At 46.5% G+C, this 71,828-nt stretch overlaps 2 protein-coding genes across 7 annotated transcripts; one reads left to right on the top strand and one right to left on the bottom strand.

Annotated features, from left to right (window-relative positions):
- Window positions 1-1,496: 1,496 nt before the first annotated feature.
- Window positions 1,497-29,840, bottom strand: LOC147685092 (zinc finger BED domain-containing protein 6-like). 4 transcript variants are annotated; one of them, XM_086940970.1, is made up of 2 exons: window positions 29,748-29,840; window positions 1,497-12,313 (listed from the first exon to the last, which is right to left on the bottom strand). In XM_086940970.1, the coding sequence occupies exon 2, from the start codon at window positions 11,345-11,347 to the stop codon at window positions 7,913-7,915; it is 3,435 nt and encodes a 1,144-aa protein (XP_086797096.1). In that variant the 5' UTR covers window positions 11,348-12,313; window positions 29,748-29,840; the 3' UTR covers window positions 1,497-7,912. The 4 variants fall into 4 exon arrangements, 3 of the variants coding, with proteins under 3 accessions (XP_086797096.1, XP_086797097.1, XP_086797098.1); XM_086940971.1 differs by having other exon boundaries at window positions 29,744-29,833; XM_086940972.1 differs by lacking the exon at window positions 29,748-29,840 and adding an exon at window positions 12,565-12,586.
- A 41-nt stretch (window positions 29,841-29,881) lies between these two features.
- LOC147685093 (uncharacterized) lies at window positions 29,882-51,110 on the top strand. Of its 3 annotated transcripts, XM_086940974.1 has the most exons (5): window positions 29,885-30,011; window positions 35,047-35,252; window positions 35,733-36,854; window positions 47,526-49,251; window positions 50,997-51,110. In XM_086940974.1, the coding sequence occupies exons 2-3, from the start codon at window positions 35,183-35,185 to the stop codon at window positions 36,263-36,265; spliced, it is 603 nt and encodes a 200-aa protein (XP_086797100.1). In that variant the 5' UTR covers window positions 29,885-30,011; window positions 35,047-35,182; the 3' UTR covers window positions 36,266-36,854; window positions 47,526-49,251; window positions 50,997-51,110. The 3 variants fall into 3 exon arrangements, with proteins under 3 accessions (XP_086797101.1, XP_086797100.1, XP_086797099.1); XM_086940975.1 differs by having other exon boundaries at window positions 29,882-30,011; window positions 35,050-35,252; window positions 47,526-51,110; XM_086940973.1 differs by having other exon boundaries at window positions 47,526-51,110.
- Window positions 51,111-71,828: the final 20,718 nt, after the last annotated feature.

Here is a 71,828-nt window from a genome sequence, read left to right on the forward strand (position 1 = left end):
CTTCGTTTTTGTCTTCATGTTGGCTCACGGGTTTTCATTGGACGTTGTGCTGGCATGAAGTATTGGTTATCCAAAGGCTTTCAAGGGGAGAGGGCTTTGTATTGATTACTTGAGCTTGTTGTTTCAGTAACACACACACTCTTAAGATTTACTGCAGGCCCTGCTTGTCATTGCCTGGAGGTGCCATTTCAGTGACTCACACACACACTTTGAATTTCTTGGTTTCCAGATCGCATTCACCTGGGTGCTCTTTCAGTGACACGTACACTTTTCGGATTTCCGATTACGAGGTGGGAGCCAAACTTTTTAATATCACACCTTCTCTTCGAACAGCTCATAAAAATTATAGTAAAAAGGTCAAATAGCATCTCTTATAACATCTTCTTGGGTGATTTCGATATCTACGGCAGTAAAAAGTCTGATACAGTCTTACCACAACTATTGCTCTTTGTGCTCAACGACAACCATCCTGTTCTACACCCTCACATGAAAAGGGCCCTATTATTGACCTCCCACATGCAGGAAAAAACGAATTGATTCCTGTAGCCTGGTCTGACCACTTCCTTGTTCCTTTCTCCTTGCTGTGCACCAAATCGTCTACCTGCGGGCAACCAAAGAAACTTAGGGTCTGGATTAAGTGAAGTAGTGTGGCTCACTGGTTAGAGGCGGCAGACCCGAGAGCAGAGGACGGCTCGGGACCAGGGTTCGATTCCCGGCGCGGCAGGTTTCTGGACCAGGGTCAGCGGACTCGATAATTCTCTCGCCTCGGTGCCCACTCTGATCAGCGATCACACTCGGCAACTCTGGGCATTAGCTTGCCTCATCTTCACTAACGGCCCCACCAGATCGCCGGGGATGCCTGGTCTCACCCTGGAGTTACCCATTAAGGGACCATCTCTCAGGGAAGCCAGGAAGGGTTTCGCAGCGGTCGAAGCGCCTTGGGACCCTACGGGTATGTAGTGCGCTATATAAATGCCTATACATACATACATACATACATTAGGGATTTCAACAATGACAACAATACAACAATAGCAACAAATCTATTGAACTCAAAGGCTAGTTGGGCACTATTTGTTTAGTAGAGAACTACAACTCAATCTGGTCAGATGTAGCATATGAACTTGCTCCAATTTAACAACAACAACAAAAAACAATAAAATAATTTCACTGGTTCTTCAAAACAACTTTTAGAAGAACTGAAAACCCTTAATGCGATGGAATGTACATGACAGCATTACCCCACAAAGAAAATGTAAAAAGCTTTGACTCAAACAGAAAGAATACAAATACAATATTGTCTATACTAATGTGGCATTTTTCAAAAGAGAAATAAACATGTCTAAAAATAGACCCAAGAATCGTTTTGATCTGTTCAAAAAGTCCACACACAAGCTCTGACACCTTTCCAAATCTCCCAAACACCAAAGAAAGCAGTGACACTCTCTTCAACATTTTCACAGATAAAAGAAAAAAAGATTGCATGGGAATATTGGTAATGTATCGGATTATTTTATTAGAAAATAAAAACATGTTTAAAGAAAAACATTGAGCTATCTCTTCTGAGAGCTGAAACTATTCTCCCACAAGAGGCCTTAACCCCTGAATTTACAGTTGAGTGGACCTTATTTGATAGGTTAACTGAATACCCTGAGAAACTCTTTGTGCTGTCAGACCTTCCTCTAATTACACTGACCCCTTTACAGCCCTTCCGGTCAAGAACATATTGTCATCTCTTGTCCCTTCAGTCACGTAATAAACTTCGTCCTCTGCAAAGATGTAGTACCAGACTGCCTGAAATATAGCCTGTACTGGGGTGAATGTAGGACATTGTTCTGCATTCTGTCCGTCAGTTCTTTTTTCAAATATGGCCTGGTTACCCACTCCTCTTCTTGAAAAAATACTTAACCCACTGTCCACAACAACGTTTGCACCTTTACCAACCTTACTTCCCTAGCTACAGTATTGGAAAGTTGTGTTGCAATACAAATAAACCAGTACATAACAAAAATTAACATCCTTAATGACCACCAGTTGAGATTTAGATCCGACTGCAGCACGTAGACAGAAATACTAAAAAGTAGATAATGCTCGATGCATCATGAACAATGGAAACTCCTGTCTTCTCATACTACTGACAGTCATCTGTACTGAAAATTCTAGAAGAACCAATGGGCATCAAAGACAGTGTTGTGCTGGTTTGAGTCCCATCTAACAATTTGCTCCGGAGAAATAAAATGGTCTGTCTCACTCTCAAGCCTCACTCTTCTACAAAGGGTCAACCAATCTTCTCACTAAAACTATTCAGTTTATAAATAGCACTCCTCTGTCCCTGCCGGAAAGAATGCAACATCTATGTTCACCTTTATGCGGTTGCCACAAAGCAAAGGCCAACATTTAGAGGTCACAACTGCGACCCCTTGCTTCCTCCTTGAAACCTCTGAGGCGGCCTTTGCAATCCTTGGCCTCAGAGGTGGCAATATTAGAGCCAGGAACACAGGAGCAACGCGTCTTTATGCCATGGTTGGAGCTCCACTTTCCGTGTTTTCTGCAAGTATTTTATCACACTAATAGTGAATAATAAATATAATATTTTTTCACTATGTGTAATAAAAAAGTGAGTACATTTAGCTGGAATGTTACCAGCAGAGGTATGTAATAATTTTTTTAACCAAATGTGTGTGCGCTCGCTCGTGGGTAACAATGTGTTTATGGGGAGGAGGGGAGGAGAGAAGAGAGAAGAAGAAGAAGAGAGAAGGAGAAGAAGAAGAGAGAAGGAGAAGAAGAAGAGAGAAGGAGAAGAAGAAGAGAGAAAAGAGAAAAGAGAGGAGCGAGGAGAGAGGAGAGATGAGAGAGAAGAGAGAAGAGAAGAGAGAAGAGAAGAGAGAAGAGAGAGCGAGAATACTGACAAACTGGAGGAAATTCTTGGTTTACTGGGGAAATATTTGTACTGGCATTCTGGAGGTAAAAGGTATTAGATGTAGTCCTTGGCACACGGATAAAACATTGGTGCTGGCTGGCATTCAGGAGGTAATTCTAGGCATATAGGTTAACCGTGGAAAAATGCAAGGCATACTTGAGGAATTTCTTGCCATGCGGTACCCATGGCAAAATGCTAGCACAAGGAAATTGGCGGCAATTATTGTCATGGGGGGAAGATAACCGCTGCATATGAGAGGATAGTTGCCCATGACAAAATGCTGGCCCTGATTTAGTGAGGTCAGGTTGGACAAAGATCACGCATGGATTATGGATGGCATACATGATAAAATCCTATTTTATTTGTATAGTTTGTAATTTTTGGCCAAAAAGGCCACCCATGACAAAGCTCGTGCTCTGGCACAATGGAGGTCATTTTTGACATATGGGGTCAACTCCTGGGGAGCTTGTGGTATCATTGGCTTAACACACTCTGAAAGGACTTGACTATTTAAGGAGCGTCCCTTCAGAGCTGATGGCTTTCCAACAAATGTGAAAGTTGTGCTTTAAAATGGCGTATTTGATACCATTTTTCAAACTTTTCGCTGGTCAGGGTCCCTCCGAACACATTTAGAAGAGGTCTGGGTTGCTTGCTTCATTTCATAACTAGTAGTACATCCTAGACATCTCAAAGATCATTTCAGCACCTAAATATAGGCGTCATCTAAAATAACACGTGTATGTGTTGTGGCCTTATAATGATCATGCAGTTATTATGGAACTTCAGCAATGTCACTTGTTGGGATATCATCAGGGTTTCGGTCATGTGGCATGACCTCCAGAGGAATTTCAGAGTCAAAGGATATGTGATGTTACTACCTAATGTCATTTAGGTCAGAGGGCGTGTGATGTCACTTCTGATACCCCTCAATTTTGATTAATAGATAACCATGCACACAGTTGCACCTAAAGATCTCCTCACAAGAGGACGTAGCAAATCTGTCAAAGCCTTTCAGAGACCTCAAACCTGTTTGTTACTCCATTACCTCAGATTGATTCCATAAAAGAGAGTTTCTTCTACTCTATCCACCACATCAGAAAGAGTCCGGTGAGAGACTTCAATCCTGCTTGATTGCAATCCAGCCACTGTTGAGAACGTCAAATCTTAGGGCTTACTCTTGACTATAGCCTAAAGTTGAACATCCTCATCCACGTGGTAGCGAAAGATGCACAACATTGGCTCCTCATGGGCTCGAGCCTCCATTACTAGAGGACGTCTCCAAGACTGCAGTTCAATCCATTTTTCTCTCTATACTAGACTATGACAACTCACTACTTAAGGTAGTCCTGAACGCCACAGCTCTTCCAGTCACCAGAGCTAGAAGATCCAATTACATAACTCTTATCCAGGCCCTTCTTAACTGGTTACTATTGAGGTCAGGGGCATTTTTAAGCAAGCATGCATAAGTCACAAGGCAATGCAAGAAAGTTTTGCCTCATACTTGCCACACAAACTAATCCTCTCAGGAGGTGCTTGTGCCCTTCGAAATACAGACTACGTCTAACTGGAAACTCCTGCATTCAGCAAAAACAAAACTGTGAAACTAGCCTTCTCAGGAAATACTACCAACATACAGATTATCTTTTCATCTGCCATTAAGAGGAGTCCCTCTACTGACATTAAAAACCTAAAATTCTTTTAATTCAGCATCATATTCATATATCCCACCTAACCTGGATTGGCATATTTAAACTCTTGCCTGGAAACCAACATTTTCCTACCATTATTTCTCTTTGATTCTGTAGGAATGACATGTCTTCATGTTGACTAAACTGTTGTCTCTTTGCCTATGTAAGATGATCCAATAGTGTATTACCACCATACTTTTCATGTTGTCTTGGAATATCAATATAAGCATTCCGCTGCCCCATGGGGTCCGGGCATGCTACATAAAACTGCACAAACAATACATTAAGGTCAAACTGACTAGACAGTTGGTCCTGTGCACACTGCCTTAGGAATGGCTATAAATTCGTCTGTACAGCATATACAATGTTGTCCGTTGACTTGAGGATCTGTATACCTGTGAGGAGAAATGTGTGTCAGATGCAAAAATGTGGCCATCTCCCTTTATAGAGTAAGGACTATGCGCGAACCGGGTAAGAGATAGAAACTTTGCTGTTGGTGCAAAAGGAAACAGGAAGTGGGCTGCTCCGCAATATTGAGGGCCTTTTCTCGTTTAGTGAGAGACCAAGCTCAACATTCAGAATTATGCTGTGCAGAGACACCAAGTCTGCCTACAGCAGGAGCCTGAAACTGCTGCCCAGCCCAACCTTCATTCTCTCAGTGACCAGTCCCTGAAGCCAGCGTGTTTGCCATTATTTTTAGAATGTCCCTGTAGCTGATGATTCTGTGATGTTGCCTGGGCCCTGAATTTGCTGCACTTTGACTGTTCCTGATGATTGTGTGAACCTTGTGCCACGCAGTACATGCCCACCATTCTCCTGCTGTGTACCATCATTATGTAACCCAGTGCACTGTGCCCTGTATGGTTTCAGAATTGGTTGCTCCCAAGGAGGCCTATGTGCTGAACTCCACAGTGTTGCAATACTATTACTGCAACTGATCATTATCTACCCAATGCATTACTGCATTTAATCTCTGACTGTGGCCATTGTGAGTCGATGAGCTGCATATGCTGCTGAAGTTTCCCTTCCAGGCATAAACAGCCAGCTCCAATGGCTGGGCTCCTGCCCTTGCTCTGTTCTGGCCCGACTACTGCTTCATGTCCAACCCACAACTCAAGAACTTTTAGCCCACTACTGTACAGTGCTGTCCCCTATATACTGCCCCTGCAAAGATGCATGATGATGCATTAAGAGAAACTGAAACAGGTCTCGAACTGTGCACTAAAGAACCCTTTCAAGTGGAAGCAGTGCCTGGCTGTTAAGTGGGGATTAGCTCGTTCACAAATAGAAATGAGCTAACAACTAGTTCCCGAGGACCTGTAAATATATATTCAAAAGAGAAATGCGAATGTCTGTAAACTATTTAAGATACTTACCATGTACCTTAGTAGAAATGTAAAAAAAACATACATTATCGCAAAACAGTGCCATGGCCTGGACATTATATTTATTTTGGACAAAACATATGCTGCCTAAACGAAATAGTCTTACCCTACACTACCAAAGGTAATTCTTTACTACCCCCTGAAAGTCAAAGCCGGACGCAAAGTTACTTCGTGAATCAGCGAGTTTCCAGTAATGTCTGGTTCTTGTATTTCCATACACAGTCAATACAAGGATAGCCTAACTACCTTTGAGCCACAAAAGTCATCGACAACTCGGCCAACAATGACTGGAAAAGGAATGTGGTAAATCAAAGAGAACAGTATTGGGAGCAAGTCCTTCCAGGAAAGTATTTTCTCAGAGTATCTGCCCCCACGCGATCCTCAAACAGCAAAACCAAACTACTACAAGTAGCAAGAATATACTCATACGTTTGCTGCATCCTCACTTAATCTCTTTCACTCTCATGTTCCTATCCTCTTTGAAAACCCTTTTTATTACTACCAGGCGGGGAAATTTTAACATTCAGAGACGCATATTGTGTACAGAGGTTTTATTTCTCCCAGTACACAAATGTCTCTTCTTGCAAATGAGTGACCACTCAGAAGCACAGAATGTAGCATCAATGTACAGTGGTATACTTTTCTTAACACAGCTCCTGCTCCCAAGTCTCCGACTCTCCAAACCAGGAACTTCAGCTCCCTTAAAAGGGAGAACTAGTTTTAGATTCATTCCATTAGCTCTTCCATGCCACAGCGCAGAACATACCAAAACAATCAGCAAAATAAATAGCCCATAATCAAAACTACACAGGGCTATGCTAATTTGGGTGACTACATGAACACACAAAACCTGCACAATAACGTAGAAAAGAGAGGTCTTGCACCTGGAAACATATCCAGTATATATTGTGAATAAATACCCCAAAAAATACTGTCAATAGCACAGAGACGGAAAAACTAAATATTGATCAATGGTTGGGTAACTAGAAGCTTAAATATGTCTTTATGAATCGACTATATTTGGAAGCATCATATTTAACACATTGCTGGGTACAAAGACAAAGTGTGCGGGCTTCTAGGGGCAGTTTTAGCATATAAAGATATATATGAATATGCAGTTTCAAAATACTCCACACACCATAATAATTTGTAGAAATAACAAAATCCGTATGCACCTTAGACAGGAAACAGAAACTAGAGTATCAGCAATGTCTAAACCCACTGTTCAACTGAATTGAAAAAAAAACATTTGAAAGCATGCAAAAGGCCTTCAGAGGTCTCCAGGTAATATTTGAAGTGAAAGGCTTATTTTTGACAGATCATTGGTAAACTATTTTCGACCTCGGTTTGTCACTGGAACATTGCTTCGAGACAACTTGGCAATTTTAGATCAGGCACCTATTGGCATTCAATGTGAAATCAATACCCTTGCCAAGTAGTGTGTAAAGAGTAATAGAGGGAGAAAAGATAGATACAAATTAAAAAAACGTGGACACTTTTTTGGGCACAAACTGTAATTTAGATGGCTCATAACCATTTTCCGATATGCTGAAGCCGAAAGGCTTTTGCTCAGGCCTCTTTCAACCATATTAACTGTAGATCACACATTTTTATACAATGTTAAAAAGGGTAAGCCCATAAACACAGCGTAGCATACATTTCTTGGGTTTAAAAAATATATATAATGTAAACAATTAAAAAGCGGACCAGGCAGTTGTGCAGTTTAGTCACAGTCAAACTTCACACAGAAGAAGGACAGCACATCCACCACCCTGCTGTATGAGAAGATGCACATCTCTCTAGAGGGAAAAGAGTCAAATGCAACATCGAATTTGTTCTGGCAACACAGGAAAGTGACACATTAATAAACGAAAAAGCCGGATTAAGAGCAGTAAACAAAAAATCCAGTTTGTTAGTGGTTACTCCTCCTCACTACCATTCTGCTCCCATTCGTTTTCCGAACAGAAGATCAGGGGAGGTGGTGTGTAGTCCGGGAAGCTCACCAAATTTGCTTTGAGGAACAGGAGATGTTCCACTCCCTCCACCTCAAGGGTGGATTTCTGTTTGGTTACCAGCCCTTCCGCAGCACTGAAGACATTCTCTGAAAAAACACTGGATGGCGGGCAGCTCAAGTACTGAATGGCCAATTTGGTCAGTGCTGGCCACATACTACGTCTCTTTTCCCAGTAGGTCAGTGGATCTTCTTTTGCTCCAATTGTCTTGTTATCATGGAGATATTTCTCTACCATGATGCAAGCAGAGTGACTCTCTGTTGATAGGGAGGCTCCACTGCCCTTCGATGCCAAAAGACCAACACTCTCCAGATGTTCAATCAAAGTCTTCTCCTTCTGGATTAATGGTGGAACAACCCTGCCCTTTAGCCAACTTGATGCTGCATCCCCAAACCCCTTTTCGCCCTCACACATCATTTCAACACCTGGCTCTATTTCAGAGTCAGAAAATGATTCTTTCACAGTCTGGGCACCACTAGTAGACCTGTTTAACACAAAAGATGTGGATGGGAAAGATGGTGGTGGTGGGGGTGCACTGCTGGCTAACATGATTTCTTTAACTTTCTTTACAGTCACTTGCTTCCAGTGATCAATATCAGCACCAAGGGGGAGTATGGCCTCAATTTTTCCTTTAAAGCGTGGGTCAAGTAATGTAGCAAGCACATATTCTTCCCGATTAAACATTTCATTTATTCTGCAGTCCGAAGACAACTTGAGTGTTAAGTTGTCTACAAGAGCAACAGCACTTCCATCACCAAGGTTTCCAAAATGGCCCCGGATCTGTTTCAGGAAAATATAAAGGTATCGGACCTCTGGCAACACCTGACTCAAAGAGGCATTGTTTGCACTCACTTCACGTGTGGCCATCTCAAAAGGCTGCAGAAGGGCCACAACTGTAGAGATCAAATTCCAGTAGGTGGATGTCAGAACAACATCAGTTGTTCCAATCTGCTGCTTACCAATGTATTCATGGACAGCCTTCTGTTGCTCCAAGAGCCGCTCCAACATGTAATATGTTGAGTTCCAGTGGGGCACGGTCTCTTGCTTCAGCGGATGTCTTGGAAGGCTGTTCTGTTGCTGAAGCTCAGTCAGTGTTTGCCGTGCCTTTGCAGAGTGGAAAAAATGGCTGCAGATTTTACGGGCCACACCAAGCATATTTGCAATATGGTGATTGTCTTGTAAGAAGTCAGTGACCACTGTATTTAAGCAGTGTGCAAAGCATGGAATGTATGTGTAATCTTCTCCTTGACAGGCACATGAAACATTTAAATCACTCTGCGATAGGAGGAATCCATGGCTCAGAGAATTGGGGGTAAGCCAGATGCCAATCTGCTCTGTCAAAGCTTGTTGAATGGATTCTTGTGTCGGGTCTTTCTGAAATCCTTTAATACACAACACTGCATGTTTTCTTGTGTTGGGTAGCTCTGGGTCTGCTGTAAAAACAGCCCAGTGTGCAGTGATTGCCATGTAGTCCACCAAAGAATCATTGGTCCACATGTGAGCTGTGATATGCACACGGGGGCCTTCAGAACACTGCAGCTCATGGATGACACTTTCACACACAGCTTCGTACAGCTGCGGGACAGCCTTTTTTGAAAAGAAAGTTCTAGAAGGCATTCGGTACCTTGGGTCAGCCCTAGCCATGAACTTGTGGAAAGGCCTTGAGGAGATGAAGGAATAAGGTAGCGCCATGCCACACATAAGCTCTGCAATGCTCCTGTTCCAGGATTGAGCTCTAGGGTGATTTGGGGTATACTTGCCATTGACATCTGGCTTTTCTGGTACCATGGCCTTACTTTTTGTTGATAATGTTGTAGCACCAGAGTCATTGTGCTTCCTTTTACGCCGTAGAGACAGCTCACTTTCAACAAGATCATCGGCAGGAGGGGGCGGTGTACTTGGAGACATAGTGGAGGACTGTGACTGGGGATCATAACACAAAGGATCTAATGCAGTACATGTTATTGGTGATGCTGGAAACATTTCTTCCAATTGCTCATCTTCCTGTTCATCCTCTTCCTCAACTTCAGCCTCACTGGTGGTCTTAGATTTACCTAACCTTCCCTTTGCCCACTCATGTGGGTGTTTTCCTTCCAAATGGCGCATTAATGCTGAAGTACCAAAATGGCCACCCTGCTTTCCACGACTGACGCTAATCTCACAGAGAGTGCAAATAGCTCGACATATGTTAGTGCGATCTATGTAGAAGAACTGCCAGACGGCAGAGGTGGATTTTCTCCTCTTGGTCCCAGGTGGGACAAGTGGATGATTGGGAATATTAGAACTCCCTGTGTCTGGGCAGTCTACTTCTGACACGCTGAGGAAAGCTTTTCCCAAGTCCTTAGTTTTTCTGGTGCATTTGGCACTTCCTTTGGAACCTCTACCTCGACCATTAGCAGGCCTGCCAGCTCTTCTCTCACTGGCCTTTTCCAATTGTGATTCTGGGAGGACTTCTGTGCCAAGGGATTCGGTACTGTCTTTTTCTTCTTCCTCCTCAATCTCCTCACTGGATTCACTGCTATACTCATTGGTGGGAACAGCATTCTCATGAGTGGAAGCCAAGGAAGTTGAAGGAGTGTTAGGCATTTGATGTTGTCCTGCATAGGCTGGCAGAAACAACTCCTGTTCATGGTCATCTTCTTCCACTTCTTCCTCCTCATCCTCGCCACCTTCTACCATATCCTGATTCATTTCTTCCCTCTCTCCCCATTCCACTGGGTGCTTAGCTTCTAAATGGCGCTTTAAGGGAGCTGTGGCAAAGTAAGCTCCATGCTTCACACGGTGGATACTCAGTCCACAGAGGCTGCAAATGGCAATGCTTAAATCTGTTGTGTCAGGGTAAAAGAACAGCCACATATCTGAGATGGACTTTCTTCCTTTAGTACAAGCAGGCTTTCTTGGAGGACCTACATGGAAGTCAGCAGGATCTTTTAGTTCCCCAACTGATCCGTCCATTTCAGAAGTACTTTTGTCTATTTCAACATACAAGTTATCTCTCCACCTGCTACCCCGTTGAGAAACTGTGTTCACTTTAGATTTCTCTGTCTCTTCTTGCCCAAAAGCATGCAACACCTGTGGACCTTTGGACTCCCGTCTGCATTTTTCATCATCTTCGTCACTAGCCTCTAACTTGATTTCAATCTCTGGTACAGAATTGGTATGGCATGTGGCTACAGAGGTTGTTGGAAGGCGAGTCTCGATAGTCTCGATAGTGCTAGTTGGCTCTTCATGCTCAAAATCATTCACTTCTGAGGCTTCCTTTTGGGCAGGGGAACGCAGTACAGAGTTAGGATGACCTGAACTGGCTCCTCTCCGTTTCCTTCGACCTTTTGAGGCTTGCATAACGGTTGCAAAAGTGGTAGGGGACAGGCCAAGTGGTACGAAATTGTGTCACTTCTCAGTACTGCTGATGTTCCAGAAAGGGTAAAACATGTAATTACTTATTACAATAGTTCGGGTGAAACTAATCACACTATAGTTTGCAATAAAGTCATACTGCAACATGCTTTTAGCTTTGGCAGGCAGGTTCCAGTGCTCCCAGGAAATCTTTGGCTGCAAAATATACTTGTAAGTGCTTAGTAACTTGACTGCTGCAACAGCAAACTAAGATTTGTCTCATCCTCGGTCTGTTCCAGCTAATTAGAGCAAGACTGCAGACACTCACTCCTGCAGAAAGCAACGGTCACAACGTAACCCAGCATTTGAATGGAGAACAAGGAAGGTGCTGAGACAACTGTCTTGTTCACTTTGTCCAAAATCTGTGAAAGGAGTCAAGACAAATACTTATTGTAATGCAGTGTCTAAAGTAGGATGACCAGATCATCTTGTTGTACATCATAAATGTACAGTATCATTTTTAGTCTCTGGCAGGTGAGTATTTAGTTGGTAAGGAGGGTGGACTTTACTTTAAGTAAACCATTTGTTCAAATGTCCTACAGCTCCGTCTTAAAATACAGAGGTGGCTTCATTTTATGCTGAGCCACATGCATGAAATAAGTCTATTTCGGGTTTCAAGAAGGAGCAAATGAGTAGCTTTGTTCTATAGATCACAATCAATGGATATTCAGCCCTGTTTGTTGTTTGGCATCATTGGGTTTAATTTGCAGACTGTTTAAAATAATCCTTGATGCACTTTGAAGACTTATGAATTCTACTGCTTGGTTTGCTTGAAGCCTTCTTCACTCAGGCTTATGGATGGCAGTCTTTATTTTAACATGTTCTTCACTGGCAGGCAAGTTTCACACTTTTATGCAGCAATTAGCTTCTTACTTTGATCCTATGTAGAGGTGCATGACTGTATAAACTAACCTGTAAAGTAAAAAGAGAAGACAAGGTTAGACTAAGGACTCGGTGCGTTGAAAAAGATGTGACAAGGAAGAAATAGGCAAGCTGGGGCAAATAAAATGTCAGACTCATCTTCATTCATTCCAACATCTTTTCTGACTAAACCTAGTCTGTATCAACCTCACTAGAACAAGAGATTGCCTTTACTATAGACGAGTACAGAGGGTTAGTCTTTGAATGGATTACAAATAGTTCCAACTATGTGACTCACTTACATCTGTACGGTATACAGAGATTCTGGATTCGAGGAGATATGGTCTTTTTTTTTTTTTGTTGACATTTGTTTTATTGTTGCAATAAAGTATACAAGTACAGTGTAAATGATCTACTGACGTGGCCTCAACATTCAGCCACGAACAGCCAAGCGCGCAACGTTTTCTTGTTTTTATACAACTGGTGCAAAATTACAATTTCCATGGGTAATCAGTGTAGATCGTACAGACGTGGTTGCAGGTCGGGCAGCAGCAAGTCTGCCCTGCTAATGGGGCAGTGGGTAATTGCAGATATGTAGGGTCCCGCCACGAAAGCGTAGGATCAAGGTCTGTACTGTTCACACAGTGGAGGCACCTAAAAACAAGGGGGGACAAAACTGTGGGAGAGAAGCGTGTGGGCGCTAGCAGGGTCCAAGCAGGGGGTTGCCGGCGACGGGCGTCGGGGGGGGGGGGGGGGGGGATATTCACGGAGCCAGCCGGTCTACACTTCGGGGGAGGGGGAAGGAGTGGGGCCGGGGGGTGTACACCCCACGTATATGCGGGCATCGAGGTGGGTGACCTGTGATATGAGAATTTGATTAAGAAGTAGGAGGTACCGGGGGACGGTCCCAGGAGGGTAGATACCAGGTAGAGGCTACTGGTTCTCAGGGGTGGGGGGGGGGGGGAGGAGTAGGTGGTTCTTCTACATGTGTGGACTGCCGGAAGCTGTGGAGGAGCATGGCCCATTCCATGGATATGGGAATTTTACGCGCACCCCTGGCTTCTTCCTCTCTAAGGGCATCTTCCTCTGCCGCCGCCCATTTACCAACCGCGCCCTTCCATGCCGCTACAGAGGGACCCTCCGGGGAACGCCAGCGCATGGTTATACATCGGTTGGCCAACAGGAGTGCTAGGGACACGAAGCGCCTGTGTACCGGGACTCGCTTAGGACCACGAAAGATGCCTAGTGCGCTGGACTCCCAGGTGGCTAGGGTAGTGAGGCCCGTTAATCCAGTCAGAGTGTCGTGCACCGCCCGCCAAAAGGGGTGAAGGTGGGGGCAACTCCAGAACATGTGTCGGAAATCTGCCGCGGGGGAGCAGCATCTGGGGCAAAGAAACGGTGTGGAGGGATAGAACTTCTGCAATCGCGCTGGGGTGAGGTATGCCCTGTGTAGGATATAGTATTGGATGTTCTTGAAGCGGGCGTTTCTAGAGACGCGTTTTGGGGCTTCAAGCGCTTTCGTCCATTCAGAGTCGTGCAGTGCGCGGCCTATGTCCTCCTCCCAAGTAGCCCGTAGAGTCGTAAGAGGAGCGAGTGAGAGTTCCCGGATGGATTTATATAACCAAGTGATTAAGTGGCGTCCCACCCCCATGTGTAGGATTGTATGTATTACTGGATGCGTGTCTGGCTCGCCAATGCTGAGATTAAAGTGGGGCCGGTATCCATCGAGTAGCTGTCTATATCTGAGGAATTGGCCTGGGGAGAGTCCGTATTCAGCGGTCAGGCGGTCAAGCGATTTTAGCTGGCCTTCCTCGAAGAGCGATTCCAGGTCCGTGATGCCACAGAGGGACCACTCAGCGAACAGCGGAGCGGTGAAGTAGGAGTCCTGTCTAGGGCTGCCTATCAGTGGTAGTAGCGGGGAGTATGGAGGTCTACCGGGGGACAACCGGTGGATCCGCATCATGCACCGGCGCGCTATCGCCACTTGAAGGGGGTATGTGCGCCGTGGCTTTGTACCCGGGAGGAGAAGACGAGTGAGTTCTGGGGACGCGACTCTGCCGGTCGGAGTGACCGTCTCCTGAGGATAGCGGTCCGCCGTCCAGTAAGATAGCCATTGGAGCTGTGCCGCAAGGAAGTATGCCTCGAAGGATGGAGCTCCGAGCCCTCCCTGTGTTGTAGGAAGTTGGAGGGTTTTCAAGGCAACCCTGTGACGACCCTCGCCCCAGATAAGGGTCCCTAGGAGGGAGTCGATATCGCGGAAGAAGGACCTGGGTGGTATAACCGGCAAGTTTGTGAAATGGTAAAGGAGTCGGGGGAGCATCACCATTTTAGCCAGGGCTATCCGTCCTATCGGGGCCAGCGGGAGTTTATTCCAGAAGGCGACCGTAGGGCGCAGACTAGCAAGTACTACCCGGTGGTTGCCCTCAAACATGGCTGCTGGAGAATGGTACAAGCGGACTCCGAGGTACCGGGGAGCCTCCGCGGACCACGAAAGCGTGTGCGGACCGAGCTCGACCTCTCGGGGGGATAGGCTCGGGTGCAGAGGGTAGACTGTGGACTTGTCCCAGTTCACTCGGAGACCCGAGGCATCTGCAAAGTCCGCCAGCGTCGCCCCTATGGGGGCCAGGTCCATTTCGATGTCCCGGACATATATGAGGAGATCATCCGCGTACATGGACACGCAATGTGTGTCATCCGCGAGAGGAATACCCCATTCCGTACCCTCCAGGCGCAGCCGAACCGCCAGCGGTTCGACCGCCAGTGCGAATAAGAGGGGCGACAGGGGGCACCCCTGCCTTGTGCCCCGCCAGACTCCGAATGCCGGTGATATGCGTTTCCCGATACGAACCCGGGAGGTAAGATCGGTGTACAGGAGGCGCGTGTACGCCATGAGTGTCGGACCGATATTGAGTCGGCGCAGGACAGAAAAGAGATAGGGCCAGGTGAGGGTGTCGAACGCCTTCTCCAGGTCCATGATGAGACAGGCGGCGCGAGGAAATCGGTCACGCACCTGATCCTGCACATGGAAAACGCGGCGGAGGTTCTGGGAGGTGTTCCGTCCTGGCACAAAGCCGCATTGGTCGGGGTGGACCAAAGGGCGAATGATCTGCGCGTATCGATCCGCGAGGATTTTCCCCAGGAGTTTACAGTCGGCCGACAGGAGCGTGATGGGGCGATACGACCCCATGTGAAGTGGATCTCTGTGGGGCTTGGGAAAGGTGACGATCACGGATTCTCGCATTGACTGGGGTAGCCTTCCAAGATGAAGAGATGCCCCGAACACCCGCGAGAGGCGGGGGACCAACAGGGGGGAAAAGGACGAGTAGTATTCTAGCGGGAAGCCGTCCAATCCCGGCGCCTTATTGCGGGACATGGCCCGTATCGCCTGGGTGATGTCGGACGGGACAATCTTGGCGTCGAGGGAACGCTTGTCAATGTCCGATATTGTGGGTAAGGTCAGGGGGTCCAGAAAATCGTCCACGGAGGGCTGGGAGGGCTGGGTTGGGGCCTCGTACACCTGTGCATAATGACGTTGGAACGCCAGAAGGATCTCGGCCTGCGAGCGCACCAGCACACCGTCCGGGTCGATAATATCCGTGATGGGTTTGATTTCGGTGTCCTGTCTCGCCATCCAGGCTAGCAATGCCCCTGCTTTGTCCCTGTCCTTATGCACTCTGGAGGCGTAGGCCCTAAAATTGTACTTCCGGAGGTCAGCGCAGGCGGTTCGGTATTCCGTCTTAGCCTCGGCCGTGAGTACAGCGTGTTCCTCCGAGTCGTCAGGTCGCTTAGTGAGCGCAGCTAGAGCCTGCTCCGAGGTTAGGAGTGTCCGCTCCAAGGTGCGGCGTACCCCAACCACCTGCTTGATGCATTCTCCCCTGGCCACCACTTTAAACGCGTCCCACTCCACTAGCACCGACGACGCCGTGTTCGCATTATGTGTGAAGTAGTCCTGTACGCTGGTTTTGTGTGTGTCTCTGAAGACTGGGTCGGTTAGGCAATCCGTAGGGAGGCGCCAGGTGGGGACCGGTGGGTGGGGGGGGCGCCAGGTTAGGCGTATAATGTGGGCGTCATGGTCCGAGAGGATCCGGCCTAGGTATTCCGAAGAAGTGATCTTAGGGAGAATTGACGTAGAACAGAGGAAGCGGTCTAGGCGGACCCGAAGGTTGTGGGGGATCGAGTGGAAGGAGTATATGCGAGCCAGTGGGTGTAGGTGTCGCCATGCGTCAGTGAGCGCCCAGTGTGTAACCCATGTCCTAAAGAGTTCTGCCTGCCGGGGAGCCGGGGAATGTGCGGGAGGGGGATGGGAGCGGTCTAGGGTGGGGTCCAGCGTGCAGTTAAAGTCGCCTCCTAGTACCCATGGGACCGAAGTGAATTGGGCCAGGACGCCCGTGAGGTGGTCCCAGAATTTATCCTGGTCCACGTTAGGAGCGTAAATGCTGCCAAGGAGTATTCCCTGCCCGTCCAGAATTCCCTCTAGCAACGCATACCTGCCTTCTTTGTCCACCACCCGCCGAAGCACCCGGAAGGGAGTGCCCGGCCTAACCCAAATTAACGCGCCGCGTGCAAACGCCGAGTATTGTGTGGCACAGAAGGTCCCTCGCCATTTAGACTGTAGGCGAGTGAGTTCAGTAGCGTTTATGTGTGTCTCTTGTAGTAGTGCGATATTGGCTGACATGCGTCTAATGTAGGCATAAACGGAGTAACGTTTGCTGGGTGTGTGTAGGCCCCGCACGTTCAGTGTGAGGACGTTAATGTCTGAGCGTGGGACTGCCATTCGTAGGGTGTCGCGGTGAGGGTGGGGGCCCCCCTAGAGTACCCGAAAGTCGCCAGCATGTCTGTGTCATGTGTGTTCCTGCGCGCCAAGCTTCCACAATCGTAGGGGAGGGACTAAGGGGAAAAACAACAGATAAAACCTTGGGTGGGCAACAGTCCCAATACTGAGGATATAGCACCGGAGGTGGCATATCCAAACTAGTGTCCCACTAGGGGAGAAATACAACAAGTAAATGCGGGGGTGGCAGCATGTGTCGCTGCTGGACCTGTGCGCGGGCCGGGCTCCTGTAGGAGAAGAGACTATCGCTCGGTAGCACACACAGTAATTAGACAGAACAGTCTAGGCTCCTAGACGTCGCGCAAGACAGCGGGCAACCATTGGAAGGATACGGCAATCAATAGTTCAATGTTCAGGACGAGGTGTTAGATTGGCTGGCCAGGGTAGCGTCCAGTGCAGGTGCCGCCAGGAGGGGGGAAGAGATTGGGCCAAATCCTGACATCGTTCCATCGCTGTCTCGGTCTTTCTCCGGAGTGAACAGGTGTGGTTGACGTTCCAGGTCTGATGCTGGTGGTGACCTGTGTAGTTCGGTCACCGCTCGTAGGGCGTCTCGTCGTTCTTGCATGATTTGCGTGAGGTCGGGTGACCCCGTGGGGGAGGACCCCTGGCTTTTGGGGCGGCTAGATCGGGCACGGCTCACGCCCCGTCGTCTAGACCTCCTGAAGTCGTTGTTGCGGGTCTTCTGGGGGCCAGGCTTAGGGAGCAGTGGACAGTGGAGTTCAGTCCAGTCTTGTGCTTCCGCCGCCGTGGTGAAGAAAAGGGCTTTCCCGTTGTGGAGCACTTTAAGGCGGGCTGGGAACAGCAGGGAGTACTGTAGATCGTTGGCACGGAGGCGCCGTTTGATTTCCAGAAAGGTGGATCGCCGCTGCTGGACCTCCCGGGCGTAGTCAGGGAACACCATAACATGTTGATCCTCCACTTGCAGGGGGCCCGCTGTCCGGGCCGCACGGAGCACCGCATCTCGATCACGGAAGTGCAAGAATTTAGCCAGCATGGGTCGTGGGGGGAGGCCGGGTTTGGGTGCCCGGGCTGGGACTCTGTGGGCCCTTTCGATGGAGAAGTACGGTGAACGCTCGCTCTCCGGGGTGAACGATCTAGTCCAGGATTCCATATAGGTCAGAGGATCCGAATTTTCAATCCCTTCCGGCAGGCCCAGAACGCGGATATTACACCTTCTCGAGCGTCCTTCCAAGTCCACCGTGCGTTCTTCCAGGGCTTCCACTCGGCGTAGTATCTCTCTCATGTCTTCCTCCTGCATCTTCACCACGGGTTGCAACTCGGTCACAGCTCGCTCTCCTTCCTTCACCCTGTCCGCCAGCTTACGATGATCGTCGCGGATCAAGCCAATGTCCGTCGTCAGGGCGCCTAATCTTTCTTCCATGGAGAGACGAGACATTTCGATCGCTGCCAACACCTGGTCCAGTTTCGCCGTTAGCGTGGGGTCTGTTTGCGACGCATTGGCTTGCGTCCACGTCCTTGTGTGCGGCATCTTTTCGACGGCCGTTTCAGGGACAGCCGTCATCAGCGAGGCTTTTGTTTTCCCCATAGCTGTCGGTAAGCGGGCTACCGGGCCGCCGTGCACTCCGGGTACAGCAGGCCGACGCAGCTGGGCTACGGGCAAGGTCAATGGCAGCCGGTCACTCCAGTCTCCCCAGGCTCCGGGACGGCCCCTCCTCGTCTCAGGGAGCGTCTTCTGGTTCAGGGTGTCAGAGGCGGTCCGAGGTCATCGGGGCCGGTGGATCCGGTGTCAAAAAGGCCCCGTGGGCCCCTCCTGGTGTATGGCGCTGCGTCAGTGGTGGCCGGGAGGGTCAGAGGCCAGGTGGTGGGAGTTCAGTGTCAGCATTGGCTGGGGGGGCCAGAGGTCAGGTGGTGGGAATCAGGCCCCCAGTACGTTGTCAGGGTCAGCTCCCTCGGAGCCCCGGTGCAGCGGCCGCCACTTCGCGCACTCAGGCGCTGGAGCGAGAGAGGTCGTGGTGAGGGAAAGGGCGCGGGCCGGTGCGTACCTCTGAGGGCCGATCCCGCTGTTGGAGCTCCTCGTGGTCCCCGGTGCTCTCTCTAGCACGAACGTTATGCTGCTGCGTCAGACTTTCATGAGCGCCATTTTAGGGTCAGGCACCCGGGTTCAGCTGGCGGTATGTGGCGGTGGCCGCACTCTGGGTCCCCCAGGTAGGCAGCGGCGTATTCTATGGTCTCCTATGGGGTCCCGAGGGAGGAGGGGGCCCCCCCAGGGCGCCGGTATCGAGCTCTTTGGGAGAGGAGAGGAAAGATCCGCACTCACCGCCCTCGGCGTGGGTAGCGGGCTTCTGCAGTGTCCCGCTCGTGTGGGGGATCCGCTCGTCGGCCCCCCGCGATCCGCGGCGGCAGGCTGGTCAAGGCTGGTGATCGGTTAGGGTCCCGGCGGGGAGACAGCTCCGTGACACCGGAGCCCTTGTGTGGCGTCCGCCATCTTGGGTATCGGGGCGCTGAGCAGAGGACGGCGCCGTCCGGTGCGCCCCCCCGGTGGGTTGGTCTCCTCACCTCCGCAGGCTCCTCCGCAGCTGTCGTTCGATTGCGCTCGCCGGGGCCGCCTGTTAGGGAGCCTTCTCTCAGTGGCTCGCTCTCTCTCAAGCCAGAGCTGCGTCCGCCATTTTCAGGGGTTGGCGCCACTCGGCTCCGGCAGGTGGCAGTCCGGCTCGTGCCGTCCGTCCGCAGCAGTTCCGGGTCCGTCGATGGACGCCCCAGTGCTCAGGGGCATCACAGGCGCTTTCTTGGGCGAGTTGAGGCTCCCGGCGATCTCGGGAATTGGGCAAGATGCTAGCCCGATCGCGGAGCCTCAGCAGGACACAGCCGCCATCGTGGCTAGCTAAGCCACGCCCCCCGAGGAGATATGGTCTTGTTGCTAAATTTCAGTTGTGGAACATAATCTGAATTCTAGTACTGGCTTCCGACCTGAAAACAGAAGATAGTCACCCATTTTAGAAATAAAGCACTAAAGGAGATCCAGAAGTGTTATATCGAGACACCTGACTGAAGAAACAAGAGCCGCAGCAGGATGTGCGAACCTACTGCCGACCAATACACTGGTCATATATTAAACATACTCTGTTGTTGTTTTATTGTGAAGTTAGGATTTAATAAGCACTGGCAAAGTCAATATGACCGGTCTGTGACACTGTGCAGCAGAGCTATTTGTTTGCTGGTGCTTAGTTGGTTTGCCATTATTTATGGCAAATACCACTGAAAGATGGTCTTCTGCAAATATGCATGTATATATATGCAGGCATGGGGGCCACCTTCTAATATTTTTCGTTATACTTATAAACGAAAATCACTGCAAGAGGGCACAAACATCAGCTATGTTGGAGTATAACATGCTAACGTATGACAAGCATTTGACAGAATACGTTTTTAGCTATGAAGCACATTAGCCTGGGTATTTACTGACTTCTGTGTTTTCTATCAAAACAGTTAAACGGAGGCAGTTGCTAGAAAAAAATTAGCAGTCCCTAAGCAAAAGTAGAAGCAGAAGCAGACAAGTCCTAGGGTAATGCTCCAAAGCCCACACAAAGTACATACAACAGATCATCCAGACAGCACAAACGCAGTCTAGGCTAGACCCAAAAAAACACTGATAGAAAATCATCATGCATGCATCGAAGCATCTTTTTTGTTATACTTTATTATTAATTTACAGTTTGAAGATGGCCAACAGCCATTTTTGAATGATAAATCAAAGTATGCTTGGGAGTAAACGAATATAAATCTAATCAAGTCGTCAGGTAGAGCAGGCCCCAGTTCCTAGCTAAAACTTTTTTTTAAAGGCAAGAGCAGAGGGAGGTGTGTCAGTTCAATTTCGTTTATTGACAAACAGTATATGACAGTTCTGTATTTAATATATAAGCGGGCACAAGAACACCAGTAAAGAGGAAAGGGGGGGGGGGGGGTGAGGCAAGGGATATAATAGTCTTTCCTGCACTGGAATACAGGGACTCTATAAAGGGGGAGGGGAGTAGGATGCAGAAACAACTTATAGAATGGGGCAGGAGAAACAATCAAATGTGGGCTGATCTAAGATGTGAATGACGATGTATTAAGTTCAACTCAAAGTTTTTATTAGTACGCTTGGCCTGGCTGGATGATATTTAGTAAGGATTCGTCACTTATCTAAACATACATGTGGGTAAAATGGGGTGAGACTGTCAACAAGGGTCACTACAGAGCTATGAATGAAGGTCTGGCCTGCTCCGCACTCGCTCCTTCATAAGAAAGTTTATCCTCCGTAGACACATTGACGAGAGGGACACAGTGAATTGTCCAGGGCCTTTGAGGCCCACTCATCTGATAACCCCCTCCCTGCCATTGCTCTACCTGGCGAATGGTAGTAAGGAAGGGAAGCACTGAGAATGGTGGGCACAAAACAAGCGATGGGTCAAAACAGTTGCTGCAGGAGAGGGAGAGAGAATGAATGGAGAGCTAGCACCGCCCTAGTAGGTTGGGAAGGCAGCACAGGGGTAAAACTACTCAGACGTGTGTGAAGGTAGCACTGGCTGGCAGTGTGGAGAGGTGACAGTGACAAACAGTGTGAGGAGTTACCTCTGGCTGGCAGCGAAGGAGGAATTAAAGTTCACCAGTGTGAGAAGGCAGCACCATCTAGAAGTGTGAGAAGAACGAACTGGCAGTCACAACTAAGTAACAGGCACCAGTGGACCATGTGAAGAGACTGCATAGAAGGCAATACAATAGGCAGATAATTGTGATCCGTGTGACAAGGTAGCATGGATGGACAGTTAGAAAAGATGGTTTGATTGACCACACTAGGAGCAAGCACTTGTATGCTGTCTGAGAAGATCACATTAGCCAGCATCATAAGGAGCTCGACCTGCTATGGTTTGTGAAGAGCAATCGCTTGTGCACACCGTGAGGCGTACATATTGACAGGCCACGTAGGAGGTAGCCACTGATGCAGTGCAAGGAATCAAAGCTAGTGCACAGCAGTGGCACATGAAAGCCCCCACAGCACAGGTGGAGCAGAGCTACGTAGGCTCCCTCTATCACTGGGTGGCCCCTGGCCTCAGCGCTTCGGATTGAGTCCTGGGTGCCCCTGCGTGTACTTTGCTGGGGGCCCCTCAAATTGTGTTATGTCACTGGTGCATAGAATAGGAGCTAGCACTGTAGGGAGTGTTAGAAGCTAGATTTGGTGGACAGTATGAGAAGGAAATAGCACTTTGACATATCAGGAGTGCCCAGAAACACAAGTATAAAAAGGTCGTGTCTGCTCTGGAAGAAAAACAAAGCCAAAGCTCTGAAAGTCAACACCCGGTGCAAAACACAACACTGTACTGCTATTCAAAAAAAGCAAAATCCGCTGCTGTAAAACACATTAACAACAGTCAGCTACGGAAAGGGCATTCGGGAAAATAGTTAGGTAAATTAGACAAAGTGGCTGGAACCCGACTAGTTTATAAAGCATCTGTTGGTGACTAACCTCTGAAAAGTGTAAACAAAAATATTAATAATCGCGAGAAAACAGCTGTTGCGTCAAAACCAATCCCCTCCGACTCCAGATGAATAGCCAGAATTAAATGCTTCCATTTTAACAGTGTTGCGTGTGTGCTATACGAGATATGTTGATTACATTATGTTTGGATACAAAACAGAAGAAATGAAAAAGACGGTAACAAACATTCACCGAAGTAGGACAATATAAAAAGACAATAGATAGATCTGTTGTTGCAACTGTAGGTATTAAAAAAAACATAGCTAAATCAGACAATCGTAAGCAAACGTAATAAAACTGGACATGTACTTCATTTTGCGAATTACAATTATGGAAAGGACTTTTTTTGCCAGCTGAAAGCTTGCCAACTGTTACTTCACATTTGACCGCTGCTTGAATATTCCCCAGCCCTTTGAGCCCCCAACTAACTGCTAATAGTAGAAGAAATGCCTTCATGGTCCTATACATCAAACTTTAACTCTACGCCCTGACTTCTCTACTTGCTAATCCACCTTACCTCGCATAATCCCATCACCCCTATACTCTCCTTCCCCTCACCGCCAAGTTCCTCAATCAATCATACTTCGTTCAGCACCTCTGAGCCTACCTTCCTCAAGTTCTTTAAACCCTCATACTAACCAATTCGTATCTTTACTGTACCAAGTGTTCGATAATCTCTCAAATTATTCGGAGGCAATTTGGAGCCAGGATGTACCTATTAGTTCTTCTGATGAAACCTTGGCCTACCACCACTACAGACTGATTCCCATCTCTAATCTCTCTACACAACCATACCTATGCCACATTAAGTCAAGATAAATGAACAAAAAACAGCCCTCAAAATCCATAACATAACCAACACTGGCTTCTTCTTTAATACTCAACCTTGGCTAACGATGGATGCTGATCCTACTTCATATGAAGCCATGCCACCGGAGGAATGAATCTGCTTCATTGAGACACCGACAAAAGCAAGTGGAGGACTACCCACCGCCTTGGAGAACTCTCACAACCACAACAATCCACAAATTCATTACATCACAAAAATAGATTCCTTACTGCTACTATATGTTCTTACTGATCTAGGCCTCCTCCTTAGAATCCCAGCTTCGCTGATGACATCCTTGACTCCATCTCGGAGATCATTTTAAAACAGCCCAAGTTCTGAACACTGAGTGACCTCAACACCTGGGTTGAAACCGGAATGATCCCTACCATCACAAATGCCTCCTATTTAACTTTGAACCCCTTTCACACCACCAAATGTTATCTGGTCCAATTCATTCAGCTGGACACACACTAGATGCCAAACAGGTCCCCAAAGCATTATTAGCATAACTAGAAAATCTTCCTTTGCCTCAGCAATCACGCCTACTACTTCAACTTCAGCTTTGCCCATGCTGTACCAACTACTGTAACAAACTACAGAATTCCTAAGACAATACAGAAGAAACTTGATCTACAAACACAACTCCCTGCTTCTTTGCCTACTAACGCTACAGTAAATCTAGCAGTTTCAATTAGAACTGAAAACTATCATTGACAACATTATCCCTTACAAATATTTGCACAACTACTAAACAGAGCTGTAGTCAGTTGGTTGACGCCTAATTTAAGGGAACTATAAAAAACAAGCACTAATCCAGCTACAAATCTGGCTTTTTGTTAAAAAAATTAAAGCGGTCTTTCGTTGATCGGCAATTTTATATTTGTTTGTGAGAACTGGAGACGAGGTGAATGTGAGAATAAGTCAGTGCATGTATGAACTGATGGACGGCTGAACACAAAGAAGAATGGTGGGTGAGTAACTCAGTGTATGAACGCGAATGGGAATCAATATATGGACAAGTGAGTGCATGGTTAGATGAGGGACTTTCTAATGTTTTTAGACTTTTATTTTTCTTCCAGCCAGCAAAAAACCTCAGAAGCTGCTCTCCAAATGCAACTGTCAGTCTGTAACAAGCAGGTCACTTGCTTGCGTTCATCCCACATTGATAACGTATTTCATTCTGCCAATAAAATGAGATCACTGGGAGTGCACTTGGATTCTAATGGCACAACTAAGGGGCCCATTAGGATGTCGGGCGGATTGCCACCGCCATGCGGGTGGTGGCGATCCGCCCGACATCCTTGCCCGCCCGCCACCCATTTCCCCCCGCCATATTACTATGGCGGTGGGGGGACCGCGGCGGATGGAAACACTGTCCGTCGCATTTCTGCCCCGGTCGCCTTGCGGCAGGGGCGGGAAAGGGTTTATATGGTGGCGGTGTCCATCAGACGCCGCCAGCCATATTACGATGGGCTGTGGGAGATGCCGCCACGGAAAGGCAGGCAGTCTTTACTTTAGCGGCCCCTGCGGGCCCCCATGGTGAAGGCGAGGTGGGGGGTGCAAATGGGGGGTACCTGTGGTACCCCCCTGCATTTGCATACACAATGCGGCAGGCACCTCGCGGTGCCTGCCGCTTTGTGTATGCAAATGCATGCCATGCATTTTTAACATTGCGGCGGGCGGTGCTTTCAGCACCACCCGCCGCATTGTTAAAAATGCGGGATGCGCTCGCCACTGTGGCGGCGCATCCTAATTCCCCCCAAGGGACCCCCGCCCTTATGGCGGGCGGTCCCAATCCCCGGAAGGATGGTGGGCGGGCAAAGTCCGCCCGCCACCCTTATGACCCCCTAAGTTTTGAATCTGTAACTACTTGGCAGTAAGCACTAGTATTGTGAAGCACTGAATTATTATTATGCTTATTTACTGGAATATGTTTTAGTCCGGTACTCTTATAGCTGAAGTCGCCTAGATTCGCATATAGACAGTTTTTATGGAAACATTTGTCTTAATTCATATCCTGGCTGCTGCCTGCTGATGAATGCATATGACTACAGTCTACATTAAGTACCACCTTCATAAAGCCAGAACAAAATACATGTAATATCCCATTTAAAATGAAACATATGATGTTTTTTAAATAGATGGGTAAGCATTTACTACAGTTAAGCAACCGCAGGTTGCGATTCGCCTATAGCCGGAAGGCTCATCTTTGCTGCACTGATTTTCAAAGCATTCCCCCAACAGGTGAGACCACGAAGAAGTAAAATCTCAGTGTTGAACTTAGATGTCTGCAAAAAGGCCCTCCAAGTTGTGTTTTATTGAGTGTGCAATATAAGAGTAGGGTATTCATTTTTTTTTTTACTAAATACCCACTGCAGCACAACTTCGATGTGGACAAAACTACCTGTTGCATTAAAAGACCTTACCACTGTGAGATGGTGCAGTGTACATTTTTTGGTCATACCCGGTAACTGGTTGTCTGGTGTGAAGATCATGCATGCTTTACCACAGTTTTCAATAGTCGTTTGTGAGACACATTTAAAGTATAATGACAACTAGCGAGCCAATACTAGGGGTCAACATTCCCTCAATCACCCTAGCCCACAAAATGTATTCATTATGAAAAGTAACAAATGACATAAGGCCTCTTGGTAGCTAGGGCACTGTTGCCTCTCCTCAACTGCTTTTACTAACCAATTATTGGAAGTAATGAGCGGAGATGCAGGCCACCATGAAAGGAAAGAGCTGGCAGGCTGTGCATTTTTCCCCCATAAAAAATGGTTCCACACGTCGAATGATGTTGTTTCCTTATTGATGGCTTCAACTGGCACTGCCTTTTCTCCGCAGCACTTAGCTCATCTCCTGGTGGGCTCTGGATGGCACTGTTACTTTGCGAGCAGATTAAAGTTATGCATGCGTTTTTTTTTCAAAATGTATTTTGGCGAGCAGATTAAAGTTATGCATGCGTTTTTTTTTTCAAAATGTATTTTAGCAACAGAGCCTTAAAAACGAGAACCTGAAAGACACTATGAAACAACGAACATGAGATGTTTTAAAATCAACAACTCTCCAGGAAATATTAAGTCAGTATCAAAAAGGATCCATTTATGTGGTCTACAGCACCTGGAGCTGCACGGAAGCGCTTGGACTTTGCAAGTAAACTGATCCAAAAGAAATTCCTATGTCAGTAACTACATGCATTCAAGTAGCCTGGAAGGTGACAAGATCACCAAAACCTGTTTATTGTGGGTGTGGAAATAAGCTGTTCATCCACAAAACCCTCAACCCACCCATATTTTGCTTCCTTTAAATCTCATTCCTCAGTAGTCCAGTGGCTTCCATCAGAAGTGGACCTTTGGAAATCAGTGCAATTTTGCACCTTATACCAATTTATATCAGTGTTGTACTATACCATTTTTTAAGGATTTTAAGAGAGGGAATCTTTTTTAATGGTTGTTTTATAAAGCTTCTTTTAACCCGTTCAGCGCGGCGCAAATTCCTGCGCTGTGCTGAACGTTTCATTGGGGCTATGGAACCATGACGGAACGGTTCCGTCATGAGCACAGGCCAACCGACGCTCATGACGGAACCGTTCCGTCATGAGCATGGAAGGGGCCAAATTAAATAAAATAAATATTTGATTGATTGACTTGAGCTCCAAGGGGCAGTTTTACATGATGTACAGCACCCCAAGGACACCTGTAGGAAATGTCACATGGCACACCATCAGAGAAAACTCCAGATGAGAAGAAGTTCCAACAAGAAATAGCGATTTATTTACAACTGGGCATAGACAAGGCAAGTCCAGGAAACTTTGGCGGTCTAATGATCTATGTGCTTCAGAAGTACAGTCTCTGTACATGTACTGCTATTTTCACTATCTACTATATGTCATGAGAGTGAAAGGAAGATACAATGATGCAGAAAACTAGAGTTAGAAACAAAAAAAGTGAACCGAAGCCACTCCTGGGTCTTTGGTATCCCATCATTTCAAATATGTGTGCCCAGTGTCATCATCTGGGTATTACCAAACAACTACCTCTAGTTTTCCCTTGAACATTAGGAAAATACAGGAGGCATAGTTGTATCCTCTTGTGGATTCTCACAAGAAAAAGGTGCAAGCAAGGGAAATTCTACTTTCAAAATCGTTATGTGAGAAAAAGCAGTGCATAAAGAGAAAGCTGTGAGATAAAATAGGATAAACCCCCAAGATATACAATACAACCACTACTTTGATATATACTCAGCTAGGTTTTCCAATTAAAAACCAAAGTGCAGGTAAAAAGAAAGACAGTTAGAGATTAATCAATGTCTATATGGTCAACATGTTTCAGCCTTGGGGCTGATACTCCCTGGCTTTCGTCAGGTCCTCTAAAGATGTATTGTCACTGCAAAAGATAAATAAAGGATAAATACATACAGTGTATATCCTGTTTCAAATCCTTGAGACAAGCATTATGTTTGATTATATCACTACTTGTCCAGGTCTGGACCGCACCTCGCTCGGATCCAGCTTGAGAATCATAAAATGAGGCCCGCTCTCTCCATCGGTACCTCTAGGTTCTTCGCCTAGACAAGTAGTGATATCATCAAGCATCATCACAGCTTCCACGATACTACAAAGAACACGTATGTCTCTTGCCTAGCTCTGTATTCTACAATTGCTTACATTAACTATGCCTACGCAATCTTTCTCCTCCACCCTAATGATCAAAGCACCCACTGGCTCTTTGTGCAGTCTAAACATTCGGTAAGAACTATTTATCAAACACGATCCTATTAGATTATTATCTATACTTTTCACATAAAACGATTTCAATAAAAAGATTTTAAAAGTTCCATTGGAAAAGAAGCCAGAAAACATTAGGGTTATAAAGCATTGAGTAGGGCCAGTATTGGAGGAAGGATAAGGTAAAAATCAGGTTCAAGAATAGGATAGCTGTAAAAAAAAAAAAAAGTCAAATTACGGGAGTGGTTTTGAATAAGGTTACGGTTGGAGTAAGGGAATGTAGGGGATTCGGATTAGGGTGCCTGCCCCAACAACCTCTATATTGCATAGATTACGTCCCAGGTCAAACAGGATTACTTTAGAAGCCATCCCAGAGTCATTGGATGATCATCCAACTACCTTAGAAGTCATTTACACGTCATCAGACATTATCAAGCTCTTGAAGTCATCAGCAAGCTGCAGAAGCTCAGCCTGATGATTTGAGGAGGACTTGAAAATTTGTATCTGATGACTTTAGTAGGTGTCATTATTCGAGATGATTAAAGGATGACTTGAAAAGGAGTACCTCATGACTCTAGTAGGTGTAATTATTCGTGATGATCTAAGGAGGACTTGAAAATTAGTATCTGCTGACTTCAGAAGGTGTCATTATTCCTGATGATGTGAGGATGACTTGTAAATGACTCTCCGATAACTTTACAAGATGACATTGTTCCTGATGACTTTGGGGGTGATTTGAAAATAAGCATCTGAATACTTCAAAGGTACTATTGTGTTTTTAATAAGATGTTTTTGCGTCTGGTGATTTTAACAGGAATTGTTTGTCTATTTAAAGAGCACGTCCACCACTTTGGCTTCAGTTTTCCATAAAAATGCAAACTGTTAGATGATTGCACAATGAATTGCAGATAAACGTCTGACCTCCTGCAGCTCGGAGCCCCAAAACCCAAACACACCCTGAACCCCCAAATTAACCCTTGCACCCCAAAACCCAAACACACCCTGAACCCCCAAATTAACCCTTGCACCCCAAACACACCCTAAACCCTAAAATTAACCCTTGCACACCAAACCCAAACACACCTTAAACCCTAACACACCCTGAACCCCCAAATTAACGCTTGCACACCAAACACACCATAAACCCTAATATTAACCCTTGTACCCTAAAACCCAAACACACCCTAAACCCTAAAATTAACCCTCGCACCCCAAACCCAAATATGCTCTAAACCCTTAAATTACACCTGGCCCCCCAAAACACAAACCCACCCTCAACCCTAAAATGACCATGTACGCCCTAAAATCCGAAAGCCCTAGAAACCCCCAAACTTTTTATGAATGCGGAATGCCGGGAGGCGCTGTTGTCATATGATACTTTCTGTACCCCCGGGCTGCACTTCCTTCATAGAGTATTTCCATAAATACATAGTTTAGTGGAATCCGATTGTTAGACTCTTTAAACAACTGCGGACAGACCTGCTCATGGCCCGAGGAATAGGTCTTGCAAAGGAAAACAAGCTTTGTCGTCATGATGACTGCCGAATTCACTCCATCACAATACTAAAATACATTTTTAAAAAGCACAGCTGCCTCGAACACAATGCCAAAATCACCTACTGTAAACCATCAGTCTGCCGGCTTGCTGGGACTCGAACCGCAGATCCTCAACGGAGAGCAGCTCTCTCACCTTTTCATATACCGGAAGCCGGTAGCAAAAGCAAAAGCTACGCCCATCCGGGAGCGCCGGAAGTGACGTCATTGTTCTGCGGCAGGAACGAAGACTGCCGTGAGTGCAATGGCCATTAAAGGGACAGATGGATTGCCATCGGTCTCTTTATTTTTCCAACTCCACTTCCTTCATCGATTCCAGCGTATACTCAGGTAAGTGCTGCAGCTGTTAAAAAAGAGCAGCATCGATCCTCCGCTCTCGGTCCCAACTGCTCAATTTCCGTACCAGACCAACTTCCTCATTTTTCGGAAAGCACGAGTTTTCACTAAGGGGGCAAATTCAGACACAGCTCCCTGCATGTGTGTGCTTCATACGTGTTAAAATGAATGCCTGCGTTGCAATGTGTGTGTATTATGTGTGTTTCATGTTTGTCTGTACCAGCCTGCCTGCTTGTTTAATATGCACCTTTTGTGTTTGAGCATGTGTATTTTTGTGTATGTGTGACGTAGTGCGTGCCTGTGTAAATTGTGGAGAATTGCAAAAAGCCTAAAAAATTTGTTTTACAGCAAGTTCTTCCCCGTACGAAAATTAAATTACTGCCCGTATATTGAAGGTCCCATGTTGGTTCCAAGTGCACCTGCGTGTATTCAAGATTCTCGATCAAATGGAACAGTTTTCGATCTACTGAAAACTTGTCAATCAAAGAAGGCTAAACACATTTATTTAGGTGAATATTGTATATTGTTGAGCATTACTTGTGTCCTTGCAACTTGTCATTACTAAAACACTGGCAGTTTTCATGGATGCGTTTCAAAGCATAAGGATAAATGCTTCAAATAACTTAGCCGTTGTAATGCTGGTTCCTTATTTTGTTTGCTATTTGTGTAATTGAAAGGCCTGGTTGCCTGTGGCGATTGAGGTTTACGCCCTATTTAGGAAACGTAGTCCGACACGCATTCCAACATCTTGCAATATCTACTTTTGCAAAACAGGCTATCATTCTGGTTTCGTTCCATGTGCATGCAATGTTTTTAACTCGTTTGTATATATTATTGAGACGGGCCAATTACGTATTCCGTTTGCGCTAATTTACCTTGACCACTAAGATCTCTGTAAAAATGAAGCAGGTCTTGTTACATCTGCCACTATTGATCCCAGCCATATATTATCCAGTTACAACCTGACCTACTGCTAACGTTCTGAGGTAGAGGGATCGAGCCCTGAGATAAATCACATTATTTTTTTCTTTCTCTCTTTCTCTTTCTCTCTCTCTTTTGGGCATTACTTAATCGTTAGCAGTTTACCTTGGATCCCTGTGATATACCTAGGGTAGCCAAAAGACCCATCCCTGCGTTATTATACGCAGATGATGCGGGTTTGATGACTCGCACGCCAGTGGCCCTACAACGCCTTGTAATATCCTTTAACACATTTATGTCTAATTTAGACCTGCAAATCAACTGCTCTAAAACATTCACCATGAATTGTGGCCCTGGTTCTAATAGAAAAAGGAGGCCGATGTTTATTAATGCCAGTCCCCTACCTTTCCATATCTGGGCATTTTATTTCATGAATCAGGGTCTTGGGCAGATGCCATAAGAGTAAGGAAAGCCCGGTTTTGCAAATCCATCACAGCGCTTAGAAATTTCTCTAAAAAGATGGGGAGAAAACCTACTGTAGAACTGCTGCGAATTTTTAATGCCACTTGTGTTTCTATTGCTGTCTATGGTGCTGGGATTTGGGGCTATGACAACGTACAATCTATTCAGGTTGCAGAAAATAAATTCCTGAGATTCAACATAGCTGTACCTGAGAGTGTCTCAAGTTACATTTGTCATATGGAACTTGGCCAACCCCATATTGAAGATACAATCAGAGTCCAACCAGTACTGCAGTGGCATAGGGCTTGGACCAATGATGGGTGCGTACTGAATTGAGCTATCTTAAGGGATGGATTAAGTTTGGACAATGTGAGCAGGATAAGATGGTTCATTTAAATTAGGGACTTCCTTAGAGACATTGGCTGTATGAGTTATTATGACGATCCTTTGTCTATGTGTAACATTACGAGGAAGTCACTAAAAATAGAATGTATGAAACATCTGTAAGATATCAGAATGACTGCAGAAATTAAGAAAAAGTCTGTTGCAGCCCATCAACTCATATTACTGCAGGCCAAAATCCAACCTTATTTAACCCTCTCTATGACTGAACATTCGCAATTCATTTTGACCCGTTTTAGGTTAAGTATTCTTTTTAGGGTTTTAAGTTTCCCCGTAATGAACTGTTGGTCTCCCAACCTAATTAAATGCCCTTGTGATAACTCATCAGAGCAATACCAAAAGGGTACAAAGTTCCCCGGGAAGAGTGAAGAAGTGCATGTATTAGAAGGAGGGGGGAATCCCCTTGATGGAACTAAAACCCTCACACACCCAGCAAGCTAGGTGTCATGCTTCATCATATGGGTTCTGCTCCTCGTCAGACTGGCGCTGCAATGTCTGACGGGCTCCCGAAACCGGGGCTCTTTAGCGGAGATCTTTTGTTCCGGCCATATGGTGCATGCGTGTGAGAGGGCGGGGGTGTGGTCGTGACGTGGAAAAGGTGAAGTTAAAAAAAGGTAGGTCAGTCCACAATCCAATTTAATCGCGTGGTAGACTCCCTTGGTTAAAAGGTGGGAGGGGAGATACATGCCCTAAAACTATCTGAGCACATTAACTACTACCCTCTAATTAGGTCGACATGTTTCTTGCCGTGATGGCAATTCCTCAGGACCTCAGTAGATAGTACCACACAGTGAAGAGATTATTTAAACTTGTAATATGGTATACAACCTTATTTGGTCGGTAATACTGGGGCGCAGGCCGTTTGGTCCTGCTGAAGTATTGCGACCTGTAAGAATAAAGACAATTCACAGGACAGCAAAGTGAATGCAGTATTCCCAAGTGGAATGTTCGCACAAGTTCAATCAAAAATACACACACATTAAAAAGGTGCAGAGTTAAGAACAAGCAACCAGCATAGTGAGGCGATAATTGTCTCAAACAATCATCTCACTGAATCATGCAACAGTGAAGTTAGGAAGAGGCAAAAGTTACTGCAACAAAAGTGAAGATCGGGTTACATTGCTTACCCCAGGGAAATCCCTATGGTACCTCGCAGTCTGCTCCTGTGGGAAGACCCAACCGGGGAAACACTTGGAGGCAGGCAGTCAGCCTCTCACCCGGAGTGGCGGCTGTTTTGATAAGGTCAGTGTCCCATAACTAAGTAGCGGCCAGTAGCTGCAGTATACCCAAAGTGCACGCGAAGACCGGGCAACACGCGCCACTCATCAGAGCAGTCTGACATCCACATCCTTTTATTCTGTAAATACTACACTTTACCCCGGAAAAGACTGATCGTACCGATTTTAAAGGAAATGAATGTTAGACGATGTCGTGCCGCCTTTTTAGAACTCAAGAAATTAGACGTTATTTTTATTGTAGCTTCCATTTCGGAATATTTTAGTAATGTTTTTAGATTACGAAAATCAAATTGCACTTGAAGTCAATGTATGCTGCATTTAAATTTATTACATATTTGTACCTACATTTGTATTTCTAATAACCTAGTGGTTCTAAATGTTTCTTTTAATAACAATGATGATGTGGTAAAATTAATTGTTTTTTATGTACTTTTATGGTTACTAATTTTTAGCCGAATAAAGTCAAATTGAATTGAATACTGCCCGTATATTGAAGGTCCCATGTTGGTTCCAAGTGCACCTGCGTGTATTCAAGATTCTCGATCAAATGGAACAGTTTTCGATCTACTGAAAACTTGTCAATCAAAGAAGGCTAAACACATTTATTTATGTGAATATTGTATATTGTTGAACATTACTTGTGTCCTTGCAACGTGTCATTACTAAAACACTGGCAGTTTTCATGGATGCGTTTCAAAGCATAAGGATAAATGCTTCAAATAACTTAGCTGTTGTAATGCTGGTTCCTTATTTTGTTTGCTATTTGTGTAATTGAAAGGCCTGGTTGCCTGTGGCGATTGAGGTTTACGCCCTATTTAGGAAACATAGTCCGACACGCATTCCAACATCTTGCAATATCTACTTTCGCAAAACAGGCTATCATTCTGGTTTCGTTCCAGGTGCATGCACTGTTTTTAACTCGTTTGTATATATTATTGAGACAGGGCCAATTACGTATTCCCTGTTTGCGCTAATTTACCTTGACCGCTAAGATCTCGGTAAAAATGAAGCAGGTCTTGTTACATCTGCCACTATTGATCCCAGCCATATATTATCCAGTTACAACCTGACCTACTGCTAAAGTACTGAGGCAGAGGGATCGAGCCCTGAGATATATCACATTAATATTTCTCTCTCTCTTTCTCTCTCCTTGCGCGCTCTCTCCCCTCTCGCTTCTAGCATTCAACTGCCTCGGATCATGTGTTAAATATTTATACGGTGAAAGCACGCACAAGTTGCAGTAACGCGTGCCTTCCCCATTGATTGAGATCTTATAAGAGGTTTCCCCATGCCCTCTTCTCGTTTGAACTGCGGGTACTGCATGTGTCCGCGAGGTATGGGATCCCTTCATGTTAAATTGCATCTCTTACCAAACTTCCAAACACCTCTGGCAAAACACTTATAAGGTCCCAGAGGGGAGACCTATTGGCTATGCCAATGCTTTTGCTTTATGTATTTGCCATTTCAATGCCTTTTCATTTATAAAGCCATTACATATTGTACAATACTACTAGCAAAGCTAATATCTTTAGCTTAATAAAAGGTGAAACCTATTGCATTTTTAACACTTGTCCTTTCATGTTGGGGGTGCCAGTGGGCAGAGGGTAGCAGGCATCTGACTCTCTATGCATCTGTGGGGATAGGTAACTTGATTTCCCGTCACAAACCCCAGTGTGAAAGTTCACTTATTGATAGTTCTTCTATTTCTCTCATAATGCCTCTACTTTGCTATTACTATTTGTCCTGAGCAGCAAGACCTAAGCATACACTCTGGCTCTCCAAAAATAAAGTTGATTATTAGGTAATTTCCTCAATGGCCTTCAGTGCATGCCCAAACACTTCTTTGTAGTCCAAAATCTAGGCATATTAGATAGAAATTGCACCAGGCCAGTGTACTTTTTGGGGTGCTTTTCTCCAATTAAATCTGTTGATCAGTTTGATATGCTTTGTATTTTACCTCTGAAACTTAAACCACACACAAACTAATTCCTGATTTTTATATCTAGCAGGACATAATCATGGCTTCATTCAACGCCCTGTTTTTCACTTGCGATCATTCTGTGTGTGTTCGAAAAGATGGTGACTTCCTGCTTTTGGACAATCCCAGGGAAGTTCTTTGTAAATGGCTGGTCGAAAATGTAGATGAAGCTGGTCGGCCAGCCAATTACCGAAGAGAGAGATTTTAAAGCTATGATTCTGTTCCAATCATCTGGTAAGCACAATAAGTAAACCTTTATAATAAGTTTGCAACTGCAGGATAACGGTACAAATTACCAACCTGTTTCAGTAAAAACCTACATTTGTGATTAATTAATCCAATAATGGACAGTAAAAATGAACATGCATGTCCCCACATATGCCTTGGATTGCTCTCCAGAGACAAATGTAACACTTATGAAAAGTACTGAAACGTTTAGCTTGTGGCACTACTATAAGGCAGCCATTTTTGGATAAACTATTTTATTTAGGCAACTTTTTTTCAGGAGGTTCAAGCTTACAATGTGTACTGTCTATTAAGGAAAACTTACTTACTTGGTTATGGATAGATTGTACATTTGTCCTTTATTATCAATACCTCTTTATTTATATATTATGGCTAGAGCGTGAAGATATATTGCAAGTGGTCAATGTGTTCTTTTCTGTTTTGAAGTTTATATGTAAATATATTTTTTTCTCTCTTGCTTTTTTTTAGTGAAGAAACAGTGTCTAATGATTCAGGATATTTTGCAAGAGATAATTGCAAGCTATTCTGGCACAACAGAGGGTTTACAACAGGTGTTACTTCAAAGGGCACTGGAGAAAAAGCAGATGTTAATGGACTGTGGCAATCGGGGAATCGCTGGTAGACTTAAAAGGGTGTTACGCGAACTACAAGAGGAAGAAATTGCAGAGAAAAGATGCAAGGACAAAAAAGCCAAGCAGAGTGGACTGGATTATATAAGAGTTGGTAACAAAGCTCATGCTGAAAGCACAACTTCTCAGCCTGGTGATGCAAGTTCGCGGATGAATTTGCAGAAACTTGAAAACCTGGCCCTTTTAGCAGGGATGGCTAGTGTCCTTCATCAAAAATCCACAACTAAAAATGACGCATCAGACCGTGAAAATGAACTTGTCTTGGAGTCCCCGCTTAAATCCAAATATCAAGGACAAAAACATGCCTCCCTTTCACCACGTCGTCCTAGAGTAATCCACACTCATTCTGAAAATATAATGGGGCCAGTCTGATGTAATCAATAGCCATCCTGAAGCTGTCATAGGATCAACCAGGAATAATCCACACACATCCAGAAATTGTCATGGGATAATTCCAGAGTAATCCACTTCCATCCTGGAATAATTGACAGTCATCCTTAAATTAGCTAGAACCCATCCTGGAGTAATTCTCCCTCATCCTGAAGTTGTCAATTAGTATTCGTGGAGTTGTAAAATGTAATCACTCCCTGCGAGTAGAAGTCATCAGAACACCATCCTACTGTAGTTTTTGTGATGAGTCTAGGTTTGTCATCACATTTACATTTTTTGTCCTACGGGCATACTTCAGGATGGCTTGGGATGACTTCCCCAGATAATTGCAGGAATAGCCTGACTGTAATCATCAGATGAGTCCAGAATGACTCCAGGATGATCTTCCTTTTTGACATGGGGTGGCAACGTACACAGGAAACAACTTAACTTTACTGAGCAAACGGAAAAGTGAACACTCAGATGTTTAGTTCCAGCTGACGACACTAAACCAATTGAGGCTACAATTCCCAACATTGCTGATAATGGTTGAAAAATCACACCCGGTTGCAAAGAACCCTAGCGGCGTGGGGTCTGTAGGAGAGTAGGGTCTGCAATCCTATGATCACCCAGATTTTTTGCTTTTGTTTCACTGGTTTACGACTTTCTCTGGCTGTGGGCCTGCCAATCAGACCCACAGCCTGGCTGTTCTCTCTCTAAATTACAACATGTACCCTAGGTGCATTTACCAATTGGTACTGGGCCACCTTATCAGACCCTGTAACTCAGGGCATAGGTGTACCCAGGGCTGCCAGGGGCTGCAGCATGTATTATGCCACCCCTGGCTGGCCTCCTAAATTTGACACAACTGGCTGCATGACAGCTGGGGCAAAGTTGTGTAATCACCCTTTGCTGTAGGTGTAGTATACCTATACCTAACCCTAAAATGGACACACAGATTCCTATCAGTCACTCCTATGGCAGGCCTTGACAATCCTGAAGGCAGAGTGCTTGGAATCGGGTGAGATGGTGCTCTGGCATGAGCTGAGCCTGTCTGCAGCTTGCGGAACCAAGTCCTAATAGCTGTTCCATGATATCGCATACCATATACTCTTAAGTGCATTATAATCCTCGCGGTTAAATGCTAACTTTGGTATTGCTTTATCAAAACATGTCGAGTAAGGTGTCATACGAATTGGAATACTAACCCCTCGCCAATTCTGGCGACGGGGTTAGCATTCCACCCTTCTAGAGGGACACAACATGTATGCAACTGTGAACCCCGGTTAAAGTTAACTGAAGCCTCAGCTCCACAAAATGGATGCTGCCACCACAGACACGAGTCTGACCCCCTGCAGCTGGGAGTCCTTCCAGCGAGGGGAGCCTGGACAAAGGGTTTCCTGTCAGGGGCGGTGCTAGCACCGTCCCAGACATGGTTTTGTGTATCCTGGGTAGGCAGGGCTTTTCAGGAAGGTGACTGCTGAGTGGCACCCCGGTGCTCACTACGCATAGGCCGGTCAGAACCAGTTCCAGGGGCACACCAGCCCCTGGCCTGGGGAAAGTCCGGCATGGCAGAGGGGTGTAACCACCCCCCTCCTAGTCCCGCCCATAGGCAGGACCTAGTCACCGGGTCAGCCCCCTTTTTTAGTATAAAGATGGGAGCGGGCCCCCTGTTAAAATTAGATCATCTTTGGAATCAAGACACGACTTTCTTCGAAAGGACATCAAGATTTCTTCTTCAAGATTCTCCCTTGTGGCTAAGGAGTAGTCACCCTGCATCAAGCGGGCACCATCCTAAGAACACTGCGGTCTGCTGCAAGTCCTTCTTCACGAATCCGACGACCCAGCTCGACGAGACCCGGCTTCCCTGGCACCTCTGACCTCTACAGCAAAGCTGAGAACTGTGAGTGCGACGAGACCTCGAGGGACCGACTATCGCCAAGACTGCACGACTTCTTTGCAACAAGCCCACCGTGTGCTCCACTGGTGAGTGCTTTGGGGTCCGAGAAGCCCCAACCCTGAGCAGCTCCAGCACCGAAGATCAGCCCTCCAGCATCTCCACGATCTGCGTGGGGCCCTTCTGCTTTTGCGTGCTCACTGCGCTGTGTGGCTACTAGCCGGCTGGCTTGTGGCCTTCTACACGACCCCCGACGACATCACTGCTGCTGGTCTGGTTGCTCCAGACTGGCCCTTGCTTCCTTCTTCAAGAGAGGCACCCCGGACCCTCCTGGTCCACTCCAGACGCCATTTTGAGTTCACCGCGTGGGCTTGAATTTGCCAAGGCTTTGTTGCCCAATCCTGGGTTCAGCGACGCCGACAGCTTCAATCTTCGTGGGACAGCCCGCTCCTCCATCCTGGTCGCCGACAACGCCTCCTGGTCCGTGAGATCTACGAGCACAGCGTCACCCACTCACCTAGTCGAGGTGACTACCATCCGGTGCCCTCCTGGTGCCACCTGACTACTGGCAAGTTGTCACAAACTTGGTCCCCTCTGCTTTCAGGTGTCATCTTCCTTCGATCCAGGCTTGGATCCATCGAACTTTCTTCACTGGTCGCCTGCCAGCAACTTCTTTCTTCCAGGCTCCTAATCCGTCTACGAGGATTCCCGACGTCTTTTGAGACCTATGCAGCTGCAGCCCCTGGGCTAGGTAACTTCGGCATTTCGGTGCCCCAGCATAGCCTCACTATCCAAGGGTCAGAATCCACTTTCGTTTTCCTCCTACCAGGTCGTGTTCGCCCGAGAACACTAACTTTGTCTTTACTAGCTACCATAGACTTTGTCCCGCATCACGCGTGAGAGTGCACACTCTGCACCCGAGACCCCTGGGTCTCCTAGAAGTAATCTGAAGATTCTATAGTCAAGATCTAGCGATTCCAAAGCCTATTAGTACTGTACTTACCTGCTAGTAATTTCGCATTCCACTTTCAGAGTATATGGTTTTCCGTGCCCCTCGGGCATTTGTATATACTGTGCTAACTTAAGTATTTTCGTAAGAGTTTTGTTTTGTGCTTAGTACCCTGTCCTCATAAAGAGTACAGGGCTGTTGTGATTTATAATAAATATCTTGTTTATTTTCATAACACTTGTGTGGTGTCCTTTCACTGGGTATTCAAGGGGTATATGTGTGGTATAACAGCTGGCTTAACACGCCCTCTCAAGTCTTTAGCCTTAGACTGCTCGTATCCACGCTACTAGGATAGCTGGTCTATAAGGTTGACTTACAACCAATCATCAATAAGGGTTGCTGGACTGATACATAGTGTTCACTAGAATTGTGAGCACTGCATATCAGGCCACCTTCTCACATTGGTGAGCAGCGGTTGGGATTTGAGCTTGCTGTTGTTTTACCACACGTATCCTAAGAATATCTTGTTGAAAGATCACATAAGTACTTCAGGTACATATAACTAAGCTTAGAATACTCTGAGTTCTACTGAACCAGCTGTTGCAGCTCCTCAAGGCTTAGCACACCTTGGCTGCAACTCTTAGCAAGGGATCAGTAGGCAAACACATAGTGTAGGTAGGTGCATCACTTACACCACACTAGAAACAGTATGTCAGACAAAGGAGGAAACTCTGAGTCTCCCCTTGTGTCAGTGGACCCTCCACAGGTCCTCCCTTCCAGATATACTGTGCTTAGCTTCCATGAGTTACGACAAGTGTGTACCTCTAGGAAGATAAAGCAGGGGTCTAACCCCACAACTTCCTTTCTGATTGGTCTCTTAGAGACTTATGATGCCAGAAAAGCTGAGAAACTTCTTAGCTCTTCTAATCCAGATGGAGGTATGCCTCCCCTTGAGGGAACCAGAGGAGACCCTGACCTAATCCATCTCTCAGCTGAGACTGAAGAGGGGGAGGAGGATGAGGAACCCTCTGGGGATGAGGCAGACAAGGGACAGGTAGAAGTCAGCAGACTAACCAGGTCCAACTTAAGCAGACATGAGATGAGCACTGGGGGACCCCTGGGGCCACTCTCAGGTCAGCTTAACATTGGGAATGGACGAGCTAGGTCTCTATCCAGAGGCTCTGGCAGATCCCTTCAAACCAATGGCTCTCAACACTCCTCTCAGAAGGGGATGACATCCCCTCAGAGGAGAGTGTACGAAGCTAAAGAAAGGGCAGCCAATCTGAGGATTGAAAGGGAAGAACTTGCCCTGGCCAAAGAGAGGCTTGCCTTTGCTAGAGAGCAACAGTTAAGTGGGGTAGTCCCCACTGGTGGCAGCATTGTACCTAGCAATAGGGAAAAGAGTTTTGATACAAAACACCTGGGTAAGATAGTGCCCCCCTTTAAACAAGGGGATGACACCCACAAATGGATTACTGCTTTGGAGAGGGCCTGCACTGTGCAAGGTGTTCCCCAGAGTCAGTGGGCAGCTATCTTGTGGCTCTCCTTTGAAGGAAAAGGTAGAGACAAGCTCCTCACTACAAGAGTGGAGGATGCCAACAATTACCAAGTCTTGAAGAATACACTGGTTGATGGGTTTGGCCTAACCACTGAGCAGTACAGGGTGCTGTTCAGGGATACCCAGAAAACTCAGTCTCAAGATTGGTCTGACTTTGTAGATTGTGCCACTAAGGCTTTTGAGGGCTGGTTGCTGGGCAGTAAGGTTACTGATTATAAAGGATTGTACAATTTGATGATGAGAGAACAAATTTTAAACAATTGTCAGAACCAGTTGTTGCATCAGCATCTTGTTGACTCAGATCTGACCTCTCCCCAAGAATTGGGAAAGAAGGCAGACCGATGGGTTAGAACAAGAGTTAAACAGAACCAGGGCCAGAATCAAGGTGGTCAGAAGAAAGCAGACCAGAAGGGTAAAGATTCTAAGGGGAAACAAAATGACCGGAAGTCTTCGACAGGTCCCCAACAACCCAAAGAGGGTGGGGGTCAGGCTCCCCAAAAGAAGAAAGAAGGCCAATCTAAAAGGTGGTGCCAATACTGCAAAAGTAAAACTCACTGGTTTAGTGAGTGCACCAAGAAAGGAGGAGGGCAGACTCCTGCCACTGCAGCCCCTAAGGCACCTGTGCCCCCTAGTACAGTCAGCAGTGGTAGTGCACCTCCCAAGGGTTTAGTAGGGTTAACCCTGGGTTCTGAGGGGAGTGACAACTTAGTTGGCACACTCACTCAGGCTGTCCTTGTTTGTACAGGGGATGTGGATATGTCCCCTGATATAAGTCCCAATACTTTGGGCAAATACAGACAGACACCTTTCATTAATGGAAAAATGGCTCAGGCCTATAGGGACACTTGTGCCAGTGTCACCATGGTGACACCTAACTTTGTGGACCCTGGACAGATCATGCCAGGTACAGAATTCCTGGTGACCAATGCAAGCAATGTCACTACCAATCACAGTATGGCAATTGTAGCTTTCTCCTGGGGAGGGGTAACTGGCCAAAAGAAGGTTGTAGTTAGTTCAGACCTCCCAGTGGATTGTTTGTTGGGCAATGATTTGGAGTCCTCACAATGGTCAGAAGTGGAGCAGAGGACTCACATGGAAATGTTAGGCTTGCCAGCACATGTGTTTGCTGTGACCAGGTCACAGGTCAGGAAATGCCCCACTGAACAGGTGCTGGATCCTGGAACAATGGACCAGACACCTTCCAAGAAGAAGAGCAGTAGGGTTAAGGCTGTGCCTTCCCCCTTGCCCCAGGTTGTGGATCAAGTCTCAGAGGAGGCTGACCTACAGGAATTGAGGGAAACTGAGCCTAGAGAGTTTGAACTTGATCAAGTTGAATTCTTGGGTTCAGGGGGACCCTCAAGGGAAGACCTGGGGAAGGACCAGTTAGACTGCCCTTCTCTTGAACCCCTCAGACAGCAGGCTGCTGCTGAGGCTGCTGGGAACGCCACAGGTACCCACAAGGTATACTGGGAAGATGGACTCCTGTACACTGAGTCAAGAGACCCCAAGCCTGGCATGACCAGGAGGCTGGTTGTACCCTTGTCTCAGAGAGGTTTCCTACTTACCTTGGCCCATGAGATTCCCTTAGCAGGTCACTTAGGCCAGACAAAGACTTGGGACAGGCTTGTCTCACACTTTCACTGGCCTCACATGAATGAGGATACCAAGGAGTTTTGTCGCTCCTGTGTCACTTGCCAAGCCAGTGGTAAGTCAGGTGGGGGTGCCCTTTGAAAGAGTGGGGATTGACCTTGTTGGTCCAATGGAACCCCAGACAGCATCAGGGCACACGTTTATACTGGTGGTAGTGGATCATGCCACCAGGTATCCTGTAGCTATTCCACTTAGGACCACCACAGCACCTGTGGTGGCAAGGGCCCTAGTTGGAGTGTTCTCCAGAGTGGGCTTCCCTAAGGAGGTTGTCTCTGACAGAGGTGCAAACTTCATGTCAAGCTACTTAACTGCTATGTGGAAGGAATGTGGTGTCAATTACAAATTCACTACACCCTATCATCCACAATGCAATGGGCTTGTTGAAAGGTTCAACAGGACCCTAAAAGGGATGATTCAAGGACTACCTGAAAAGCTCAGGCGTAGATGGGATGTCCTGATTCCCTGCCTTCTGTTTGCTTACAGAGAGGTCCCACAAAAGGGGGTTGGCTACAGCCCTTTTGAACTTTTGTATGGGCATCCTGTGAGAGGCCCCCTGTGTTTGGTGAAGGAAGGATGGGAGAGACCTCTCAAAAAGCCTGCAACCAACATAGTGGACTATGTACTTGGTCTCCGCTCCAGGATGGCTGAGTATATGGAGAAGGCATCTGAAAACCTTAAGGCCAGTCAAGAACTTCAAAAAGCTTGGCATGACCAAAAGGCTGTCCTGACTGTTTACCAGCCTGGACAGAAGGTGTGGGTGTTGGAGCCAGTGGCCCCAGCAGCACTCAAAGACAAATGGTCTGGGCCCCACACAATTCTTGAGCAAAAGGTAGAGGTCACCTACCTGGTGGACCTTGGAACTCCCAGGAGCCCCCACAGGGTACTCCATGTCAACAGGCTCAAAGCATATGTCGACAGGAAGGACATGAGCTTGCTCATGGCCATAGATGAGGGACAGGAGGAAGAGAGTGACCCTCTCCCAGACCTGCTCACTCAGAATCCTGATGATGGGTCAGTAGATGGTGTTGTCTTTTGGGGCAGCCTCTCTGAACATCAACAGAAAGACTGTAAACAGGTTCTTCAGTCTTTCAGACATATGTTCTCTCTGACACCCAGTCAGACCAATTGGTGCACCCATGAGGTTGACACTGGTGACAGCCTGCCAGTCAAGAGTAAAATCTACAGGCAGCCTGATCATGTTAGAGACTGCATAAAAACTGAAGTGCAGAAAATGTTGGAGTTGGGAGTCATTGAACCCTCAGATAGCCCTTGGGCTAGTCCAGTAGTTCTGGTGCCAAAACCTCACACCCAAGATGGTAAGAGAGAGATGAGGTTCTGCGTAGACTACAGGGGTCTCAATGCAGTCACTAAGACTGATGCCCACCCAATACCAAGGGCAGATGAACTTATAGATAGATTGGCTTCTGCCAACTACTTAAGTACATTTGACTTAACAGCTGGGTATTGGCAAATCAGGTTAGCTGAGGATGCCAAGCCCAAGACAGCATTTTCAACCCCTGGTGGGCATTATCAATTTGTGGTAATGCCCTTTGGTCTAAAAAATGCACCTGCCACCTTCCAAAGGTTGGTGAATCAAGTCCTTACTGGGCTGGATGACTTCTGTGCAGCATATCTAGATGATACTGCTGTCTTTTGCTCCACCTGGGAGGATCACCTGGTCCACCTGAGGAAAGTGTTAGAGGCTCTGCAAGCAGCAGGCCTCACTATCAAGGCCACCAAGTGCCAGATAGGGCAGACACAGGTTGTATACCTGGGCCACCTTGTAGGTGGAGGCCAGGTTCAACCACTGGAGAGCAAAATACAGTCAATCAGGGACTGGGCTCCTCCAACCACCTAGACTCAGGTTCGAGCTTTCTTGGGCCTGACTGGATACTACAGAAAGTTTGTCAGGAACTATGGTTCAATTGTGACACCATTAAATGAACTGACAAGTAGGAAAATGCCAAAAAGGGTTCAGTGGACAGCAGGCTGTCAAAAAGCATTCGATGACCTAAAGCAGGCCATGTGCACAGCACCTATCCTTAAGAGTCCAGACTACTCCAAACCATTCATTGTCCAAACAGATGCTTCTGAGTTGGGTGTGGGAGCTGTTCTTTCTCAACTGAATTTTGATGGTCAAGACCAGCCCATTGCTTTTATAAGCAGAAGGCTGACCCCCAGAGAGAAGAATTGGTCAGCTATTGAGAGGGAGGCCTTTGCTGTGGTTTGGGCCCTGAAGAAGCTGAGGCCATACTTGTTTGGCACTCACTTCAAGATTCAGACCGACCATAAGCCCCTCTTGTGGCTAAATCAGATGAAGGGTGAAAACCCCAAACTGCTTAGGTGGTCCATTTCCCTACAGGGGATGGACTTTACAGTGGAACATAGACCTGGTACTGATCATGGCAATGCCGATGGGCTCTCCAGGTATTTCCACTTAGAACAAGAAGACTCACCTGGTCAAGGTTAGCTTATTGTCCCAAAGTTTGGGGGGGGGGGGTCATGTAGGAGAGTAGGGTCTGCAATCCTATGATCACCCAGATTTTTTGCTTTTGTTTCACTGGTTTACGACTTTCTCTGGCTGTGGGCCTGCCAATCAGACCCACAGCCTGGCTGTTCTCTCTCTAAATTACAACATGTACCCTAGGTGCATTTACCAATTGGTACTGGGCCACCTTATCAGACCCTGTAACTCAGGGCATAGGTGTACCCAGGGCTGCCAGGGGCTGCTGCATGTATTATGCCACCCCTGGCTGGCCTCCTAAATTTGACACAACTGGCTGCATGACAGCTGGGGCAAAGTTGTGTAATCACCCTTTGCTGTAGGTGTAGTATACCTATACCTAACCCTAAAATGGACACACAGATTCCTATCAGTCACTCCTATGGCAGGCCTTGACAATCCTGAAGGCAGAGTGCTTGGAATCGGGTGAGATGGTGCTCTGGCATGAGCTGAGCCTGTCTGCAGCTTGCGGAACCAAGTCCTAATAGCTGTTCCATGATATCGCATACCATATACTCTTAAGTGCATTATAATCCTCGCGGTTAAATGCTAACTTTGGTATTGCTTTATCAAAACATGTCGAGTAAGGTGTCATACGAATTGGAATACTAGCCCCTCGCCAATTCTGGCGACGGGGTTAGCATTCCACCCTTCTAGAGGGACACAACATGTATGCAACTGTGAACCCCGGTTAAAGTTAACTGAAGCCTCAGCTCCACAAAATGGATGCTGCCACCACAGACACGAGTCTGACCCCCTGCAGCTGGGAGTCCTTCCAGCGAGGGGAGCCTGGACAAAGGGTTTCCTGTCAGGGGCGGTGCTAGCACCGTCCCAGACATGGTTTTGTGTATCCTGGGTAGGCAGGGCTTTTCAGGAAGGTGACTGCTGAGTGGCACCCCGGTGCTCACTACGCATAGGCCGGTCAGAACCAGTTCCAGGGGCACACCAGCCCCGGCATGGCAGAGGGGTGTAACCACCCCCCTCCTAGTCCCACCCATAGGCAGGACCTAGTCACCGGGTCAGCCCCCTTTTTTAGTATAAAGATGGGAGCGGGCCCCCTGTTAAAATTAGATCATCTTTGGAATCAAGACACGACTTTCTTCGAAAGGACATCAAGATTTCTTCTTCAAGATTCTCCCTTGTGGCTAAGGAGTAGTCACCCTGCATCAAGCGGGCACCATCCTAAGAACACTGCGGTCTGCTGCAAGTCCTTCTTCACGAATCCGACGACCCAGCTCGACGAGACCCGGCTTCCCTGGCACCTCTGACCTCTACTCACCTCTACAGCAAAGCTGAGAACTGTGAGTGCGACGAGACCTCGAGGGACCGACTATCGCCAAGACTGCACGACTTCTTTGCAACAAGCCCACCGTGTGCTCCACTGGTGAGTGCTTTGGGGTCCGAGAAGCCCCAACCCTGAGCAGCTCCAGCACCGAAGATCAGCCCTCCAGCATCTCCACGATCTGCGTGGGGCCCTTCTGCTTTTGCGTGCTCACCGCGCTGTGTGGCTACTAGCCGGCTGGCTTGTGGCCTTCTACACGACGCCCGACGACATCACTGCTGCTGGTCTGGTTGCTCCAGACTGGCCCTTGCTTCCTTCTTCAAGAGAGGCACCCCGGACCCTCCTGGTCCACTCCAGACGCCATTTTCAGTCCACCGCGTGGGCTTGAATTTGCCAAGGCTTTGTTGCCCAATCCTGGGTTCAGCGACGCTGACAGCTTCAATCTTCGTGGGACAGCTCGCTCCTCCATCCTGGTCGCCGACAACGCCTCCTGGTCCGTGAGATCTACGAGCACAGCGTCACCCACTCACCTAGTCGAGGTGACTACCATCCGGTGCCCTCCTGGTGCCACCTGACTACTGGCTAGTAGTCACGAACTTGGTCCCCTCTGCTTTCAGGTGTCCTCTTCCTTCGATCCAGGCTTGGATCCATCGAACTTTCTTCACTGGTCGCCTGCCAGCAGCTTCTTTCTTCCAGGCTCCTGGTCCGTCTACGAGGATTCCCGACGTCTTTTGAGACCTATGCAGCTGCAGCCCCTGGGCTAGGTAACTTCGGCATTTCGGTGCCCCAGCATAGCCTCACTATCCAAGGGTCAGAATCCACTTTCGTTTTCCTCCTACCAGGTCGGGTTCGCCCGAGAACACTAACTTTGTCTTTACTAGCTACCATAGACTTTGTGCCGCATCACGCGTGAGAGTGCACACTCTGCACCCGAGACCCCTGGGTCTCCTAGAAGTAATCTGAAGATTCTATAGTCAAGATCTAGCGATTCCAAAGCCTATTAGTACTGTACTTACCTGCTAGTAATTTCGCATTCCACTTTCAGAGTATATGGTTTTCCGTGCCCCTCGGGCATTTGTATATACTGTGCTAACTTAAGTATTTTCGTAAGAGTTTTGTTTTGTGCTTAGTACCCTGTCCTCATAAAGAGTACAGGGCTGTTGTGATTTATAATAAATATCTTGTTTATTTTCATAACACTTGTGTGGTGTCCTTTCACTGGGTATTCAAGGGGTATATGTGTGGTATAACAGCTGGCTTAACACGCCCTCTCAAGTCTTTAGCCTTAGACTGCACGTATCCACGCTACTAGGATAGCTGGTCTATAAGGTTGACTTACAACCAATCATCAATAAGGGTTGCTGGACTGATACATAGTGTTCACTAGAATAGTGAGCACTGCATATCAGGCCACCTTCTCACAGGGTCAACTGACAAGATGACTCTACATAGATAAGTACATAGCGGTACTTCGTCTATAATAGTTTCATAAACTACATGGTACATGATGACACCCCAGCCTGCTCTGCCCGCCTTATCACCACAAAGCACCATTTTCCACCATCAACCCTGCAGCGACACAAGGCCATCCTACTTACTTTTATTTTCAGCACTCTGGACCAAGCACACTTAGACAATAAACAAAGCCCTCCCACACCATTCATGACAAACCTCCCTGTTCATTGTCTCAAATGTGAACTTTACCTCGCACCTTCTGGCGACAGACATCCCACATATTATTGCTCTAATTTGATTTCGAATCAACGTTAACATTAAACGACCAGCTCCAGAATAAGAAAGCCCACGCATCCCCAAACAAACCTTCCATGCTCGGAAGAAGCCTCTTGAATTGTAAACCGGAAGAGATAGTCACGCTACTCCGGAAAACGTGGTACAGCCGCAAGTGAGCCGGCTGGCGCTGCTGGATGAAACTCGCCACAAGTCATTGTTGCCTAATGCCTAGCCTAGTATACACGCAGGGCAAATTACCCTGGAGACGCAACCCCTAGCACGCGACAGGGAGACTCGCTTTTTTTCTGCATCCTAAAGAAATTCAAGATCCCCACTCACACTGCCTCTGAGTTAGGTTCTCCTTGTCATGCAGCGGAGGGGAGCTATACATGCCAACATTTTAGAAAACAAAATGGGAGACCTAAAAACAAGGATTTGCAATGTATAGGTTTCGCATTTGGGATATTATATGTATTTATCAATGCAGCATATTAGCCTGGGTGCTGAAACATCTACTGTTCTTTAATATGGAAGGAAAGTGAGCACCAAACTGTGTGACACTCCAGGTATGGGAACACATGGAGAGAAATATTGCCTTTTAGCGGGAAATGGTATAGTCCAAAGCTGGGTTTTTAATATAGAATCAGGGTCTTCGTGGTCATATCACTTAAAATACAAGATTTGAAAAAAATATTGTTTACGGGTGCGCGTTGAAGACAATTTCCATAGAAATTGTCTGCAACGCACACCCGTAAATAATATTTTTTTGTGTGGGTTGAAGGACATTGAGGAGATAGGTAGGTGGACGTACAGAGGTTAGCAACAAAAATACATATATGATGTACCAACGCAAAAAGCATTCAGCACATTTCTGTAAAACGTAACTGAAATAAACAATGATTTTAACTAAGTACTTCAGATTGTGCAAAAGTTAGAAGAGGTCAGGCAGGCACACCGCTTCCCTCACCGTCACCTACCTGTGTGGGACACTGTGCCTCTCTTCCTTTGCCAGTAGACAGCCCCTTAGCATACTAATTAACCTCAACGGTGCTCTAGCTTGTAGGCACTCTTATGGTCACGCTATTCTCCTTGCAGATACCGTTTCTTAAGCTGTGACAAAGCTTCCCGACAGGGCAGCAGGGCCCATTGCTGAGGGAGTGGTGGCGCTGGGAGTCAGCCATGGAGTTGCCGGCGACACGCATTTTCTAAGTATATAGGTATGGCGTATGGTGTACTGTGGTGTCCCGAGGGAGAGGGTGTGGAGCAGGCAGAGAGTTCAACGGCAGCCATAGACAGGGACAAGGCTGAGCTAGAAGGGACCTGTTGTATGGTTATTTCTATATTCTCTTTCTTTCCCTACTCTCTGTGTGGAATGTTGTACATGTCATAGAATGTTGGATGGGTGAACAGATTCAGTTGGTGACTGAAGGCTGAGCTGGTGGGGCATATTTACAAGGATACTTACTGACCTACTTTACATCCTGGCTTTAACATCACCTTGTATCTCAATAAATACCTACTTGAAACCTACCACCTCTGGACTTTCCATCATTGTAACATTGGCGACGATTTGGATTACAAAACCTGCGTGGATTCCATTTTAAAGGACTCATTTCTACAGCAAATTATATATTATTATATATTAAAGTCTTCAATTTTTTTTTCAAAGAACCCAAGCTTCTACCTCCTCAGCAAAATCTGTTGGCAGCCCCAGCCCCACCAGTGACTAAGACACCGTCAGCCTCAACTCGGGCATGCCAATTTACTACAGAAGCTTGGTGAGTTTATTTACATATTCTAAATTGGCTGTATTTTGTTTTAAATTATTATCAGCTGCACAAGATTTACAAGCCTGCCAATTTAAAATCCCACTCTGCTTCACTTGATTAAGAAGCCTAGCGAATTAAACGCTTGCTGTGTTTGATCAATAAACCTACGATTTTGAAAGCCTGCTGCTTGAGTTACAAGCCTGCAAGGTTAACCCAAACTCCTGTGTCAAGTGAAGACCGCACATGATTTATTGGCTTGCTGATTTATAAGCCTGCAATCTGAAATATGCGATGTTACAAGTGACACTTTCCATCGTTATCAACATCTTCGGCAAAGTTTTTATTTATTTATACTGAAGTGTCATTTCGAATTTGACACTTTGCTTAGAGCGCTTTTATACAAATATTGCATCTTCTACACCTGCTTCAAGAAATCCAGTGCATCTCTCTCGTTGTTGTCTCTGTGCCTGCTGTTTGAGAGGAGACCAACGTGGTGAGCTAAGTGCTGTTTTATACAGATTATTATAGCTTTGGTTTTCCTACATGGAAGCCGGTGGCAACTGTCATGCATCATTTAAATTCTGAAGATGAGCGCGCGCTCTCACCTCTTGCCTGTGACGGTCGTGGCCTTCATGTCTTCGTCATCCACATTCTGCTGTGCTCAAGCCCGTGGGTGCACGCACACACAGAGAGCCACCCTGCAAGGACGTCTTTTGCGTGCCGCCATGTTGGTTTGGCAGGAAGAACTACATATGCAGCGCAAGTACCACGGACAGTTTGGCAAGTAAAACTACACATAAAGCACAAGTACCACAGACAGTGATTTTCCTACCACAGGCATGACGTTCTTTCCCTCCACGCTCTTCATTTCGTCAAATTTGGTTGCAGTTCATGTCTCTGTGAGAACTTTTCCCTCTCCGTGGATATGTATGATGGATGCTTTTCAAAATACTGGGGGTTACATCTTCATTTCTTGACTGCTGGTTAACTTGGAACACTCCTTTCTCTTGCCTCAGTCTACGATTTCCAATTCGGGGCAGATAAGATTTACTATTATTTGGAAACTGTTATTATTCGGCCTATATACTTTAAAATATACTCTGTGCGCCATCTTCTGGAATGTTTTGGAATTGCTTATTCCTTGATTTTAACAGGCTGAGTACCGATTTTTGTTCTATTTAGAATATTATTTCATTGTAATGAATTTTAATGCATGCTTTATTAGTGGATATTATTTGTCTACGGTTACCGGTTTAAAATGATACCAATTGTATTTTATGCATGCTTTATTAGTGGACACTATTGTATGGTTATTTCTATATTCTCTTTCTTCCCCTGCTCTCTGTGTGGAATGTTGTACATGTCCTAGAATGTTAGATGGGTGAACAGATTCAGTTGGTGACTGAAGGCTGAGCTGGTGGGGCATATTTACAAGGATACTTACTGACCTACTTTACATCCTGGCTTTAACATCACCTTGTATCTCAATAAATACCTACTTGAAACCTACCACCTCTGGACTTTCCATCATTGTAACAGGACCCAACCAGCCATCCAAGTTTTCCAGCAGCAAAGGGCAGGGGCTCAGGCTTACCCATCTCTAGTCAAGTCAAAATTTGTATAGCGCACTACTTACCCAGAGGGTCTCAAGGCGCTTGGGGGAGGGGGTTTCGCTATTTATCAAACAGCCAGGTTTTGAGTTGTTTTCTGAAGGAGAGATGGTTCTGTGTAAGACGGAGGTGGGTGGGGAGAGAATTCCAGGTTTTGGCCGCTAAATAGGAGAATGATCTTCCTCCCATGGTGGCTCTTCGGATTCGTGGAATTGTGGCGAGGGCTTGATTGGACGATCGTAGTTGGCGGGTGGGGGTGTAAAAGGTCAGGCGCGTGTTGAGGTAACTGGGTCCTAGGTCGTAGAGGGCCTTGTGTGCGTGGGTGAGGAGACGGAACTTGATTCTCTTGTTGACGGGGAGCCAGTGAAGGTCTCTCAGGTAACCGGAGATGTGATTGTGGCGGGGTATGTCTAGGATGAGTCGGGCGGAGGCGTTCTGAATGCGTTGTAGTTTTTTCTGCAGTTTGGCTGTGGTTCCGGCGTATAGGGTGTTTCCGTAGTCCAGTCGGCTTGTGACAAGTGCTTGGGTGACCGTCTTTCTTGTTTCGGTGGGGATCCATCGGAAGATCTTTCAGAGCGTGCGTAAAATGTTGAAGCATGATGAGAAGGCGTTGACTTGTCTGGTCATTGAGAGTGAGGAGTCTAGGATGAATCCCAGGTTGCGATCATGGTCCGTTGGTTTGGGCGTGCTGCCAAGGGCCGGTGGCCACCATGAGTCGTCCCATGCAGAGGGGGATGATCCTAGGATGAGGACTTCCGTCTTGTCTGAATTCAATTTTAGGCGGCTGTTCTTCATCCACTCGGCTACGTCTTTCATTCCTTCGTGTAGGTTGGTTTTGGCGGTGTTTGGGTCTTTTGTGAGGGTGAGGATCAGCTGTGTGTCGTCCGCTTAGGAGATGATGTTAAGGTTGTGCTGGCGTGCGATGGAAGCGAGGGGGCTCATGTAGACGTTGAAGAGGGTGGGGCTCAGGGATGATCCTTGTGGTACTCCACAGATGACTTCGGTGGCCTCTGATCTGAAGGGGGGGGAGGCGTACTCTCTGGGTTCTACCGGCGAGGAACGAGATGATCCAGTCCAATGCTTTTTCTTGTATTCTGACGTTGCTAAAGCGTTGTACAAGGGTGCTATGGCAGACTGTGTCAAATGCTGAGGAGAGGTCCAGGAGGATGAGGGCAGCTGTTTCCCCGTTGTCGAGTAGTGTTCGGAGGTCGTCTGTGGCTGCGATGAGGGCGGTCTCGTGCTGTGTTTGGCTCGGAAGCCGGACTGTGAGGGGTCGAGGGAGCTGTTAGACTCGAGGAAGGCGGCGAGCTAGTTGTTGACAGTCTTCTCTATGACTTTGGCAGGGAATGGGAGGAGCGAGAAGGAGCGGTAGTTCTTAAGTTCGGTGGGGTCTGCTGTAGGTTTCTTCAGGAGGGCATTGAGTTCGGCATGTTTCCAGCTTTCCGCGAAGGTAGCGTTGTAGAGGGAGCAGTTGATGATATCTCGGAGTTGGGGTGCAATGATGGAGTCGGCCTTGTTGAAGATGTGGTGGGGGCATGGGTCGGTTGGTGATCCGGAGTGGATGGAGTTCATCAAGCGGATGGTGTCTTGGGTGCTGATCGGGGTCCAGGCGCAAAGGGTGGTGGTGGGGGGCTTCATTTCGGTGGTGAGGGGAGTGAGTTGTTCGCCAAAGCTGTTATGTATGTCAGCGATCTTGCTGTGGAAGAACGAGGCTAGCGAGTCGCAGAGGTCTTGAGAGGGAGTGATGTCGTTGGTGCCGGCGCTGGGGTTGGTAAGCTCTTTGACAATGCTGAAGAGTTCCTTGCTGTTGTGGGCGTTGTTGTCGAGTCGATCCTTGAATGCTGATTTCTTGGTGGATCGGATCAGCTGGTGGTGTTTGCGGGTGGCGTCCTTGAGGGCGGTCATGTTGTCTGTGGTTGGGTTTTTTAGCCAGGCTTTCTCGAGGGTGCGGCATTTTTTTTGGGAGTATTTGAGGTCGTCATTGAACCAGGTGGCTCTTTTGCTTCCTGGCTTGTTGTGGTGGTTTTTCGAGGTGCTAATTCGTCAGCGCAGCGGGTGAGCCAATGTGCAAGATTGATGGCTGCATGGTTTGGGTCCGATACTCTGGCGGGGGGGTTTTGGTTTAGCGATGTGGTGAGCTGGTCGTTGGTAATTTTGTTCCAGTTTCTGCAGGGGACTTGTTGTGGGTGGTGGTGTGTCGTGGTTTTTCTGAAGTTGAAGTGGACGCAGCTGTGGTCCGTCCAGTGGAGTCCTGTGGCGTGATTGAAGGAGATGTGCTTGCTAGAGGAGAAGATTGCGTTGAGCGCGTGTCCGGCGTAGTGGGTGGAGGTGTTTACCAGTTGTTTGAGTCTGAGATTGGCGAGGTTGTCCAGAAGGGTGGTGGTGTTGCTATCATTGTTCTTTTCCAGGTGGAAGTTAAGGTCCCCAAGGAGAATGTAGTCCTCGGAGGGGAGGGCGTGTGGGCTGATAAAGTCAGTGATGTCTTCGCAGAATTGTGTGCGGGGTCCTGGGGGTCTGTAGACGAGGGTGCCTCTAAGTGTTGTCTTGGGGTCGGTGTGAATCTGGAAGTGAAGATGTTCGGCGGCTGTGAGGGTGTCGTCGGCGCAGGGCGTGATGCGGATGGAGTTGTACGATGGCGATGCCTCCTCCTGTTTGGTTGATGCGGTCCCTTCGGATGATCTTGTAACCGTCTGGGATGGCTATGGCGATGTCTGGCCCTGACGGGTAGACGGGCTTACCTGGTAACAAAGTAAGGGAAACTCTACCATGTACTGGAAGACGCTAGTTGTTTGACTGTCAGCCACGGGGCTTCACGCCACAGTCTAAACCAGTATAAACTCTGTACAAACGGGGCTCACAGGGCGCGATTGTAGGCTACACCCAAGCCACCTACCTGCAGACAGAAGAAGAGTAGTCAGGTGGGTGATCTGCGGGTGAGAAGGGAGTGGAACCCGCCTCGATTCACCTCATCCTGCTTCGCTTCGCTGCTTGCGCGGTCTCTGCCTCCCGCCGTGAATTGGGAAAATGCCACTGTTTTGTCGCGCATGCATATGATGTAAGGCATTGGGCGCATGCGAGACAAAGAGTGCAAATTCACCCACCACCAATCCCATAACAAACAAGCACTGAAAATGCAATAGGACTCGTATTTACCCGAGACCTATTGCATTTTAAACAGAAGTGTGGGCATGAAAGAAGGCATGAATGGGAAGGGGTGAGGGGTGGTTGTGGCAAAGAAGCTACGGACTGCGAGCGGGAACGCAGAGAGGCAGGAAAACAAAACTTTTTTTCAAGTAAAGGGGCTGATAGCCTCGGAAGAACAAAAATGACGACATGGCCGTCAGGAGGTGGGATAAACAAGCCTATAACCAATCAAAATGCAGAATTTATCATTGAAGCCAATCAAAATTATGGCCGGAAAGTGGGCGGAGCTTCCCTCTGATATAGTGTATACTGCATGCCTCGCAAAGTGTGCAGCGCATTGTGCTGCAACACTATGCAAGACCTAAAAATAATGGGGAGAATCTATTTCTCCTATTGGCTTCTTTTAGGGCCTGCATCGTATCTATTGGCCTGTATGGCACCTGCAAGTGAGCTGCTTCAGAATCGGATATCGGACATTCAAATAACAGCTTTTTCTATATCCTTCAGGATTGCAGAGCAATCGCTCTGGCAGGCAAAGCAAGCATGACAAAAATGTTGTGGACTTGCCTGCAGGAGTAGGATATTGGCAGTGCATAATCCTGGTCACACAAGACCAGCCCCTGCCAATCGAAGCCTGCAGAAGGATCAGGTTTTAGCATGCAAGAATGGGGAGGCGGGAGACTAGACTTGAAATCGGTAGTCTCCACCCTGAATCAGGGTGGTTGGCAGGTATGGGGGAAGTGATATGATCTTATAGCAGTACACACCAAGGGCAAAGTACTCATTATTCCAGAGGGTAACAGTGATAACGTCAGGCCTTCTCATGCACTCTGTGATGTGTCCTCCACAGGGTCAGGATGGTAGGGTGGGCAATTGATTGAGGGGCCAAAGTCCAGCAGGTGGGCAGTTTTTTTCGGATGTAAATAACCACATTTGCCTGGCCACTGACGCTCAACTCGAAGGGGTTCTGCAGCCTTACAGCAGAGGTAGGTAAGACCAAGTACAAAGCCTATCTGGCTCCTTGTCATGTACAGTCAGACAATGGGCCAAACTGAGGAGGCACCGCATGTGGTGGGTCACCTCCCATTCTGACAGTCAGAGCCCAACAGTGACGCCTTGGAGAGGTTGCAGTGCTGTTTTTTGGGAATCTCAGCCAGCACCATCGTTTCACAGTCGGCACTAACATTACAGGGGTCAGGAGGGAAGGGGCTGTTGCAGTGAGCCACATTAACAGTGGTGGCCTTTTAAGAGGCTCTGCCATGGCCTCCAACAACTGCCAGATGAGCCTGGGTGCCTTTTAGCACCCTGTCAACTTAAAAATCGTGAGGGGGCTCCCATTCTCAGTTGAACAAAAATAAATGACTCATTACACTGATTGCAAAAAGAAAACTTTTTTTGGTAATTCAATTTGTTTTTGAAAACGTTACTGTAAAAAATATCAATCCAGGGACTTAGGGCCAGATGTAGGTAATCACATATTACCGATTTCATTATTACCAAATTTTACCGATTCGGTATTTAGGAATCGGTAAATGTGATGTAGCTAATGAGTCAGTAAATATTACTCAATCAGTAATATTCAGTATTTACCGATTCAGCCTAGAGGCCCATAGGAATGAATAGGAATTACTGATTCAGTAAATACCGAATCGGTAATAAGGGGAAGACTTACAAGGGTGTCATATTGACACCCTGTTGCACTGCTGAATCGTCTACTCGCTATCAACCAATAAGTATCTTCCCACGTCCTCCCTTCGGTCTGGTCTGGAACAAATCTCTAACTGGATGTACAGACATAAATTAAAACTTAATGGCGATAAGACGGAGCTGCTTTTGTTTGGTCCGAATTCATCGCTCTGGGGCCCGCAACACTGGCCTCAGCAGATGGGCCCTATTCCCACCCCTTCAGTAACAGCTCGTAACCTGGGGGTCCTCTTTGACAACCAGCTGTCAATGAAGCAACATGTGGTAAAAGTCTCAGTCACCTGTATTACCATCATCAGGTGGCTGAGAAAGATCACGTGGATGCTTCCAGCAGACACCCAGAGGACTGTAGTCCAGGCCCTTGTTACATCACGGATGGACTATGGGAACATCCTTCTTCTGGGTGCCTGCAAGGAGGTCACCAGGAAACTACAGGTGGTTCAGAATATGGCAGCTCGCCTCATCTGTAATCTGCCCGCCAGGTCCTCGGTCTCCGTCCATCTGCGCAATCTGCACTGGCTGCGCATTGAGTGCCGAGTGAAATTTAAAGCTCTCTGTATAATGCATCATATTAAAACTGGCAAAGCCCCGAAATATCTGTCCTCTTTGGTACAGCATTATGTCCCTTCCCGCACATTGAGATCCTCCACGCAAAATAAGTTTCAGATCCCACGCTTTAATAAAGCCAAAATGGGCGGTCGCTCGTTTGCGTTCTTAGCACCTTCTTTATGGAACTCCATGCCTCAACCCCTGCGATCCGAAATCTGCTACCTTAAATTTCGCAGGGGAATCAAGACCTGGCTTTTTAATTCTTAAATATGTTGCTTAACCCTTCTCAGCTCATCTTCCTTCTGTTTGCTCACTAGCGCCGGGAAACCTCCGGGTTGCTGCGCGCTTTATAAATGTAGTAATAATAATAATAATAATAATAATAATAATAATGACAAAAGGACAGACTACCAGAATTCAGCAGAAGTATATTATACTGGGCTTTATCACCAGAGTCAGAATCCCTGGCCCTCATGGACAAACAAATTATGAGAAGGATAGCGATAGGCAAGTCAGAGGGGGCACCAGGTCCTAATGGCACCCCCCCCCCCCCCCCCCCCCCCCCTATTCTGTACCAGCCAGATCCGGAATATTGGGCAGCAGCATTACTGCCGCTCTACAAACAGATTGTAGAAGTGGAAAGAATTCCAAACTCATGGAAGGGATCAATAATATCCCCAATCCACAAGAAAGGGAGTAAAAACGAAGCAAAAAACTACAGGCTCATGGCACTAATTGACAACAACGCCAAATATTATGCTTGCCTTCTATTGGGTGAGCTTATCAATTGGGCTGTCGAAAATGCTGTAATCTCTATAAACCAGACCGGCTTCTGCAAACACACTGGAACAACAAAAAACATCCTGGCCTTAACACTTTTAATAGACACTGCCAAAGCTGCCAACCATCCACTCTTCATCTGCTTAATCGATTTTACATCTGCCTTTGATAACATCAACAGGAATAAATTGTGGTACAAGCTATCAAAAAGAAAACTTCCATCAGCTTTACGGTTTCAGCTGATGACTGCCTGTCGAGAAAAGTTCAGACCACTAAGGGTCTCAAACAAGGATGTGTCCTGGCCCAGCCTTATTTAACCCTTTTTATGTCAGACCTCACGCCAGAGTTAGATAACTGCATCTCCCATGCTCCTAAATTGGGAGGTTTTAACCTATCAAACTTACTATATGCCAATGATATTGCCCTAATCTGTTGCATGCCGCTTGGCCTACAACGCCTAATTGACACAATATACAGCTACTCGGCTACAAATGGATTAGGTATTAACCTAGATAAAACAAAGGTGATGAGAATAAACTCTAAGAGGTCTACACATAGCTACTGCTGGCAATTTGGAGGATCCCCATTGGAAACCGTTGAAGAATATAAATATCTGGGCATAATAGGTGACAGTAAAGGCACGTTCCTGCAACAGAAAGAAGCAATAGCAAGGACAAGCAATGCAACGGCAGTAGCCTTAAAAAATCTTAAACTCAAAATGGTGGGACCCAGCATCACCCCTTGCTACAGGTAATTCAAGCTAAACTCATACCTACCATCACCTACGGAAGCGAATGTCTACAAGCAGGCGACCCACAGACCTTGGATAGCATAGTATCCAGGGCAATGAAAATTATATTCAACCTTCTTAAATACACATCTCTGTCACAAACAAGGCTTGAATTCGGTCCAAGGAACCAAGAAATCGGGCGGAAGGGTGTTTATGTCAAATGCTGGCATAAAATAAAGGGAGCAGATCCAACAACAATGAACTCCTACCTCTGGAAGGACCTTGAAATAAAAAAAGGTAGCACAGCCACAACCTACTTACAAAATTCAATAGACCCCCAGGCTCTACGAAATCTCTGGGAAAGCACAAGACCACACATCACATTTAAAAAGATGGTAAACAAAACAGGAACATTATTTCACTAGTGGAGGACAAAGCAGCGCTAAAGAAGAGGGCCCATGGTTGGTTTGTTCTACAGAGCTACACCAGAGCTCACCTCAACCCTACTTAGGTGCCGGGTTCACGCGGTCAACTAAGGAGAAATATCTACATCTAAGGCTGGGCATACTCCCATTACTGTACTATATGCCCCCGTGGAAATGCCTACAAACACCAACAACTGCCGACTACGCGGGATTCAAAAGAGGACATGATACATCTATTATGCATATGCCGGAGATTGGATAAGGAGTGCAGATGCATATTAAAGCCTGCTTTAGAACAAACAGGAATAAGATCAAGCAGGCAGGCTAATAAAAGTGTGTTTCGGATGTGAAGATATTCGACAAGCCTGCTGCCTTTTCCAATTCCTAGACAAAGCCGGAAAATTGTGAACTTCAACTGGCAGCCAATAGGTGGGGCCACCATATGAAGCTCTTCAGACTGATTGCCCTTGGCAACAGGGAATTACAGAATCAGTACCTCTCTTCATAGCTATCTGAAGCTATGTAGTGCCCAAATTGGCCATCCAAGAGGAAAAATGGAATACTGGCAGCTACCCACAACTTTGCAATGCAAACTTCTTAGAACTTTTTAATCACCCTTCTTTCGTTCTTAACAGACTGCTTAAAAAACCTCACAAACAAGGTTTTGAACTTTGAACACTCTGTTATCATTATTTTACTAAAGCACATTTTTAAGATATGTATTATCAAATAGAAAGTATTGATATATAGTTTTAAAGTTGCCATGGTTTTAAGTAATCACGCAATAAAGGTTGATTGATTGATTGGTTGCTAGAGTGAAATGGGAAGCCTGGGTGCCCGATAAAAGGGGAGTTGGGCTCCGAACCAATAAATGGCACCAGGGGAAGGTAAATTGTGCAAGAGACAGAACAGCCATAGTAAAATGGAGAATACAATGGCTGGGATAGAGAAAACTGTGGAGGATAAAGGCGGAGTCGATGTAGCGGGAAAAAAAGCGAGGAGACCTAACAAAGCAATCTACAAACAATAGCCCCATGAAGACTGAGCAGGAGGTGGCATCAGTTACCAAATCGATAAAAGAGTTTGGGGCCGTTTCCCATCTCGTAAGGAAGGCCTCCAAACAGGATTCCTAAAGAGGAAATCCGATTCAGTACCTATCTTTCCGTCTGAATCGTCCTCCGTTACAAGCGACCAAGTATAATTCGCAGATCGCATCTGCGCCAACTGAATCGTTTACGAACCCAAATCAATCCGTCCGATTCGTACGGAGCCAAATCGTGCCGCGCAATCGAGCCGGATTCCGAACGGGCGAGTATGATGCATGATTCAGACAGCTGTATCGACTCTGTCTCAGCGAGTGTAAGCAGCTGTCGGAATCGGACTTTGAGAAGTCAGAGCAGTTCCTCGGGAGCACCACGACTTGGTCACAGGGGTGCGCATGGGTCCTTCCGATCCAAGCATGCACATTGTGGCAGGCAAAATGGGATGCCGCCACGGTGTGTACACTTTTCTCCACCCACCTCTTTTTTGAGCCTGTGTACGCACCCGTACACAAGCTCCCATAGAGTGCTGTGGGAGTCCAGCCAAATAGAGTCCGTAACCATGCGGTTGCATCGTACTCTCTCGGTTGGACATGCACAGTCCATCTGGCTTGGAAAGCCCTCCAGATCCGAGTTGTACGGAGGGTTTTCCTAGCGAGATCCTAATCGGGCCCTTTGTTTGGAAACATTTCAAAAGAAAACAGCTATTGTCAGAATCTCAACTATGCGGTGAAGGACAATCAATTCAGGGTGAAAATGTGGGCCTGATATCTACTGGGGTACAGCTACCCTTGTTAGAACATTGTGAAATATTAAGTCAAAATGAGACAATCCTGGAACCGAGACTGTCGTCTTCACCTCGGCTACCCATTCATTTGGGTGATTGGTACTCATTAGATGGAGGAGGAGAAGCGGAGCATCACAATTCTACATCTGGAAACTCTTTAGAAGAGTCACAGGAGGAGAGAATAGAACAGTTTCCAATGATAATAACTGAAGAATCAGCAGAAAATTTGGTCCTGATCCTTGAGATATCGGCAAAACCATGTTGGACATAATGATTATGTTACAAAAAACGTTGCAAGGTCTACTAGAGGTATCAATGCTGAATAATGATGTTCAAAAAGCACAAATGGACCAACTACAGGCAATAGTGGGAGAACTAAAACAAATCAAGGCCCATATGCTATCAATACAAAAGCCTGTAGAAGAAGAAAAAACATCAACAGGATCACCAGAAAGCAGAGGAAGGGCTCCGGCTGCTAATAACGCAAAGTGTATATATATCCAGAAGCTGATAGATTGTAAAAAAATATGGAAAGTCAACTAGAGGCAGACAATATATACCACGGATAAGTAGAAGGAAGATAGGGGCAGGAGAATATGCCTAGAAAAAGTGGAAAAGAAGAAACAATCAAAATTGAGGTGGGGGTGAAGGATAAAAGACATAAGTGCCTGGCAAAGGCAGAAAAAAAGAATATGCAGGAAGAAGTGATCGACCCAAGAATTACACCAATGAAGGGAAAACATGATGTAGAACGAACAAGATATAATAGAAGTGGAAGTAATCCACATATTCAATGTATGAGAAATAACGGGGACCGGAATAAAGTATACAGAAAAAGAGAAGGAGAAAACCATAACACGAATAGAAGTGGGGAGGGAAGGGAATGGTCAAGAAGTAGAAAGAGGGAAAGAGGAGAGTGCATGGGGATGTTCCTAGAAATACAAGCAGGAAGTAACAACTGGAGTAACCTTTGGTTATATTTTGAAACCTTCGCACTATGGAAAGGGAGGTAATAAAGTGAGGTAAATACAACCATTAAATTGGTCTCAGCTACTTTTCTCCTTTTCCAAATGTAAAAGCTTGAGGGAGATAGGGACACAAGACCTCCAACAAGTGGGTTTCATAGAAAACAATTAAGGGAATGGTGTAACGAAAGTATAACTATATTCCAATATGGTGAAAGTGGTGATAATAAAGGCATATCAGGAGGTGTTGAAGAGGGGATTAGACTATTGCCGGAGAAAAAATGACCACTTATAGCAACAGGAATATATAGAGGAAGAACGCATCGAAATCACAGTGGAACAAACTGATAAGATTAAACAAAGGGGTGGGTCGATCACTGGAAATAGGTATACAGCTCTAGCACCACCAAATTATGTAGAAGATGGATGGTTGAGTGAGACATATTAGGATAACGGTACGCCACACAGCCTCGGGGTATTAACATGGAATGTTAATGGTTACAGAAAAATGATAGAATAAGAACGTTTTAAAAGATACATACATAGAAAAATTGTATGTCTACAGGAAACATGGCTGTGTGGCGAGACCCCAAGGATTGATGGGTTTGGCCAGATAAATAAATCTGCTAAGAGGAGCCTACAGGGATGCCCATCTGACCCAAAACACATAAAAAGAGCCCACGAGTCCTAATCGTAAGTCTACTGGACGTGTGGTTTCTGCCTACCATGCTATGGAGGGCATCGCTTTTAAAGGATCGTTCCACTCGCACACCAGAGGTGTCATGCTTCATCATAGGGGTGCCTCCTCGCATCCAGAGCCTAGTCGTGATGCGGGCTGCAACCCCCTCGCTGCGAGGGAGGAGCTCTGGGATGTTTTTTGTGAAAGAGGATGGTCCTAAAACCCTATGTGAGCGTGGTTTGTTTCAGGTGAAATGAAGTGCAGTGCTATAGTGAATAGTGATTTATTGGTTTAAAACTGCCTACAAGGTTAGCTAATGTAAATTGTATTCTACTACCCTGTGACAGGATTAAAAACAGATAGCTTGGGGGAGGAGCCTGGCTCGCAACCATGATGGCCGCCTGACTCCTCGGCTCCGCTGACCCTTTCGCCATTCTCCCGTCTTCCGCATCATCCTGCTTACCATCCTCACACCACACCTCAGCCTTGATGTGGTATCTCTTTATACCTGTATCCCACAAGAGGAAGCACTAGCAGTCATTACGAGGTATTTAGACTCACGACCGGCACCCATGCAAGTTCCAACGGAATTCATTACAGCATTACTTCGAATTGCTATGACTAAGAACTTCTTCACATTTAAGAATGAATTCTTTTTACAGACCAAAGGTGTGGCAATGGGGGCTCCTTTTGCCCCGGATGTAGCCATTTTGTATATGGCAGCCTTTGAAGACAACAATATACTGAATATTCGAAATCCTTTTCAAGACCATCTTAATGTGTGGGTTCGCTATATAGACGACATCTTAATAATCTGGAAGGGCGATTTAACCACATTCACTGAGTTTCACGTCTGGCTGAACCAACAATCACCCCATCTACAATTTACTATCAAATCCGACAACCAAAATATAGATTTCCTGGATATCACTATCTACCATCATCAAGGTCAACTGTTAACTACCCTCTATAGAAAACCATCCGAGAGGAATTCCCTACTTCAATACAGCAGCCACCACCCCCGTGCACTAAAGGATAACCTTCCCTTTGGGCAGTTTCTGCGTATTCGCAGGAACTGCTCCACTAAGGAGCATTACTTCCAACAATCAGAAGACCTATCGGACCGCCTGAAAGCGCGTGGGTATCCCAAAAGACTGGTCACGAAGGCCCGAAAAAGAGCCTGGTTCTACCCCCGGGATGAACTTCTGAAAGGAAAGGACTCCACCACCAACCAAGTGGATCGCATTGTATGCGTCACTACTTTCTCCACTAAGAGTAATCAAATTAAGAAAATTGTCAATCACCATTGGCAACTGATTGCTGACGACATCAAACACCCTGACAACCCTCTCCATGCCTTCAGAAAATCTAAGAGTGTCAAAGACTACGTTGTGCGCTCTCTCCTTCCCACTAAGGAGGAACCGACCATCAGGTCACTATGGAATCTTCAACCAGTTACGGGCCACTTTAAATGTGGCCAATGCAAAGCTTGCAACAGCACTATACAGACCAAAGAGTTCCAACATAACCAGAGCAAGATCCAGCTTAAAGCTCTAACTAACTGTAACACCGCAGTGGTGATATATGCCATCGTTTGCCCATGCAACCTCATCTATATTGGCCAAACTCAACAAAAGATCAAACAACGTATCCTACAACATATGAGCAGAATAAGGTGCGAAGTGGCAGGGGCCCCCCTTGTAGACCACTTCAGATCAGCTGCACACCCACCAGAGAGCCTGAAATGGGTTGTGATTGAAAAAGCCACCTTAGGCCCCAGGGGAGGTAGTGTCTCCACTATACTGAATATTAGAGAACTTAAATGGATGTTCTTTTTTTTAACTCTATCCAATCAGGTTTAAATGAACATGATAGCTCTTTCTCTCAACTTGCTACTCTACCTTGAATGCCGCTAATCTAATTCTAAGTCTCCATTTGACTCGGTTTACTTTACCCTTGGTAGCTATATAGCCCTTGATAGACTGATACTGCCTTTACCATCATGTGATAGGTACGCAGTTTATTTTATTTTAATTTTTAGAGTACATATCACTTGTTTGATCTTTGTTATACATGGCTGAAATCTACCTGCTTTACGGATTGTAACTATGAATGGATTATACTTGTATATCCTGGTCTAATTTTAAATGCCTTTACCTTCCTTTGATAGGTACTGAACAATATTTCTCTATTTGCATTCATTACTATGCTTTGAGAATTCATGCCTAATTGATACTGCCTTAACCATCATGTGATAGGTTCGCAGTGTAATTGCTTATGACTACGCCTGGCAACCCATCATCGTATGCCTAAATGTCACCCCTTTCTGCGAGGTATTGAGCACATTCGCACATGCTCCATCTTATGAGTATGCTGTATGAATCGCAGCTCCCAATTAATTGTTTGAAACATGCCCGTTTCTTTTGTTTACCAGGTATGCCTAATTAACTATCCCGACTTGCCCAGACTACGAAGGATGCACTCTAATGTGGCCGTGCTCCCTCAATTTCTTTGCGATTCATACCCCTACCTGAGCTCTCTCCAAGGTAACACTTTAAATCAATGATTTTGATTCCTAGTCCTCATCCAATATTGACCACTAAATAATTACGGGATGTTCCCCTGTTTAATAATTCTCGTAAACTTTATATATCACCATCCATTCGGGTTACCTTGGCAACCAATGACTCTTTGAGTCTTTTCTCCCTTACCATCACGCACGTGACCTCCGGTTGCTATGTCAACCACCACATCTGGAAGTTCGGCGTTCTCCTCGAGGTTGCCGAGAGAGACGCTTTATCTCCATTGAACCGTAATTGACCGGTAAGCTCGCTCCCGAAACCAGCGTCAACTAATGTGCTCCAAACCCACTTATCCTTTAATAATGATGCCCTCCTCCTGCTTCCCTCCTCCCAGGATACGTATCCCGATTCACACGGACGTATTCCTTTCCAACATCGGGGACATAAGAAAAACTCTACACTAATCGGTAAGCCTTACCGACCATGGTTTTCTCTAATTTCCATCTTGAGTAAATCTACTTTGGTCGAACCTGCCTGAACAATGTTCTCCTTATTCAGATACGTAGAGTGGTTCCTCCTTGTCCAGCGCCCGGATCGCTTGCCTTATCCCCTTGGGATATCGGACTTTACTTTTCAAGTAAGTCTGAAATTTCTCTTTTTCCAGCCCTCGACAATAGCACGCACAGTGTTTGATTATAGTTCTAATGGGCATACTATTGATTTCTCTCAGGATTGAATGTTTACTGTCGATTTTCGAAATGAATATTACTCACCAACACTGATTTATTCAGGTATGTCTATCAAAAATATGTCTACCCTCATACAACTTGCGAATTGGACAGTTTTCCAGCCCTCGACAATAGCACGCACAGTGTTTGATTATAGTTCTAATGGGCATACTATTGATTTCTCTCAGGATTGAATGTTTACTGTCGATTTTCGAAATGAATATTACTCACCAACACTGATTTATTCAGGTATGTCTATCAAAAATATGTCTACCCTCATACAACTTGCGAATTGGACAGTTTTTAGAACGTTATTAAACTGACTCAATATATCTATTTAAATTTAGGTTGTTTGCCCCACTACCCCTTTCTCGTCCTGATGAAGACCCACATGCAAGGATTTTACTGATTCCTGCTCCGCTTGGGTCGAAACGTCGACACACTCCTTCACCTTGAAACACAGCCTCCTCCTACCCATGATTTCTGTATAGTATGGACATTGGGGCATGTGTATTTTGAATCTTTGATGTTGATTTATGATCATTCTACTGTTTATCCGACATTGAACTTTTACGAATGTTTGATAGATACGTGTTTTTATTATCACTATCCCTTCCTACACTACCCTCACGACTGCACGTCCCCCTTACCCCTAGGGGCACTAATACAACTGCAATATGTGAATTTGTCTTTGATTGCCTTTCCTATAATGTGAATTAAACATTATAGATGTATTCATTTTTTCATTTGATTTATTTAAATTGTTTCTAACAATATGCTCTTCTTCCTTACTGGGACCCCCCTACTCTTAACGCCAGATACCCAGGTCCCAGTGACTTTATTGGGTTAACCCTCTCCTTTGATACTATACCATCCTCACACTGCGTGGCATCAGCGGAACCGGGAGGCGAACCCGGTCATGCCGATGTGCTTCTCTTCTCGATCCCGGCAGTGGGGCGGTGTTCTGGCTTGGGAGACGTCGCTGGACACCATGCCTGGCGGCTTCCTCGTGGATTACTGGCGGAACTCATTTCCTTATCCTGGAGCGGTTGCTACTGTTTGGACTAGCTGCTTTTGGTGGACCACTGCCGCGTGATGGTTCTTCTTCTACCACTGCTGACCACATGGCTATGTGTCGGATGGACTTTGGTGGCCGTCTTCCCATTCTGTTGTGGTCCCTTTGTTCAGTCCCTTCTTCCCGGATGTCTATCGTGCAGTTGGACTGCGTCGCTACGCCGTACCGTAGGGGACAAGGTTGAGGGTGTCCCCTCTTGAGTCAGGACTGTCCTTCTTGTATTGCTGGGATGCTGATGGACTGCCGGGGATATTGCACATTGGTATTGTATTGGTAGCGTGGTCGGGGTAAGGGCGGCCAGAGTAATGTGTGCTGGTAGGTTTGGATATACTTGTATGGCCCTCCTCCGGTCTTATGTGAACTGTGTTCTTTCTTTCTTTTCCTTTTCCCTTTTCTTGTTCTAAATTTCGGGTTTTAATGGGCGACAGGCACACTGCTAGGGGGGGGGGGGGTAGGCCGTAGCCTCCGCATGCGTGCAGGGTGGGGGTTGGGGGGTGGGGATTTTGTTTCGTTTCAGTTTCTATGGGCCTTTTTCTCTTTTCCTTCTTGTTTCTCTTTCACTTTTTCTTCTTTTCGGGTTAGTAGGGCTCCTGGGTATAGCGTTGCTCCCTTTTTTCCGCTGATGGTCCTGTGCCTTAGTGGATTTAGATGTTCCACGTCCGTGGGGCGGGCAATGGCCGGTATGTTCTGTTGGACTGTGCTATCATCCTGATTAGTGTTATTGTGTGCTACTTGTTGATTATTATCCTTCGTTCTGTAGCCAACATGCTGGGTTCATTGCCTGTAATGTACTGTCGGTGGATTGTATGCGCCTGATCCTTCCTTTTTATAAAATTTAAAACTTAACCTAATTCCTCCTCTACCCGGCGGTCCCTCTTTTCAAATGTCGTGTTTTGGACACTAGCTGCTTTTCGTTTTTGGGACTGCCGGGCCGTACTATCCTTACTTTTTGTGCTCCCAATTGCTTTCGAGGCCGGCCTGCATGGTTGTGGTCCCGTATCTGTATGCTTATGTTGCACAATAAAGGTTTAAAAAAAAACAAAAACAAAAAAACAGCTTGTAGTGTAGCTGCCAACATTATAGACAGCTGCATTCAGAAAAAATCAACATGTTTCGGCCTATAGACCTATGAAAGTGTTGTGGCCTTCATGAGGATCAAGTTTCAGCTACTGCAGAGAGTGAATATATACAAAAGTGAGTAAAAAACCCAATTGACACTGGTATGTGATACTACATCAGTTGTCCTGTTGTTCAGTGCATTCGTCGGTGGACAGAGGTAAATTTCCCCACAGAAAACGGACCGTAATACGGTCCTACATTATAATAGCTACCATCCAAAGAGCCAGAAGGATAATATTCCTTTTGGCGAATTTCTTCAACTAAGGAGGAATTGCACCTCCCTTGATGACTTTTATAAACATGCGGAAGCCACTAAACAAAAATTTTTAGACGGGGGATACCCGAAGAAACTAGTGCACCACTCTCTTAAGAGAGCGAGATACTATAATAGAGACAGCCTCTTGGACAAACAAGCATTGGAAATGCAATAGGTCTCGCATTAGGAAAGTTTGAGCTATTGGTATTGTAAATGACACTTTTTTTATTTATGTGTTGGTTTTGAAAGTAGCAAAATTAATAGCTTTGTCAGTTGCAATGTCAATAGTTTTGACTTTTGCAAATGTGACACCTATAGCATTTGTAATGCAAGGTGTGTTGTATTTACGTGACTTAGATGTATTGATATTACAAAAAACAATGGCTTTTAATGTTGTAAATAATTAATACTTAAATAAAAGGTTTTGTAATTTATAATGGCAATAGCTTAAACGTTTGTAAATTACTTTTGCGAAGATTATGTTCAGTGTATTTTATTGTGACGAAAATCCAAGAACATTGCATTTGCACCTACACACACACAGAGCCACACTCATATAGATGTGGTGGTGGTGGATCTGGGGGATGTGGTGGAGGTGGTGGATGTGGTGGAGGTGGTGGATGTGGTGGGGGTGGATGTGGTGGGGGTGGATGTGGTTGTGGTTGTGGTGGATGTGGTTGTGAGTGTGGTGAAAGTGATGGTAGATGTGGTGGATGTGGTGGTGGTGGATGTGGTGGTGGTGGATGTGGTGGTGGTGGATGAGGTGGTGGATGCGGTGGCGGATGCGGTGGTGGTGGATGTGGTGGTGGATGCGGTGGTGGATGCGGTGGAAGTGGTGGTGGTGGATGTGGTGGTGGATGTGGTGGTGGTGGTGGTGGTGGATGTGGTGGTGGATGTGGTGGTGGATGTGGTGGTGGATGTGGTGGTGGTGGTGGTGGTGGATGTGGTGGTGGTGGATGTGGCGGTGGATTTCATGGTGGATGTAGAGGTGGTGGTGGATGTGGTGGTGGTGGTAGTGGTGGATGGGGTGGTGGTGGTAGTGGTGGATGGGGTGGTGGTGGGTGTGGTGGTGGTGGTGGATGCGGTGGTGGTGGTGGATGTGGTGGTGGATGTGGCGGTGGATGTCACGGTGGAGGTGGATGTCATGGTGGATGTGGAGGTGATGGTGAATGTGGTGGTGGATGTGGAGGTGATGGTGGAGATGGTGGTGGATGTGGTGGTGGTGGATGTGGTGGTGGTGGATGTGGTGGTGGTGGTGGTGGATGTGGTGGTGGAGGATGCGGTGGTGGTGGTTTGATGCGGTGGTGGTGGATGCGGTGGTGGTGGTGGATGTGGTGGTGGAGGTGATGGTGGATGTGGTGGTGGATGTGGTGGTGGTTGTAGTGGATGTGGTGGTGGATGTAGTGGTGGTGGTGGTGGTGCATGTGGTGGTGCATGCGGTGGTGGTGGATGTGGTGGTGGAGGATGTGGTGGATGTGGCGGTGGATGTCATGGTGGATGTGGAGGTGATGGTGCATGTGGTGGTGGTGGTGGTGGTGCATGCGGTGGTGGATGTGGCGGTGGATGTCATGGTGGATGTGGAGGTGATGGTGGATGTGGAGGTGATGGTGGATGTGGTGGTGGATGTAATGGTGGATGTGGTGGTGGTGGTGGATGTAATGGTGGATGTGGTGGTGATGGTGGATGTGGTGGTGATGGTGGATGTGGTGGATGTGGTGGTGGTTGTGGATGTGGTGGTTGTGGATGTGGTGGTGGTGGATGCGGTGGTGGTGAGAGAGAGAGAGAGGAGAGAGAAAGAGAGAGAGAGGGGGTAGAGAGAGAGGAGAGAGAGAGAGGGAGAGAGGGACAGAGCGAGAGAGAGAAGAGAGAGGGAGAGAGAGAGAAGAGAGAGAGGAGAGAGAGAGAGACGGGGGAGAGAGAGAGAGAGGAGAGAGAGAGAGGAGAAAGAGAGGGAGAGAGAGAGAGGAGAGACAGAGAGAGAGGGGGGAGAGAGGAGATGAGGGAGGAGAGAGAGAGAGAGGAGGGAGAGAGAGAGAGAGGGGGAGAGAGAGAGAGAGGAGAGAAAGATAGAGGGGGGGAGAGAGAGAGAGGGGGGAGAGAGAGAGAGAGAGAGAGGGGGGGAGAGAGAGAGGAGAGGGGGAGAGAGAGGGGGGGAGAGGGAGAGGGGGAGAGAGAGAGGGGGGTAGAGAGAGAGGGGGAGAGAGAGAGTGTGTGGTTTTTTTTGGTTAAACATGGCAGTCTGTTGAACTTCTATTTCCTTGTTAACTGAGACATCTCAAGGCCCCGTTGTGGCTTGTTTAAAAAAAAAAAAAGGTTTTGCGCATTGCTGCTGGTCCAATTGTTTCATTGTGTTGTATTTGCTTAAGAGGCTGCAGGGCGCGTGGAAATCAGCATTTAGAATAGTGTACAAATTATATCTGTTGTTTAAGCCAAGGGTTTGCCAGAGGTTAAAAGTCGGAAGCAGGCTTTGAAATGTGTTTTCAAAGCCCCGAGCAATTGGCCGGGCAGGATGGGTTGTGGGGGGAGAAAGGATTCAGGATGGCAGAGAGAGGGGGGGGGGGCAGGTTCTATAGTCTTAGTTGAGCTAGTTCCAAGGTTTGGAGCAATGGGGTTGAGAAACAGCATCCTGGATATACCATCCCTCAGCAACTGGAAGGATTTCAAAAATGAAAGGGCTGTGTTGTTTTGATTGTTTCTGAGCAGAAGCTTGTAGCCCTTGTACATTTACTTGCAATTGTTTAATGTTAAAGATCTAATGCAGCCCCTGTGCTTAGATGCTGGAACTGTGTTAATTAGCATTGCTGGCGGGCAGGGGAGGGGGCGGAGTGGAGAGAGGGTGTGAAAGCAGCAGGGGCCTTGTGGGAGGAGTGCGGCTGAGGGAACAGACGGCGATTTGGTGATGTGCACGCGCATTTTAGGTCAATGCGCTTGCGCATTGACCTAAAAGCCACGGGCACAGCACCAAATCGCCCAGTTAGGTAAAGTCTGTTAAAGCGCTATATATCGAGCTCCCGCTCAATGCGCATGCGCATTGAGATAGGTCGCTCGACCTAAAAAGAAAAAGACACAAGCCTGGATAAAATAGTTATGGTCAGTCAATTCTCAATAATTGCAAATCAAATAAAAAATGTAATTAACCATAATTGGAAAATTTTGAATGAAGGAACTGAAACCAAACTCCCAAAACCTCTATATGCATACAGAAAAAACAAAAATTTGCGTTCCACCTTGGTTCATACATATAGAGAGGACACATTAGGTGGTCAAAAGACTTTATCAGGGACCAGAGCCACAGGGAATCACAAATGTGGTTCATGTAGCGTTTGTGACTCCTGTGTGGTGACAAAAGAAATATGCCTAAACGGAGTCACCCATAAGATTAACACTTTAAATAATTATAGAAGCAAAAACCTAATATACCTGATCCTGTGCCCCTGTGGCCAGGGATATATAGGCGAGACAGGCAGAGAGTTGAGGACACGTATAGGAGAACACAAATCAGCCATTAGGTGCAACAAAGAAAATGCCCCTCTAGTTAATCACTGGAAAGAAAAAGGCCATAATGACTTAGAAGTCAAATGGGTTATACTGGAGAATATTAAAGAACAAACTAGACAAGGGAATAGCACTAAAAAACGAAAACAGCAAGAACAGTGGTACATTATGAAATTTGACACTATGAGGAAGGGACTGAACACTAGAGAAGACTAGGATACTCTGATCTAAAATAACAATAGTACTTCAAACAGTAATGTCTTCTGTCCAGATTAGCGTCCATTAAAGTTGAACCACTAGATCCACTAGCCATAGGATGTTATTCACCCTTACTATGGGGTTCCCCTGCCATCCCACTATAATAATAAAAGAAATGAAAAAAAGGAGCGAGACAGGAATGGGACCACTACACTATCTCGCTAATAGTTTTTTGTTATTAACGGTGAACAAAATTTAAATAGAAATGATAAACCGCCATGTGGCTGGCACTTAAATAAAATATGTCCTTGTAATCATATTCCAGAAACTAGAACGTAGGTAGTAATAATATAAGAGTACAAATAGGTATTTCAGTTATATCATCTCACTACACACAGGGATCCTCCACCCCCTTGCCAGC

The sequence above is a fragment of the Lissotriton vulgaris genome, chromosome 10, assembly GCF_964263255.1.
Source record: "Lissotriton vulgaris chromosome 10, aLisVul1.2, whole genome shotgun sequence".
NCBI classification, from domain to species: domain Eukaryota; kingdom Metazoa; phylum Chordata; class Amphibia; order Caudata; family Salamandridae; genus Lissotriton; species Lissotriton vulgaris.

Excerpts from the sequence above, each read along its gene's own strand:
- LOC147685092 (XM_086940970.1), bottom strand. The coding sequence starts at position 11,347 with ATGCAAGCCTCAAAAGGTCGAAGGAAACGGAGAGGAGCCAGTTCAGGT.
- LOC147685093 (XM_086940975.1), top strand. The coding sequence starts at position 35,183 with ATGAAGCTGGTCGGCCAGCCAATTACCGAAGAGAGAGATTTTAAAGCT. Across the intron at positions 35,253-35,732 it reads GATTCTGTTCCAATCATCTG|TGAAGAAACAGTGTCTAATG; the intron begins GTAAGCACAATA and ends GCTTTTTTTTAG.